At 35.6% G+C, this 72,089-nt stretch overlaps 2 protein-coding genes and 1 pseudogene across 2 annotated transcripts; all 3 read left to right on the top strand.

The window, feature by feature from the left end:
* Positions 1-45,904: 45,904 nt before the first annotated feature.
* Positions 45,905-47,018, top strand: LOC149153742 (transcription factor bHLH118-like; annotated as a pseudogene).
* Positions 47,019-47,882: 864 nt separating this feature from the next.
* LOC149153741 (uncharacterized) lies at positions 47,883-48,581 on the top strand. Its single transcript, XM_089443909.1, has one exon. The coding sequence runs from the start codon at positions 47,883-47,885 to the stop codon at positions 48,579-48,581; it is 699 nt and encodes a 232-aa protein (XP_089300035.1).
* A 2,087-nt stretch (positions 48,582-50,668) lies between these two features.
* LOC149153740 (uncharacterized) lies at positions 50,669-54,515 on the top strand. The gene is made up of 5 exons (XM_089443908.1): positions 50,669-51,625; positions 51,734-53,366; positions 53,397-53,741; positions 53,836-54,151; positions 54,239-54,515. Exons 1-5 carry the CDS (start codon positions 50,669-50,671, stop codon positions 54,513-54,515), a joined length of 3,528 nt encoding a protein of 1,175 aa, XP_089300034.1.
* The last annotated feature ends 17,574 nt before the right edge of the window (positions 54,516-72,089 follow it).

The following is a 72,089-nucleotide window of genomic DNA, read 5'->3' as shown; positions in this document are numbered from 1 at the left end:
ATGGCGGGGTTGATATCCCTTGGTTGAGTCATGGTAGGGATTGAGAGGAAGGACTCATTGTGGCATAAACAAGTGAACCCCTGAACTTATAAGGAAAAATTGGATATTCTTATCCCCTTGCAGATCAATACCCTAATCAAGAAATTTTCCTATTGGCGTAGCCAAATCTCCCCTTACGCGATTATTCAGGAGTGTGATGACGTGGTTGGAAAACCTGGGGAACTCAAAAGTATGAAATCTCGTATGTTGTTTTAATTGAGCACTAGGAATTTTGTCAAGTGTTGGAGCAGAAACTTGTTATTGACAGAATCCTATGATGGAGAATTGAGTAGAGGTCGGGAACCTGGAAGCCTGAGATATCATAAGTATTTTAATTACAAATTTATAAATTGTTGAGGACCAGGGGACCATGAACCATCAAGAGATGATGACAAGAAAAATTTTCATTCCCTATATATGTCAATCGATGGAGTTCTGGGGCCACAATGAATAGCTTTCCTGGAAGCATTGGGGCCAGAGACTGTCAAAAGATAGTGATAAAAACGTCTTTGCATTACCCAGATCCATCAGCCTAGAAGGAGTTTCCTGCAGGTGGCTTAGCTGGAGGCCCGAAAAGCCAAGAGGGCCCTGATGCCATAGGATATTGAAATTGAGCATTGAGTTGTCTAAAACGTTAGTTGATGGCACCCGGGTTGATAGAGAATTTATCTATTACCTAGGACAATTAGCCTCGAAGTAATTTAATAAAAGTGTCAAGGTTGTGGGACCCACAAGGTAGTGATCTCATGGCAAGTTTTTCTCGTAAATGATACATGGGCCATCCTAGAAGACTGAAATTGATAACTAGCTGTAATTGAATTTTAGTAATAGTCAGGGATCTGGGATAGTAGGGACGAGTGGTGGAATAGACCAGGAGGTCAAAATCCCATAAGGGAACTTTAATTTCATTTCTAATGGTTTCAGGGACCCATAGTTGCGGGGTAGTACGGAGATAAGAGATCTCATAACAGTTTGTGACTTTATTCCTTGTGACCATCTCACTTTAATTCTGAGGTTTCAACTAGGATTTGATCTCCTTGGTTTGGAGAAGTGTCTAGTTAAAGGCAGTTGAACAAGAAAAAACACTACCCCATTCCTCCAATGAGAAAGGAGGGGTTTGGTATGTTACAAAGTGGTATCAGAGAATCGTGGTTCAATACTTGGGCTAGATGGGCTTTGTCACGGGCAAGTGAATATTTTTGAAAATAAAAATATTTTTACTGAGTGATTGTTTAGGTGTTGAAAGTTGGCCTTAACTATTGCATGTTGCTTGCTAATAAACTTGTGCTAATATGGGTTGTCTGGGGGATAGTATCTTGATGAGGGTAGGACTATGGTTATGAATATGTTATTATTATTAATAATGCACTCATTTTAAATTGAATGACTAATGCATATGATTAGCAAATGGGCTTGCACATTAACATGGTTTTTTTGTTACAGCAGGAATCCCCATGGAAAATCCATGAATGCAAGTTCATGATCCTTATTTTGTGTTTATTTATTTATTATTTTTAAATGCCTAACAATGTGTGTGATTGATATCACATCACAATAAATGTAAAACAAAGAAGTTATAGTGATGAGGACTGAAATGGTTGAATACAATTCCAACCAGTCACAAAATGGAAGTGATGGGGTCAGAGCTAATGAAGAAGAGAGATCAGTTGGTTAAGGGGGGTGGAATCACTCCCCAAATTGGATGGACACTCTAAGAAGCCTAAGGGATGAGGTGATAATATTTAAGGCCAATAATGAGAGGCTGTTAAGAGCCCAAGAAAGGAAAGTTGAGATCAATGTAGTCATCCTGCAAAGTCTCTCAGATTGGTGGAGGCAAAGTAAATATGAAAGGAGGTCTAGTCATAGAGAAAGGAAAATCCTTCATGAATCAAAGGAGAAAAACAATGGATCATATGGTGGTATGCCCATAAAGAGGCACAGGCAGGGGAGTGAGGACATTGTGTTAGGAGGTGAACCTTCGAGCACTCTAAGAGGAGGAACTAACACGCAAATGCATTGTTCAAGAAAACCATCTAGCTTTGATGCCAGGAGATATCACCATCACTTAGAAAGAAAATAAAAGGAGCATGTGCTTGAAGAATTTAAGAAGGAAAATCCACCTACATTTGATGAGGATATGAAGAAAGTAGAGGAAGTAGAAGCATGCCTGCTAGGGATGACGAATTTTTTCACAATACATGACTATTCTGAGAATATGAAGGTTAGAGTTTCCTCTTACAGCTTTAAAGGAAAATTTGACATAAGGTGGGAGGACTTGAAGAATGTTAGAACCATTACTAAGAAATATTTGACCTGGGAGGAGTTTGAGAAGCTCTTTAGAGAACAATACTTGTCTGAATGCTACTATACATTAAAGCAAAAAAGTTTTATGAACTCAAAATGGGTCAGTTAACGAGTGATGAGTATGTCACCAATTTTTTGGAATTTTTGAGGTATGTCCCATATCTCAAGGATGAGAAAGAAAACATTCAGAGGCTCATTAGTGGGCTACCTATGGAATTCAGAGATAAAATTGAATTGCTGAAACCCCAAACCCTGAAGGATACTATCAAGAAATTAGAACACTATTATGAGTAAGCAAAGCACAAGCCTAATATTAAAAGTAAGTGTCAGGGCAAAATAAATACTAGTCATAAGAGGAATTGGACCAAGAAAAAATCAGAAAGGAAAGAGGGGAAACACCCATCTCAGACAAGGCAGTTTCAGCAAAGAACCAATGTTGTTGTTAAGAAAAACGTGCAGCAACCGGAAAAAATGAAGCCCAAGTTTTAAGGACGAGAACCACTCAAGTGTTGGACTTGTGTTGGGAACCATAAGAGGAGAGATTGTTCACATTAGCAGGATGTCAAACCAAATATTTACAACAGCCAGGAGGCGAGCACAATGGGTGAAGTATCTCAAAGTATGCCAAGAATTTACGAAGTGGTGGACAATCACCAAGCAGATCACCAAGCATCCATCATTGAGATGGAAGGTAAGCTACAAGAGAAATTCATTTCTATTTTAATTGATTTAGGTTCTAATTATAGCTAATTATAGGTTATAATTTGGTTCTATGTTAGGCTAGAGCTTGTCGAGAAGTGCGGATTGGGCAAGAAATTGCATCAAGAACCTTGGTTGGTTCAATTGGCAATGAGGACAAGGAGAAGAATCAACCATTGGGTAAAGTCATGTGCATTTGAACTCAGTGGCATACCCACAACAACCCACTTGAATGTGTTGCCATTGGGTGGGTATGGCATATTATTGGACATGGACTGGTTGTACTTACATTGGACCAAGGTATATTGCTATGAAAAAATAGTAGAACGCTTGGAAGAGTGAGGAACAAAAAGAGTGTTGCAAGGCAGTAAAAGATCCATATTAGTGAGGCTTATCAATACAATGCAAGCCAAATGTAGTAGCAGAAAAGGATGCATGTTGTTTTCAGTACAAGTTTCCAAGAATGAGGAAGCTAACAAAAAATCAAAAGATAAGGAAGTTGAATTTCTTCAAAAGTATCATGTTTTGCAACAGTATGTGGACGTCTTTCCAGTGGAGGTCCATGGATTTCATCCTCAGAGAGAGATAGACTTTTCTATTGAATTGGTCCTTAGAGTAGCACCAACATCTAAGTGTTGAGATTGCAACAAGATGATGGAGCTTAGTAAAAAGAGTCACCTTCACTAAGTGGGCCCGCAGGCTATTTTTGGCGCAAGTCTATTTTTAGACTATGTTTATTTTTAGACATATGGATCATGTCTATGGATTGCAGGTTGCTGTTTATGGATGATTGGTCAAGTTGGGAAAAATAGATGGACTTCTATTTTTGATCAAAGTGTCAGTGATCACAGTGTGAGTGATCAAAGTCTATTTTTAGACTGGCTGTCAAAAATAGAAAATTCAAATATTATTGTCTCATAATAATATTTGGACTATAAACTTGATCTTATTCTCTTGGAGCACTTCAGTTTGAGCTACAGAGGTGGCACATGCAGCTGTCAGAAGGAAATACACTTTTCTTATGAGTCAGTTGAGTTGTTGCATGCATGACTTCAGTTAGAACTCAATCAGTTGAGTTTGGTGGATTTGATTGTGGAGTTGATGGAGTTGTGTTCAGTTTGACTTAGTTAAACTAGTTGTAATTAGTCTAACTGCAAATAGACTAATGATGAGTTGTTAAACTAATTATCAACTCATGATGCAACTAATGAATACATCAGTTAACTCAGTTGCATGTCAGTGCATGTTCAGTTCAACAGGGACAGGTGGTAGAGAATCAGATTGCTATCAGTTGTGACTATAGTTGTGCACCAGATCTTGCACAATCAAGGGATTGAGTATGCCAATGAGTTTGCTCACGTATTTGCCCAGTATTGTAGCCTTTGCTCACGTCCAACAAAGTGTGAGTGATTATTTTGAGGTGAAATACGAGTTTGGTAAGCCATTCTCATCAGTTCTTGAGCAGGTATTGAGCAGTGGAGGCAGGCAAGCAGTGGAATAGATTTGGAGATCAGATCTGAGCTGTATTGTGTGTAACAGGTGGAGCTGGTACTGGATTGCTTGTGATAAGCATTGTACTTTGTAATGTTACATGTTCTCAATCATTAATATACAGATAGTTGGGATTTTTAGCGAGATGCTTTCCCCGGGTTACATACTGTGTTAATGTGTGAATGCTCTTGATGTTTTATTGTTATTGATGCTGCTATATTGATGATCAACGTAGAGGAGCTTATGTATTGTGTATGTATTCCGCAATAGTACATGATCAGGATAATCTCTGTTGAATATGTGTTAAATTATTCAAAATTTCTACATGGTATCAGAGCAAGCTAGATAATTGTAGAAAAAGTTTCTACATGGTATCGGAGCTGTTGATCATCAGATCTACTATTCAGGAAGTGTTTACATTTTATTTCTTCAGGCAGAGTCTGTAATTGGGCCAGGTAGCCTCTGGATTTATCCTTCCTTTGGAAGGTGAGATATCCGGTGAATGCCCATACAGTCAATCTCTGTACGAGAAATATTTTGTTCTCACGAATCTTAGATCCGAGGCAGTTGAGTTGGTTGCTGGTGGAATTCGAATTTGCAGCAGTATTTTTTCTTGGTGACAACACATCAATGTCTTTCAACAGATTGCGATTGGAGTATGCTCTTGAGGGCAGCTCAAACTATATTGCACATTGGAAGGACAGGATGGAGGCAGTATTGGATGATAACGGGCTGAAGGAGTTCATAGATACGGATATCCCAAAGCCTACTGATGCTACTCAAGCTGATGCTTGGCAAAAGAAGATCACAAAATGTCGAAGGATTCTGTTGGAGGGCGTGAAGGATCACATTGTGTCCAGCCTCCATGGAAAGGCTACTCCATATTTGATGTGGAAATCATTAACAGAATTATTCCAAAGCAATAGCGATCAGAGGAAGCTGGCGCTCAAAGATAAACTCAGAAACATCAAATGCGAGAAGGGTGACAGTATTCCCAAGTATCTCACGAAGTTCACTCAGTGTCGAGATGAGCTGGGAAGTGTGGGGGTTACTGTCGATGATGAGGACTTGGTGAGCTTGGCTCTCCTTGGTCTTCCGAAGAGTTGGCATTCCTATCAGGACTCTGTCAATGGTCGGGAGAAATTGCCAGGATGGGAAAGACTATGGTCAGATCTTGTGCAGGAGGAGATCAGGCGGAGTACCAGGGACGGATCTTCGTCAAAGGGAGCTGATGAAGAGAATTGTGCTTTGGCTGCCAAAGCAAAGAAAGGGAAGAGCAAGAAAGCTTCTCAGTCTGGTGCGAAAGGCAAGAAGCAGGATATGTCCAAGGTGAATTGTTTTCACTGTCACCAACACGGACACTATGCCACTAATTGTCCGCAGAAGAAGAAGAACAAGCAAGCTGCTGGATCTTCAGCAGGAGAGGCTCTAGCCTCACAGTTTGAGCTTGATTTTTCATTGATCGTATGCTTGGTTTCAAGTGTGATGGGATCAGTGTGGTTCTTGGACAGTGGTGCGTCTTTTCACATGACGGGAGATAAAGATTTGTTCTCTGATCTGGAGGACAAAGATCTTGGAGTGCACATCGAGATGGGCGATGATGGTAGATATAGTGCAACCGGTATCGGTACCATTTCCTTTGAGAGGGAGTCTGGTAAACCCTTCGTATTGAAGGAAGTCATGCATGTTCCAGGATTGAAGAAGAATCTTATCTCAGTGGCGATGTTAGAAGAAAAGGGGTATGATGTTGTTTTCAGCGAGGGAAAGGCTTTCCTGCGCAGCAAGACAACTAGTGAGACCCGGAAGATAGGGGTTCGAGTGAGGAACCTTTATCAGTTGCATGTAGATGGATGTGCAACAATGGTAAGCAAGGCAGAAGGATTGGTGAGCCGGGATGATGGCGAGTTGTGGCACAGGAGATTGGGTCACCTTCACCATGGAGCCTTGAAAATACTGCAGCAGATCACTACAAGGCTTCCTAAAGGCACACTTGCGCAGTCAGATTAGTGCAAAGGGTGTACTTTGGGGAAGTTTGTGAAAGCCACCTTTCACGAGAAGGATAGTCATGCCACGACGATCCTTGAGAGAATTCACACAGACGTGTGTGGACCTTTCTCAGTTGCTTCGACAGAAAAACACAGGTATTATGTGATTTTTGTTGATGATTTCTCTTGTAAGTGCTGGATCTTCTTCATGCAGAAGAAGAGCGAGACATATTCAAAGTTCTGTGAATTCAAAGCACTGGTCGAGAAGGAGTCGGGGAAGAAGGTGAAGGCTCTTAGAAGCGATAATGATGGTGAATACATCTCGGACGAGTTCAAGGACTTCTACAAGGCAGAAGGGATTCGTAGAGAGCTCATAGCTTCCCATAACCCACAGCAGAACGGGGTAGCTGAGTGGAAGAACAGAACGATCGTGGGTGCTGCACGGGCAATGTTGCATGATCAGGGCCTACCCCTTCACTTGTGGGCAGAAGCATGCAATACAACAGTTTATGTGCAGAACCGTTGTCCTCATAGGATACTTGGCATGAGTACACCCGAGGAGGCTTATTCTGGTAAGAAGCCTGATCTTTCTCATTTGAGGATTTTTGGTGCTAACGTTTACATGCATGTGACGAAGGATGCCAGGAAGAAGTTGGAGCCGACCGCAGAGGTTGGGATATTTGTGGGGTACACTGATACGCCCCACAACTATCGTGTGTATTTTCCAGACAGTGGTAAAACTGTTGTGCGACGGGATATAAAATTTCAGGAGGAGAAAGCCATGAAGTGTTCGCTTGAGAGGGAGCTACACTTGCATGCAGATGAGGAGCTATTAGTTCCTAAGGATGAGCTTCAGGATGTGGATCATCCACAGGATGAGGTTCATGGAGTGGAAGAGACCACTCATGCAGCGCCAACCATCAGAGGGCGAAAGCGTTTGACAGAAGCTGAGCGACTGGCTCAAGATGCAGAGAAAGTTGTAGGACCACCGACAACCCAACGCAAGAAGAGACAGTCACCTGATCGGTACACTGGATACATGGCTCTAATGAGCAAGTGTGTTGTGACTGAGCCATCCTCTTTCGAGGAAGCTATGGAGGATCCCGCATGGGTAAACGCCATGGTGGAAGAGTATGATTCTATTATCAAAAACAGTGCATGGGAGATTGTTCCTAGACCGGAAGGGAAATCAGTGGTGGGTTCGAGATGGATCTACAAAGTTAAGCAGGCAGCTGACAGGAGTGTGGAGAAGTACAAGGCAAGATTTGTTGCCCGAGGCTTTTCACAGATAGAGGGGATCGATTATGAGGAGACCTTTGCACCTGTCGCAAGGTATTCTTCCATACGGACGATTCTTGCTCTCTCAGCGCAGATGGGATGGCACATTCATCAGATGGATGTGAAGACTGCGTTCCTCAACGGAGTCATTGAGGAGGAGGTGTACATTGAGCAGCCCGAAGGCTTTGAGGTCTTCAGCAGCGAGTCACATGTGTGCAGGCTCAAGAGAGCGTTGTATGGGTTGAAGCAAGCACCACGTGCTTGGTACACACGGATAGACAGCTATTTCACAGGACTTGGATTCTCCAAGAGCGAGGCGGATCCTAACCTATACCAGATTGTGGTGGAGGGTAAGTTGCTTATCATTGTACTGTATGTTGATGATTTGATTCTAACGGGTGATGAGCTGTTGATACTGTCATGCAAGAAGGATCTTGCTACAGAGTTTGAGATGAAGGACTTGGGCCTCCTTCACTATTTCCTAGGATTGGAAATATGGCAGCGCAGTGGTGGACTGTTTGTTTCTCAGGGCAAGTATGCTTGGGAGATACTGGAGAAGTTCAACATGCATGGCTGCAAGCCTGTTGATACTCCTCTTCCTGGAGGTTGGAGGAAGGAGGATGCCACTTCGGGAGAAGAAGTGGATGCCATTGTTTATCGACAGTTGGTGGGGTCGTTGATGTATTTGGTCAATACACGACCTGATATATACTATGCAGTTAACCAGCTTTCACAAGCTATGGTTAAGCCTACCAAGCTCTTCTGGAAGGCGGGAAAGCATGTATTGCGCTAATTGAGAGGCACATCAGGATATGGTTTGTGGTACAGACAGGAGGATGAGGTGAAGCTATGTGGCTTCACGGATGCAGATTGGGCAGGGAGCCCAACGGACAGAAAGAGCACATCAGGAGGGGTCTTCAGTATTGGATCGACAGCAGTTTCTTGGTACATCAGGAAGCAGAGATCCGTGGCACTCAGTTCAGCGGAGGCCGAGTATATGGCAGCAAGTTTGGCTGCATGCGAGGCTATATGGATGAGGAAGATCCTGGTTGGTTTGTTCGGTTCTCATTTGGATCCTACTGTGATTTACTGTGATAACCAGAGTTGCATTAAACTCTCGACTAATCCTGTATTTCATGATAGATCTAAACATATTGACATCAGGTACCATCATATCAGAGATTGTGTGCAGCAGAGGATCATGTTACTTTCGTACATTCCAACAGAGGATCAGGATGCTGATATTCTGACAAAGGCTCTCACCAGGAGCAAATTCGAGTACCACCGAGGCAGGATAGGGGTTGCTGATAATCCATATCTTGTCGAGACGGAGTGTTGAGATTGCAACAAGATGATGGAGCTTAGTGAAAAGAGTCGCCTTCACTAAGTGGGACCGCAGGCTATTTTTGGCGCAAGTCTATTTTTAGACTATGTCTATTTTTAGACATATGGATCATGTCTATGGATTGCAAGTTGTTGTTTATGGATGATTGGTCAAGTTGGGAAAAATAGATGGACTTCTATTTTTGATCAAAGTGTCAGTGATCACAGTGTGAGTGATCAAAGTCTATTTTTAGACTGGCTGTCAAAAATAGAAAAGTCAAATATTATTGTCTCATAATAATATTTGGACTATAAACTTGATCTTATTCTCTTGGAGCACTTCAGTTTGAGCTACAGAGGTGGCACATGCAGCTGTCAGAAGGAAATACGCTTTTCTTAAGAGTCAGTTGAGTTGTTGCATGCATGACTTCAGTTAGAACTCAATCAGTTGAGTTTGGTGGAGTTGATTGTGGAGTTGATGGAGTTGTGTTCAGTTTGACTTAGTTAAACTAGTTGTAATTAGTCTAACTACAAATAGACTAATGATGAGTTGTTAAACTAATTATTAACTCATGATGCAACTAATGAATACATCAGTTAACTCAGTTGCATGTCAGTGCATGTTCAGTTCAACAGGGACAGGTGGTAGAGAATCAGATTGCTATCAGTTGTGACTATAGTTGTGCACTAGATCTTGCACAATCAAGGAATTGAGTATGCCAATGAGTTTGCTCACGTATTTGCCCAGTATTGTAGCCTTTGCTCACGTCCAACAAAGTGTGAGTGATTATTTTGAGGTGAAATACGAGTTTGGTAAGCCATTCTCATCAGTTCTTGAGCAGGTATTGAGCAGTGGAGGCAGGCAAGCAGTGGAATAGATTTGGAGATCAGATCTGAGCTGTATTGTGTGTAACAGGTGGAGCTGGTACTGGATTGCTTGTGATAAGCATTGTACTTTGTAATGTTACATGTTCTCAATCATTAATATACAGATAGTTGGGGGTTTTAGCGAGATGCTTTCCCCGGGTTACATACTGTGTTAATGTGTGAATGCTCTTGATGTTTTATTGTTATTGATGCTGCTATATTGATGATCAACGTAGAGGAGCTTATGTATTGTGTATGTATTCCGCAATAGTACATGATCAGGATAATCTCTGTTGAATATGTGTTAAATTATTCAAAAATTCTACACTAAGGCTCTATATAAGAAGAGCATCCTGTAGTTAGTTAAGCTAAAACTACAACTGAAAGAAATTCTTGAAAAGGGTTACATAAAGCCAAGTGTGTTCCCTTGGGGAGCACCAGTATTTTTTTCAAAAAATAATGATGGAACCCTTATGTTATGCATTGAATACTGACAACTGAATAAGGTAACCATCAAGAATAGGTACCCACTACCAAGGATTGATGATCTTTTTGGCCAGTTAAGGGGAGCAACAATTTTCTCCAAAATTGACTTGACGTCATGCTACCATCAAGTAAAAATGAATAAGGAAGACATTCATAAAACTACTTTCAAAACAAAATATGGGCACTACGAATTCATAGTGATACCTTTTGGGCTTACCAATGCCCCTACCATGCTCATGTTCCTGATGAACGAAGTGTTACGTCCTTACTTGGACAAGTTCATCATCGTGTTTCTGGATGACATATTGGTTTATTAAAAAATGGAAGTAGGACATGAGAAGCACCTGGTTGCAGTGTTACAATTTCTGAGAGAACATGAGCTCTATGAAAAGCTTATCAAGTGTGACTACTTATAGACATAGATACATTACTTAGGGCACATTGTCTCTAAGGAAGGCATATCAGTTGACCCTTAAAAGATCAAAGCCATAAGGGAATGGCCAACATTAAAGAACATGAATGAGGTTAAATCATTCATGGGATTGGTAGGATATTATAGGATATTTTTTCGGAATTTCTCCAAAATAGACCATCCCATTACAGCCTTGTAGAAAAAAGGGAAAATATTTTAGTGGAAGACATAATGTGCAGAAAGCTTTGAGCAGTTAAAACGATTTCTCACCAGTACACCAGTGCTAAGAATCCCATATCATGACAAGGATTTTGTGGTGTGTACAGATACCTACAAATAGGGACTTGCTAGATTCTTAATCTAGAAAGGGTAGGTTGTGTGCTACGAGCCTAGAAAGTTAAGTAAGCATGAGGAACATTACGTGACACATGATTTAGAATTGGCTACCATCATTCATGCCTTAAAAATGTGGAGGCATTACCTCCTTGGTAAGAATTTTATGCTCATGTCAAACCATAGTGGCTCAAATATTTGTTTGGGAAACCCAAGTTGAATGTTAGGAAAGAAATATGGTTGGCCACCCTCAACAAATTTGACTTTGAAATTAAATACATAAAGGGTAAGGAAAACAAGGTTGTTGATGCTTTGAGCAGAAGAATCCAAGTAAATCACTTGGAAATGGTAAGTTCTTATGCAATAGATATAGAAGAAAGAATCAAAAGCACTAGACAACGAGATGAAAAATACCATCAAATAAAAGAAAGGTTGTGGTAAAGCGATGAGGATGAAGGATATCAACTCACTGAGGATGGCTTAGTCAGACTCAAATGAAGAATTTATGTGCCTAACAGTGATGAAATGAACAGACTAATAATGAAATAGTTCCATATTAAGCCTTATTTTGGCCATTCAAGGTATCAAAAGACCCTTATAGCCATTAAAAAGTATTATTATTGGTCGAATCCGAAGAAGGAAGTGGAAGATTTTGTAGAAAAATGCATAAAATGCATCAGGTAAAGTTTGAATGGAAGCATTCGACAGGATTGTTGTAGCCTATCCCTATTCTAAAATGGAAGTGGGAAATAATTTCTATGGATTTTATTACAGGATTTCCCAAAACATCTAAGAAGCATGATGCAACCATGGTAGTGGTGGATAAGCTTAGCAAGGTATCTCATTTTTTGGCAATCAAATCCACCAATTTCACTAGAGACATAGCTCAAATCTTCATAAAGGAGATTGTGAGGCTACATGGCATCTCCAAGAAGATTGTGTTAGACATAGATGCTAAGTTCACATGGGGTGAAAGTGTATTTACTTAGTTTTGCATTGACCGAGCCTGAATAAGCCAAACTTCTTAAAGCTATATTGATGTGATTTTGTTGGACCATGGCTCTATAAAGAAGGGAAAAAAAAAGGATTTTGTGTGTTCAAAATGGTGGAAATTTTGGTTAGCAAAGCAGGCAATAAAAGTTCAGTGGTTCATGCGAGATTAAGTTTCATACAATTAGGGGATCTAAATCAATTAAATTGTAAACTTGAGAAACCATTAGTCCAATTCAAATTTTGTCAATATTAATAGATAGATTACGTCAAATCTCAAGGAAAATATGAATTATGCTTCGGCATAAATCAAATTAGAGTTTCAAGAAGGTGATTTTTGCATAAAAGAGTAAGTATGCTAACACCACACCATAAGTTAGTATTGAAACAAGAATGTAGGGAATTTTAGGCCATTTCTCTCAAGTGAAATAAAAACCTATTTAGATAGACATTATAGAATGTGTAATTTCTTTGTAAATATAAATTTGTAAATATAAATATACATTGTAGAAGCCATGGCAGAGGGAAAGTCTAAAATTTTGCATTCACTAGTCTATTGCTCTCACTAGTCTTTTTCTAAACAGTAATCTGAATGCAATATGTGCATGTACTGATGTAACTTTTTATAGTTTAAGAGAACGTTGCGATTTTTTTCTTCAGGGAAAAAAATGTTGCAAAGTAAGTGAGCAAATAAATGCATTTTCCTATGTATGTAAGATCATACAATTAAGCAATGTGAAATGCAAGAATGTAAAACTAATTAGACTATCAATTAATCTAAAACCAAAGAAGTACATACATGTATGCAAAGAAACAAAACACTAGTACAGACTGCAAGGTTTAATGATCTGCAGACGTGCTACTAAATCTCCCCTTCAAGGCCCCAATATGGGTTGATTTCCCACTTTCTAGATCATCGGGGACAATGCAGCGTGCACTAACAATACTAAGGACAGGCAACACATTGAATAGGGAAGCAACAATGAATATGAAAAGTGGGCCATGGCAGGAAGGGTTGTCGTTTTAATGGGCTATGGCAAAAAGATCTATTGTTTTCATGAGCAAGGGCAAAAATGACTAGCAATATTTCATTTTTTCCAATTTATAACATTTAACATTTCGCCTAAGAATTTTAACTAGAATCTCACCCTCTCGTCCAAGTGTTTCAATGAAACAGTCACCCAATAGATTTTAAGTATAATCTAAACTCTCAATTGAGAGTTTGTGCCCAAGAAATTGTTTTCTACCAAACATTCGGCCGTGATAATTAATTAGAATCTAAAACTTTTGATCGAGAGTTTTAAATGGAATGTAAACTCTCAACCAAGGGTCGTAGTTAGAACCTAAACTCTCGGTTGAGAGTTTGTGACTGAGAAATATTTTTCTCAAAATTCTCAGCAGGAAATTTGTTAAACTCTCATCCAATATTTTGCAACCTTAGCATTAACCCTACTAAACTCTCAGCGACAATAGTTTAAAACTCTCGGTCGAGAAAGTTTCAAACTCTCGACCAAGAAAATAGTTTGACTTTTTTCTAGGTCGAGAGGTTGTCGAACATAGCATGATTTATCCCTACATATTAAAATTTATTTCCCATTTTCACCCAATAATTGTTGCAAATTGGATGCCCATGATTGGATTCATGGTCATCAAATGCATATGATGATCGTGAACAAAAGAAGAAGGAAAAAATAAATATAAGATGCAAATAAGGGAATGCCTCATAGTGTAAATAGGTAATCAAATATAAAAACCAGAGGGTGAAAGAAAGAAGTGATTATGAAATTCTTCACTTATAGATTGGATATAATAATAGTGGGATTTTGTCTGGGAAACATATACATATGGGGCTCACTCTATGATGCCTTAGTGGCCAAAGTAAGTAGTAAAAAAAAACTGATAACAATCACATCATAAGATTTTGTTTCATTGTAAAGTTTGAAAAGGGAATAAAAAATAGTTACCTAGTACTATTACATTTCAAAAGGAATAAGAAAAATAAAATTTTGACATTTAAGACATAATAATTAACTAAAACCACGTGATTTACTAGATACACAAAAAAATCAATCACATTAAAAGATTATTTCATACAAACATATTAGGTAAGATTGTGACATTTGAAAAATAATAAATTTTCATTATTTAGCAATATTGTATTAAAGAAATAATAAAAGAAGATTATGTCATAATATGAGATTTAAAGGTAACCAACAATTAATATTTGTTTATCAATGTGATGCAAAAAAAAAAAAATAAAGAAAATATAATATTAGAATATTACAAATTATATAAAGTTATAAATAGATCATTTAATATGAATTTATAAATATACCAAAGATCATATCTTAATGTCAAACAACATAAAATTTATAGTAAAATTAGAGTTTAACAATAATAAAATAACCACAAATGAGAGGCCATTTCGTGATATATTGTAATGTTCTTATGCTTATACATAAGCAATTTTTTTAATGAATATATAGTTTTTTTCAAATGTGGGTATTAGACTAGAAATCAACGTCACATTTCAATCACCTATGTAAAGTCATTTATTGTTGAATTTCTTAATTAATTTTCTATGAAAATGCTCAGTGAGATTTGTGAGCAAAAACAAAAAATTTAGAAATAACACGACATTCCCATGGTCGATGGAGAGACTCTTCACAATCCATCTCATGGATTCTCTTTGTTCAAAGACATCTTGCGGGGGTAATACTTCCTTCCTCTCTCGTGGCCATCTTTATCACTTCATCATTATAAATCATTGAAGGGGTATCAGTTTTTTTTTTCTTAATTGAATAATTTTGCATTTTTTCATTTTAGAATTGACAATATTATTGAGCCGAGAAGCTTATTCTACAATCTATAATGCAGAGTGATATTTAATTCTGTCTATCCGTCATCAAAGTTGAAATTTTTCTCATGTCGGCCCAAATATAAATTTAAAAAATAAAAATAAAAAACTATACAAAATATTTAAATAATGTTAGTTCATAAAAAGATTTTCACGTGAAGAAATTGGTCCCTCTCGACTCATGTTAGATCCGTATTTATGATGGATCTATGCTAATCTATTTAAATGTGATAAAAAATTGCATCCCATATTAAAAAACATTTATCCTTCTAGCACTCTTAATGATAAGAAAATTTGACTTTACATAGATGTTGTTAAATAAATGGATATTCTTTTTTTTAACATAAGATTTTTATTTTTCTTTTATCATATGGATTTTTTTTATTAAAATTATTATTTTTAATTATAATTTAATTGTAAATGTCTGTGAGGCCTTGGATAGACGATGATTGGGTGCTCTATTAAAGCACTCCTTGATGTGAAGTCATTGGTTCAATTTCTCACCTGATTGAGGTGATATATTGGACATGATAAAGATGTAGTCCTCCAAAGCTTACAGAAAAAAAAAATAAAAAATAAAAAATAAAAAATAAAAATAAAAAATAATAAAATAAAATAAATAAATAAATAAATAAAAATAAAAATAAAAAATAAAAAATAAAAATAAAAATAAAAATTGTAAATAATTATTAAGTGGGTGGTAGCGATTTACTCTCCACATAATATTCCCCGAATTTATTGAATAGTAGTTTGGATAATGGATTAAGGTTTATCTCAAATTTAGTTATGCCATAATTTATACATTTTAATTTAATTAAACGAATGTCATGTCCACAAATATTATTGAATTTTTATTGCTTTTTTTTTTTTATATATTTATTGTTACAATTTCTTTAAATGCATAAATGTTTAATTTATATATTAATTATTTTTATAATTAATAACTAGTGTAGTTCCAACTTAATTTTGATCTACCAAGAGTAGCCAGAGATCTCTTTTTTAGAACAAAACTTAGATTTGATTCAAGATGGATTTATAATGCTTCTTAATAATACTATAAAATTTATATAAAATTCACATCTCTATATATAGAAATATTATTATTTTTTATTTTATTAAAAGCTTGATATAACACTCGGGGGAGGTAGGAGCAAGAGGGGTCATTTTTTTCCCAGTGAAGAAATAGAGACGAAATTCGCTAAGCAATAAATAATCATGTAGAAACCTTAGCTCTTTAGAAATGATTGAAGAATCCCCCAAAAGTTTTTGAGGACTCCATGCTAGTTATGCAGAAGTTTCACAAAGCCAAAGACCTCGCAGAAAAGGATTTGCCTCAGACGTCTCTTAGAATTAAATTGCAAATCCAGAAGTTTGAATCTATAACCTTCTTTGACATCAAAAGGGAACATAATCAAAGTGCAAATGAACAAGAAAATAAAGGGGCAACCCTTCAACAAGGAGTCATGATACAAGACCAAGATGATCCACATATATACCACATCCCATGAATGAAAATTGTTATATGATCGAAAACAATATGTAACAAATTAACACTATCAAGGGTATAATTAGATGGGAATTAAGTTTTGTCAAGCCTAATAATGGTAGCTCTAACCCCATGATAAGGAAGTTCTCCGGTGGATGGCATTCTTGCACGATTGGTAGAGGAGGTAGAGTTTACAGATCTGAGTGTGCATGGAGGATCGTCATGCTTGACAACATGTGGAGGCTATTTATTTTAACCTTTAATCCTCACGTCAAGGGAATGAATACTGGTACTCTATTTGATGTGGAGTAGTTAAATATAGGTGAACTTAGAAGTTGGGCAATGGAAGCAGTGGTGGTAAACTAGGCTAGGTGCATGCAAGGAAGGGATTATGGCATTCAATGTGGCAAGAATGAGGTTGGCCCAAAACAATTCTAAGCTAAGGAATATTTTATGGAGCCTTCAAGCCAATAAATATGTAATGTTATGTGTCTCAATTCATTTGCAGTGCAAAATGGCATCTCCAAGTAGGGACAATTGTGGAGATCATGACAAGGAACCAATGAAGGGAAAATTGGCTAACCTTTTGGCCCTTGTCACCAAGTTCAGCGATTATGTCGCCTTGGAAGCTCGCTCCCACTTTGTGTTGTGTTTTTGTTGTAACAAACACCCTCCAAAATTTGTTTTACACTTGAATTTTGGATCCCACTATGGATCTTGAGATCGTTCATTCCATAGTCACTTCATGTTCTATTGATAAGTGTCAATGGCACATGCTCACACATGCTTAGTCTTAAACAAGTTCATATGTGCATTCTCTTATGCAAGATTGAACATGCATAATACAAGTGCATCAAGATAGTGCCCGTGTGATGTTCAACCTATGTCGACAGTCAGTGTGCACTTTCATTGACAGTATCTCACTTTTGGTCGTGAATGTACATTGGTTGAACCTTTGCAAAACCAGCCTCGCAAATCCCGCCGACCTCCCATGGTGGAATAAAAGAAAGACAAGGGGGTAAGATATCATTTCAAAGTATTGCTCGAAGAAGCCCTCGAGCAACAGAGGAACATGATGATGGACAACTTCACCAAGATCCTTCAACGACTACCCAAGGGTGACACATCTACTTCCAGCGGCTACTCTGGAAGCACCACGCCCTTTAAGGTACAAGTTAACTTTGAAATTCCCATATTTGAGGTTGAGATAGATGCAGACGTTGTAGATAAATGGTTAAATTTTCTAGAAGGATATTTTTATGTTCATGATTTTTCCAGTCGAGAAAAGATTACTTTTTCTTTGCTCAAAGTTGCCCCCCACGTCGAGGATTGGTGGGAAATCCACTGTGAGAAGAAGGATGAAAGTATGTCCTCACTATTTTTGGCCGCACCCACTTTGGATTCATTTCGGGACGCTATCAAGGAGCAATACTACCTTGTCAAGAGCTATGAGGATAAATACATAAAGTGGACCATGTTGCGACAGAGAAGGGACCAAAATGTGCCGGAGTTTACAAATATTTTTCATACCTTTCACATGAAGTTGGGTATCATAGATCTTGAGAAACATTTAGTACTCAATTACCGCACCTTCCTACACAATGACATCCAGGATGAGATGGAGTTCATGGACATCTCCTTGCTCAGCACGGCGTACTGTTACACTATCAAGATTGAATAGAAGTTCAAACAGAAAAAGAGAGACTTTGGATCTGTGAATCTAAAGCAAGGGAAAGGTGCCCCCAAACCATGGAGTAAAGGGAAGAGGCAAGGCAGGGTGACCTAGGATAACCCGTCGAAGCCGTAAGCAAAGAACAATACCACGGAGACAAATAAGGACACGGGAAAGCGGTGTGAGTTTCATAATAGCTCCACTCACAACACAAGTGAGTGTTGGGCCAAGCAGTCGCTGGTGAACAAGCGAAAGCCTTCTGAGTCCGACGCATGTTCCGACTTTGAGTTAGAACTCGACAAGGGGAATGAAAAAGGGAAGTAGATCATTGATGTGGAGCCCAGCAACACTGTGGCAACCACCAAGATCCTAAAGATCGAGCCTGAAGATCAACAAGAGGGGGAACACCTATTCCACTCATAGATGTGGGTGAATGGTTCTCTGTTGCATTTCATTGTCGACAACGGGAGCCAAAAGAACCTCATTTCAGTAGAGGTCGTGAAGCGGCTGATCCTACTGACTACATCACATCCACAATTGTACACCATCAGGTGGCTTCACCAAGGACGTGATCTCTGCGTTAGCCAACAGTGTCACCTTCCCTATAGCATCAAGCCCTTCATGGATGAGGTACTGTGTGATGTTGCTCCTCTTGAAGTGTGTGATTTATGATTTGGTCAACCATACTTATGGAAGTGACATGTTGTATATGAGTCTAGACACCACTTTGTTATTATTTCTTTGGGTAGTAAGTTATACATGATACCGGAGGTAGCCCCACCTACCACCATCTCTTTGATCTCTGCTAAGCAATGCAGTAAGGTCATCTCCCAAACTGGGAAATTTGTTTTCTTTCTTATTCGCTCTCAAAGTAAGGGGAAGGTCGTAGCCACATCCATGGCCCTCGGTAGGGGTTCCTCCAAGAAGCAGAAGCAGGTGGATGCGGTCGTGGAAGAATACAAGGATATCTTCTCCTCACCCACAGGGGTACCCTTGCATTGTCAGGTCAAGCATCAAATTGATCTGACTCCTAGAGTACCGCTACCCAATGGGCCGATATATCGTCACTCCATTCTATAAAATGAAGAGATCACGTGGCAAATCCAAGAGTTTCTACAAAAAGGGCACATCCGACCAAGTTCCTTACCTTGTGGGAGCTCAATTGTACTTGTAGAGAAGAAGGATGGGATTTGGAGGCTCTACATCGATTAACGGGCACTAAAAAAATCATTGTCAAGAACAGGTATCCAATCCCATGGATTGATGACCTGTTGGACCAACTCAAGGGGGGCAAGTATTTCAGTAAGATCGATCTGAAGTCTGGTTATCACTAGGTTCCAATCGAGCCCATAGATGCATGGAAGACCACATTTAAATCCAAGGAAGGCCTTTTTGAATGGTTGGTTATGCCCTTCGGGTTGACAAATGCCCGTGCCAATTTTATGAGGTTAATGGATGAAATCTTGCGACCCTTCACCAACTCACTCGTGGTGGCTTATATGGAAGACATCCTCATCTTTAGTAATATTTGGGAAGAACGCTTGCAACACATTCAGCAAGTCCTTCAAACCCTTCGGCAACACAAACTGTGTGCCAACTTGGATAAATGCACCTTTGGCATGAGCCAAGTCCAATAATTGGGTCACATCATAGATGAGCATGGCATGCATGTGGACCCAAACAATATCCAAGTCATTCGGGATTGGCCAACCCCGACTGCTCTAACGAAGCTTTGTAGCTTTTTGGGCCTTATAAATTTTTATCGGAGGTTCATGTTGGGATCCTCCCATATTACTTGGTCGTTGAGTCAGATTACTAAGGGCAAGGCGAAATAAAATTTCTCCTGGTTTGAGTCCCAATAGAAGGCGTTCGTTGAGTTGAAGCATTGCCTCTGTTCTACACCGATACTCACCGTGCCATACCTGCAACATCCATTTGAAATCGATACAGATGCCTCAAAGTATGCTATTGGTGCATTCCTCACCCAACACAGGCATCCAATGGCCTATCATAGTGAGACACTTTCCAATACAATTTGGAAGTGCCCAACCTATGATAAAGAGATGTATTCCATCGTGCAGGCTTGCCGACAGTGGAAGCACTACATTCTAGTGAAGGAGACGATCATCCACACTGATCACCAACCTCTTCCATTTATACAAACACAGGGGAAGTTGCAGAACGGTCGCCATCAGAAATTGTCTACATATCTATAACAATTCCACTTGAACATTAAATACAAAAAGGGCAACACCAATCATGTTACAGACTACCTCAACCGACCCCCAGTTGCAACACTAACTACTGTTCTCAACTCTTGTGGTAACGAGACCTCTGGATGGCCGCAACTATACAAAAATGATCCAGAGTTCGCCTCCACATACCAGATGCTAGTATATGGAAAGCAAGTTCCTTATTTCCACCTCCATGATGCATTATTATTCTACCTGGGCCACATTTGTGTTCCTTCAAGCGAGCGTGCCAAGATGATTTGGGAGGCACACTACAGTCGGGTAGCAGGACACTTTGGTGTGGAGAAAATTGTGGTTGTATTACAAAAGTACTTTTATTGGCCCAAACTCTGACTGGATGTTTGGAAATATATCAAATCATGCATTGCCTGCACCATCGCCAAGCCAACCATCAAGAAGCAAGGCCTGTACACTCCTTTGCCTACTTCCATCCAGCTGTGGGAATCCATCTCCATGGACTATATGTTGGGCCTCCCTTCTACCAAGCATGGTAATGACTGTGTATTTGTGGTCGTGGATAAATTTTCTAAGATGGCTATATTGTCGACCTACAAGAAGAGTATCACAGCAGAGGACACTACCAAACTCTTCTTTGAACGAGTATGGGTACATTTTGGGATCCCGCAGACCATTATATTAGATCAGGTTAGAAGGTTCTTGAGCACATTTTGGTCAATCCTCTGGACATGATTGGATACCAAGCTCACAAAATCGACTGCCTTCAATCCTCAGACTGATGGCCAGACAAAGGTTGTCAATAGGATGATAGTCCACATACTCTGCATGTACAACTCCAAGAATCCTCGAACCTAGGATGAGAGTCTTCCATATGTGCAACACAATTATAATAGAGCTTTCCATAGCTCGATAGGTTGCAGTCCCTTTCAAGTGGGTCTCGGATCTCAACCATTGTGTCTGATTGATGTTGCCATGCCTCATGTGACTACACAGACCGAATCCACACATGTACGATTTGAGGCTGATAGAGAGACCAAATTTATTGAATGCATCCAACACATTCGCCATCAGGTCCATGACATTCTGGAGAAATCAAATGCCAAGTACAAGGAGCGACATGATCAACATCGGGTGCCACACAAGTTTCAGGTAGGCAACAAAGTTTGCTTGCATTTGCAGAAGTAATGCGTTATCGGAGCCTATCAGAAACTCAGACCACTCCAATATGGTCCTTACACCATTACCAACATTGTCAGAGACAATGAATTTGAGCTTAGCGTTCTCCCATTCCTTGGTCTGCACCCAGTGTTCAATGTGGACAGCCTTCAACCATACTTCCCACCATTGTTGGACACATTAGACATTCCAAAACAACTCACACCTACAGAGTTAAATCCATACTGTGTGGAACAATCCACAACTGATCGAATCATGGACACACAAATCAAGAACACCCAACAACAAAGGATCCAACTATATCGAGTTTTCAAAGCAGGCCAACTCCTGCACCAAGGCAAGTGGCTCACCAAGGACCAAGTTGAGTAGAAGTTTCCTCATCTCATGGAGGAAATCAGCGCAATGGGGACCATTGCTTCCTAAGGGGGGAGTAATGATCTAGGTGGATCTTGGTGGCCACCCGCCTATTCCACTTGGACCCCCACCATCGTTTCATTCAGTTTTTCATTTTCCTTAATTGTAGCATAGTTTACTATTTTTCGCAGTTTTTCGGGTCCTGAAATTCGGGAGCCGTTTTGAGGTATTAAACAACGTTTTTTTGGAAAATCACCAGTGGCTCATTTGTTCAATTAACTTGATATTCATTGTTATAAATTTTATTCCTCGGATAGATCTTTCTAATGAGGTATCATGTGCGTCAAACGAAGATCGTATGCCAAAGTTACAACCCCGAGAAGTTGATGTACCAATTTACCCCAACGGGGCCCATAGTTTGGTGTTTCATCTCCTAGGGTTAGGCTTTTGCATATTTGGGGTTTTCCAGTGTTTCTCAATAATAAATAGGCCCTTAAGCCTCATTGTAACACAGTTTAGAGGCATGTAGCCGCCACATCTATTCTCAGAGATAAGTTACCATCACCTGAGCTAATCTTATTTCAATTATGTTTGTAAGCATATTTCAGTATATGATATTAATGAATTCTCTGTATGCATGACCTAATTAAGGTTGATTGATTAGTTATCTGGATGATCACTGAGTGTGGTTGAAGTCACACTACCACAACCTGACCTTCCACTAGTTCCTCCAACAGTGAGAACTAGTTTAACTAGCCATAACTCAATTTAATTGAATTAAATTACTACAATTGAAATTAACTCAGCCTAGGCACCTAAAATTTAGTAATCATTGCTCACAACGAAAATTCATGCCCTTAACTCGAATTAACTGAGCTAGACTCATATTTTTTAGCAATCAACTCAAGCAAACTGAACTTCAACTCATTAACTCAAATTGAGTGTTCTTAGTTGAGTGATAATAGCCATGTCACCTTAGTTAACTCCTCCAAGTTGTCTGCTGATGTGGAATTTCAAATTTCCTCCATTTGATTAAGGAAAAGGTCAAAATTGAGACTTTCTTGCTGCATTTTCAACACTGCCTTAGTGACATTATCAATTCAAGGAGTGGCACTTCAATTTCATTATGAGGATTCCCCTACCTGCAAAAGAGCACATGGACCAACCCAACCCACCCTCAACAAACCCTAGGTACCAATAAACAATCTTGTTGCAGTAACACTTGACGTATGACTGAAGCTTAGACAAAGATCCACCAGAGAAGGCAGAAGACGACACTTCTTATCCACAATCTTACCTCCCTCGACCATTGAACAAGGAAAGCACCACCCAAGGACTACGTAATTACAATGGCCAAGCAAACAAAAACAGATATCTAATTCCCACCCGCAACAGTGGCCTAAACACAAATAAACCTCCCCAAACCATCGCTCGCTAAAACATCTAACTAAAACCATCACTAAAGATAAAAAAACTGATACAAACCTTGACAACAAACAACCCCAGAAAACCTATGATATTTACTAGACTTCAAGGGGCAATTGACACACAGTGATTGAGACAATTGGCCCTTAAGATCTAATTTACCAGAAAGACATTGTAGGGCACCCAAAAAGAATAGAAGGGAAAACGAGCGAAATTAACTTATAGACTAAGAGTTCTAGCAAGAATTGAAAAGTGTCGACCTCCACCATCATGCGAGACTAGGTTACAAAAAACCACCACCACATCCGCACAACAAAAAACAAGAACACTTAGAATTCCTCCACACCCTACACAAACCACCGCTTCCTCACCCACCAAAGCTACTACCCACACCAATCTCACATGCAAGTAACCTTACGAAGCTGAGGTCTTCCCCTTAGTGCTCACTCGCTCTTCATAAACGAACTTACTAGTCTTCCAAGTCATAACAAATAACTACTACGAATTGGCCATTTGCATACTCATGCATGCGAGACACCAAACATGTACCATCATCAATTCATAAGTTATTATAAGCTTGAGGGTGGTGAACACAATGCCCAATGCCATTTGTCATAACATCTCCATTGGAAGTATATTACACATTGACATGATTAAAAAAAATAATAAAAATTAACTAAATTAAACTTATATTATATATATATATATATATATATATATATAAAAATACTCGAAATGCTTATTACATGGATGCATTCTATGGGAAGGAGCTAACCAGCCATATATTGGGTATTTAATGCCCAAAGAGCAGCACGCGACTTAACGCGATACCACGGGAGCGGGCAAATTCGGCATTAAATAATATTTGCCCGCTCCCGTGTTATCGGGCTAAGTCGCGTGCTGCTCTTTGGGCATTAAATACCCAATATATGGCTGGTTAGCTCCCGCCCATTCTATGCCGGAGCCGATGGAAAACTAGCGACAACACCTCTGATGCATTCTGCGTTTTTGAGAGGTATGCAAGAGATGTTTCATGGCGTCATACATAAGTGGCGATTCCAAACGTGGTGGTAAGTAAATTTTCAAGTTATTTGACTTCGAATCGATGATTTTTGATACTGCTTCTGTTCTAGTCCCACCTCGCCAAGTTCTAACCAGGACTATGCCTTTGTTCTAATCACCACCTTCCGTAGCTAGAAACAAGACTCCTATAGGGTTTAAATATATATCTAGCTGTCCAGTATCTATTGTTATATGTATACAATGTCATACGTGTTAGGGAAAAGTGTCATTTAATTTAAAAGTGTGTTCGGTAAGGTATATATGTATAGATAGGAATAGTAAACCATATGTATATATAATAATATAACATTTAATAGGTTAAGATATGTATTTTTTTAAACTAAAGTATTTTTAAATTAGATTACATATTAGAGTGCACAAAACATTAAATATTATTAGATTATATATTAGAGTGTACAAAACATTAAATATTATGGTTTATTTTAATAGATAGACAAATTTGGATTATTATCATAATAATAAACATATCTTTACCATTAAATATTATTGCATATCTTTACCATTAAATATTATTGTTTATTTTAAATGGTAAAAAAATCTGGATTATTAACATCATCATTCTTGCAAATACATCATTTAAATATAACATTTAATATGTTAAGATATATATATATATTTTTAAACTAAAATATTTTTAAATTAGATTACATATTAGAGTGTATAAAACATTAAATATTATGGTTTATTTTAATAGATAGACAAATTTGGATTATTATCATCATAATAAACATATCTTTACCATTAAATATTATCGTTTATTTTAAATGGTAGAAAAATTTGGATTATTAACATCATCATTCTTGGAAATATAACATTTAATATGTTAAGATATATATATTTTTTAAACTAAAGTATTTTTAAATTAGATTACATATTAGAATGTACAAAACATTAAATATTATGGTTTATTTTAATAGGTAGACAAATTTGGATTATCATCATCATAATAAACATATATTTACCGTTAAATATTATAGTTTATTTTAAATGGTAGAAAATTTTTGATTATTAACATCATTATTTTGGAAATATACCATTTGATTTAAAGGTGTTCACTTAATTTAAAGATATTTAAATGAGATTATATTATATATATATATCTTTTGAATTCAGGCTTCTGTGATCCATAATGAATTAAGAAAAGTCTTTCGGTAGCATGACATTGGTTCGTTTGGAGATTGGTAGGGTGAGAAAGTTTCTGGATTTTATTTCTCGTGATTTATTGTCTTTGCATTTGGAACTTTCGAATGAGATCTTTGCTCCCCTTTAGTCAAGGATCAAGGCATGCTCGACACTGAAATATATTTGCCTGGAAGAAATCTGTAAAGTAAAACAGTCCAAAAAGTTTAGTAAGCTCTCGGAGAAATCGATCTCGTAGCCTAATGAGTCTAGTTGCTTTCGTGGTCTTTCCAGGAGCAAAATTAATTATAATCAAATCTCTGCTCTCAGATCATGGGTTGATTATGTTTCTCACCCTTCTGCCATCGAGGGTGAAGCTAGAAGGTTCTCGCGTTTTAGCTATAATAACTCTACAAATTCACTAGGTCAGATTCCCTGAGGTTTATTGTCCCTTAATTCTTCTTTGGTTTCTGTTGGGTTCGAAAATAATGGAAATAGTTTTATTAATAATAATATTTATAATATTCAATTGAATAATAAATAATAATAATAATAATAATAATAATAAATAATAATAATAATAATAATAATAATAATAATAATAATAATGAGGTTAGTGACTCTGTTTTCAATTATGATAATAGTAATAATATTAGGATTGGTAATAAGGCTCTAGGTTTGGATAATAATGTTTGTTCCAATTTTCTTTCCTCTTCTAGTAATAGAGTTTTCAATCTCTCTAACTTTTCTTTTGATCCCCTTGTCTTTAGTCTTTTGGAGAAAGGTTTAAATTTTTCTCTTTCTCCAAGAAAGATCTCGGTCAACAATATCATCTGTGACATTGAATATGTTCTTAGAGACTTACCAGACGTCACTAAAGATATCATTCATCAAGATTGTATGGTTGTCCTTAGAAAGGCAAAGCCACCCAAGAACAACATCGACAAACCTAAGTTTGACGCTCTCAAATTGTTAAACAATAATAAGAATATTGTTGTTCTCAAAGCCGACAAAGGTGGTGTTGTGGTTATTCTTGATAAGGATGATTACCATAGGAAGATGTTGGACCACCTCCATAGTAGCGGGAGCTACAAGAAACTCAAAAAGGATCCCCTAGAGAAGATTTCCAAAAGTGTGGCTCTTGCTATAAAAGCCAGTAGCTTGGTGAGCTAGTTCAATCATAAGCTTATAGAAATTTTCCCTCTTGCCCTATAATCTATGGCCTGCCAAAGATTCATAAGGAATGGGCTCCTCTAAGACCCATTGTCAACATGATAGGATGACTAACTTATCTTCTTGCTAAATATTTAGCCTAGAAGCTTAAGCCCCTTATTGGCCATACAAAATCCTTTGTCAAGGACTCTACATCGTTTTTCAATGAGTTAAAGAATTTCAATATTGATCTAGATGACAAGTTTGTGAGCTTTGATTTGGTCTTTCTCTACACTAATATCCCTATCAACGAGGCCATCGAAGTCACCAAGCGCATTACGGATCCTAATACAACTAATTTAGTTGGTATTTGTCTTACTTCTACTTTCTTTTCATTCAATGGGGAATTCTATGAGAAAACTTGCGGCATCGCCATGGGTTCCCCCTCTCCCCTATGGTGGCTAATCTATTCATGGAGGATTTTGAATCAAAGGCCTTAGCTTCTTCTCATCTTCTGCCTAAGATGTGGAAGAGGTTTGTGGATGACACTTGTGTCATCTGTTCCCATGGTAAGGAAGAGTTGGAACTGTTTTTCCTCCATCTTAAGAATCAATCTAGTTTCATAAAGTTCACCATGGAATTTGAAAGTAATGGTAGTCTTCCCTTCCTTGATGTCCTCCTCTCAAGGAATGATGATGGCTCTTTTTCTCATCAGGTATTTTGTAAGAAAACTCATACAAAACAATATATTCATGCTAATTCTTATCATTTTTCCAACTCAAAACCTTGGTGTTCTCAACACCTTAGTGACTAGAGCTTTAAAAGTTTCTAATGACAACCATCTCAATGAAGAGAAAGCAAATCTCCTAGGTGTTTTCTTTAATAATGGGTATAATAGACACCAATGTACTAAGCCTTTTCTCAGAATTGAAAAAGGTTATAGGGCTAAGAAATATACCAATGATCGATTTTCTAGTGTTCATTTTCCTTTTATCCAAGGGACCACTGATAATATTGTGAAGATCCTAAGGAAGCATAAGGTGGCTTCAACCTTTAGGCCTTTAAATACCATCTGAAGTTCCCTTAGATCTGTAAAAGACCCAGTGGAACCCAAGAATATGAAGGGTGTTTACGTTATCCCATGCTCTTGTGGGACTCCCTACATTGGTGAGATTGGTTGCTTGATTAATTAAAGGATTCGTAAGCATGCCACTAACATCAAGCATGGCAAGACCCGCTCCTCTGCTTTGGCGAAGCATGCAGATAAATCTAAGCATCACATCTTCATTGAGGAGGCCCAAGTTGTTGCTAGGGTTAGTCATTTCCATCATCGTAAATTGAGGGAGGCCCTAGAAATTGAAAAAAGACCCAATAATTTGAATAGAGACGATGACTGGATTATTAATAGAAGTTGGATCCCTATCATGTCCTCCTAGTTTTTAAGGTTTCTTTTTGGGTTTATTATGTTTGTTTATTTGTCTGTGTAGGTATTGGTGTCCTTTTTATAGTATTTTTTGTTGGTTTATTCTTCATTAGAGTTTACATTCTTGATCCTTCATGTTTTCTTAAGTATTTTATCATCCTATTCATTCTTAACTCGTTTTACTATTTTTGTTATTTGTTTAATGAGCCTCAACATTGTATTTTATTATTGACCCTGTTTTATTTATTGATTACTTTTCTTTGAATATATATATATATATATATATATATATATATATATATATATATACTTGTATATATTTTTGTTTTATTTTATTTATTTTCCATTAATTATTTTTATTTATTATATGATCTTGTCTCGATTAGTTACCTGACTCCTTTTTATAATTTTTTACTTCCCTTCTTGTTTGGAGTTTGAATTTGATTTTTTTTATTCTTGTTAGTTATATTTTTTTACTATTTCCCATTAATAGAAGTTTTTAATAAGATTTGATTTTAATAAATTAATTTAAATATTATTTTTCTAGTCGTTTAATATAAACGTAACTTAACAATATTTGTTTTTGATAGATTAATAAATTAAAATCACAATTTAAATATTATTGACTCTCATTATTTTATTCTTGTTAGTTATATTTTTTTTATTATTTCCCATTAATAAATTTTTTTAATAATATTTGATTTTAATAAATTAATTTAAGTATAAATTTTCGAAAACTAGTCATTTAATATAGCTACTTAATAATATTTGTTTTTAATAAATTAATATCATAACTTAAATATTTTTTATTTTGATTTTGTTTATTTTTGTTAGTTATATTTTTCGATTATTTCTCATTAATAGAATTTTTTAATAATATTTGATTTTAATAAATTAATTTAAATATTATTTTTCAAAAATAGTCATTTATAGTCTCTACATTTTTCTATATTTGAGCCTTTTCCATGGTCTGCCTCTTCATCTGGTCTGGTCCTAATGATGAACCATCCTGGTTGGTTTGAAACACATATGCCAAAAATTTATGTTATGTGACTTCTACTTTTCTTAATTAAATATATACTCAACATATATATAACATTAAACTTGAGTGATACTTATTATTTATCATTATATTATATTGTGTTTTAATATTTATAAAAAAATATTTATATTTAATTATATCTAAAAATAAAAAATAATTAAAATATTAAATAATATTACTATAAATATCATTTATAAAATTATAAATAAATTATTTAATATAAATTTATAAATACACAAAAAAATCATATATTTAATAAAATTGTTACTATATAATATATTATAAAATATTATAATAATCTTATACATATTATTATTAACCATAAATTTAAAAATACACAAATATATATATATACTTGATAAAATTATTATTATTCTTATCGTAATGCAATATTGTATTGGGTTTTTGGTCAAACCCATATTAGTTTGGGTTTAACTAAAAAATTTGCTAAAAAATATATAGTATAACATTGCACATTAAAATATATAGTTTTTTAAATAATTTAATATATTATATTGAAGTTGATTGGCTATCAAGTTAAAAGCTAAACATATTATTGTGCATTGCCTCTATTAATGTGCCTATTACCTCTTCAACATACATACGGGGCATTCATGATGAATAATACCTCCTCAGCATCACAACATTTAAAATCACATCAACTTCAACGAAAATTTCCTGAAATCGCTGATCTTCAATGATCACACTGGGCTTCTCGTGATCATTCGCTGGAGAGTTTTTTAGCTATATTCCTGTTATCTCTGAAATTAATGTTGTGTGTATGGTCCCCATACCATGAGACCGATTATGCGTTCTAAACTTCAGAAATGCTTATGTGGCCATTATATTAATGAGCCATTAATAATTTTCTATAATTTTAATTTGTTTTGAGCGTAATTCTAGGTTGAATTTTTATTTTTATGTATCAAAATAATTTAATAGTAGGAAATTTTAAATTATATTTATAATATACAATCTATGTGGAAAAATAATCATCAAATAGTATGAAATTTTAAATTATATTTATACTATACAATCTATGTGGAAAAATAATCATCAAATTTGCGGATTATGGTGGGTTAAATAATTTAGTAGTATTGAAATTTTATATTAGGTTTGTATTACAATTTTTTTAGAGGTGATAGCATTATTGAAATTTTATGTTATATTTTTATTACAAAATAATTTAGCAATACTAAAATTTTATATTATGTTTGTTTTACGATTTTTTGAGAAAGCTATAAAATTATTGTAATTTTATATTTTTTCCTATTACTGATAAATTTATTGTTAATAAGTATAATCATTGTATACTTCTATTTATAAAAATGGTTAATGATAAGTATAATCTAATAAAATATATATTATTTAAAATCACATATTTAATTTAAAAATATTATTTAAAAAAATAGTCATCAAATTTGCAGATTATGGTGAGTTGAAATAATTTAACAGTATTGAAATTCTATATTATGTTTGTATTTAAAAACACATATGTAATTTAAAACAATTTATTAATGATATGTGACAGATAAATTTTTATTTTTATATTATATTTTTAAGGGGAAGACAGGCATCACTTAGGTTTCTATGCGAACTTAACCACATTTGGTAGATCTTAGACTATTAATGAATGAATGATGTTCAAAATAATAAGATGTTTGTAATAGGAATAAATATAAAATTTTTCATATTCACAAACCAAAGTGTAATATAAATTTATGATATGACCTCTATAACTAGATCTAATAATAAGATTTTCGTAAGACCATATTCACAAACTATAAAAATACAAAAAAATAAAATATTAATAATTATTTTTTTATTGCAATACAAATAATGTTAATTTACAAAATTTAATAATACACTTTATTACAATTAAAAATTAATCTAATTACAACATTTTAAAAATTTAAATCTTTATTATTTTAAAAATTAAAATCTTTATTAAGTTCTGTAATAAAGTGTATTATTACAAAATTTAATAATACTGATTTTTTATTTTTGATACTGCTTCTATTCTAGTCCCACCTCGCCAAGTTCTAACCGGGACTATGCCTTTGTTCTAATCACCACCTTCCGTAGTTAGAAACAAGACTCCTATAGGGTTTAAATATGTATCTAGCTGTCCAGTATCTATTGTTATATGTATACAATGTCATACGTGTTAGGGAAAAGTGTCATTTAATTTAAAAGTGTGTTCGGTAAGGGATATATATATAGATAGGAATAGTAAACCATGTGTATATAATAATATAACATTTAATAGGTTAAGATATGTATTTTTTTAAACTAAAGTATTTTTAAATTAGATTACATATTAGAGTGTACAAAACATTAAATATTATGGTTTATTTTAATAGATAGACAAATTTGCAGTATTATCATCATAATAAACATATCTTTATCATTAAATATTATTGTCAATTTTAAATGGTAGAAAAATTTGGATTATTAACATCATCATTCTTGGAAATATACCATTTAAATATAACATTTAATATGTTAAGATATATATTTTTTTAAACAAAAGCATTTTTAAATTAGATTACATATTAGAGTGTACAAAACATTAAACATTATGGTTTATTTTAATAGATAGACAAATTTGGATTATCATCATCATAATAAACATATATTTACCGTTAAATATTATGGTTTATTTTTAAATGGTAGAAAAATTTGGATTATTAACATTATTATTTTTGGAAATATACCATTTGATTTAAAGGTATCCACTTAATTTAAAGATATTTAAATGAGATTATATATATATATATATATATATATATATATATATATATATATATTAAATATATATTTTTTGAATTCAGGCTTTTGTGATCCATAATGAATTAAGAAAAGTTTTTTGGTGGCATGGCGTTGGTTCGTTTGGAGATTGGTAGGGTGAAAAAGAAGATTTTATTTCTCGTGATTTGTTGTCTCTGCATTTGGAACTTTCAAATAAGATCCCTGCTCCCCTTTGGTCAAAGATCAAGGCATGCTCTACACTGAAATATATTCGTCTGGAAGAAATCTGGAAAGTAAAGCAGTCCAAAAGGTTTAGTAAGCTCTCAGCGAAATCGATCTCATAGCCTAATGGATCTAGTTTCTTTCGTGGTCTTAATAGGAGCAGAATTACTTCTAATCAAATCTATGCCCTCAGATCATGGGTTGATTGTGTTTCTCACCCTGGGGCAAGCTAGAACGTTCTCGCATTTCAGCTATAATAACTCTACAAATTCACTAGGTCATATTCCCTGAGGTTTATTGTCCGTTAATTCTTTTTTGGTTTCTGTTAATTCTTCTTTGGTTTCTGTTGGTTTCGAAATAGTGGAAGTAGTTTTATTAATAATAATTTTTATAATAATAATAATAATATCATTGCGCTTAATAATAATAATATTAATAAGGTTAGCTGTTTTCAATTCTGATAATAGTAATAATATTAGGATTGGTAATAAGGCTCTAGGTTTGGATAATAATGTTTGTTCCAATTTTCTTTCCTCTTCTAGTAATAGAGTTTTGAACGTCTCTAGATTGGTTGCTCGATTAATCAAAGGATTTGTGAGCATGCCACTAACATCAAGCATGACAGGAACTGCTCCTCTTCTTTGGTAGAGCATGCAAATAAATCTAAGCATCACATCTTCATTGAGGAGGCCCAATTCGTTGCTAGGGTTAGTCATTTCCATCATCGTAAATTGAGGGAGGCCGTAGAAATTGAAAAAAGACCCAATAATTTGAATAGAGACAATGACTGGATTATTAATAGAAGTTGGGTCCCTATCATGTTCTCTTAGTTTTTTAGGTTCTTTTTGGGTTTATTATGTTTGTTTATTTGTGTAGGTATTGGTGTTCTTTTTATAGTATTTTTTTGTTTGTTTCTTTTCATTAGAGTTTACATTCTTGATCCTTCATGTTTTCTTAAGTATTTTATCATCCTATTCGTTCTTAACTCCTTTTAGTATTTTTGTTATTTGTTTAATAAGCCTCAACGTTGTATTTTAGTATTGACCCTGTTTTATTTATTGATTACTTTTCTTTGAATATATATATATATATATAGATATAGATATAGATATAGATATAGATATATATATAGATATAGATATATATATATATATATATATATATATATATATATATATATATATATATATTACTTGTGTATATTTTTGTTTTATTTTATTTATTTTCCATTAATTATTTTTATTTATTATATGATCTTGTCTCGATTAGGTACCTTACTTCCCTTCTTGTTTGGAGTTTGAATTTGATTTTTTGATTCTTGTTAGTTATATTTTTTTATTATTTCCCATTAATAGAATTTTTTAATAAGATTTGATTTTAATAAATTAATTTAAATATTATTTTTCTAGTCATTTAATATAGACGTTACTTAATAATATTTGTTTTTGATAAATTAATAAATTAATATCATAATTTAAATATTATTGACTCTCATTATTTTATTGTTGTTAGTTATTTCCCATTAATAATTTTTTTTAATAATATTTGATTTTAATAAATTAATTTAAATATAAATTTTCAAAACTAGTCATTTAATATAGCTACTTAATAATATTTGTTTTCAATAAATTAATATCATAATTTAAATATTATTGATTTTGATTTTTTTTTTCTTGTTAGTTATATTTTTCGATTATTTCTCATTAATAGAATTTTTTAATAATATTTGATTTAATAAATTAATTTAAATATTATTTTTCAAAAATAGTCGTTTATAGTCTCTACATTTCTCTATATTTAAGCCTTTTCCATGGTCTGCCTCTTCATCTGGTCCTAATAATGTAGGCCAAAAATTTATGTTATGTGACTTCTACAGAAAGACTTTTCTTAATTATATATGTACTTAACATATATACATAACATTAAATATTATATTGAGTGATACTTATTATTTATCATTATATTGTATTGTGTTTTAATATTTAAAATATAATAGTAAAAAATATTTATATTTAATTATATTTAAAAATAAAAATAAAAATATTAAATAATATTACTATAAATATCATTTATAAAATTATAAATAAATTATTTAATATAAATTTATAAATACACAAAAAAAATCATATATTTAATAAAATTGTTACTATATAATATATTATAAAATATTATACATAATATTATTAACCATAAATTTAAAAATACACAAAAATATATATATACTTGATAAAATTATTATTATTTCTATCGTAATGCAATATTGTATTGGGTTTTTGGTCAAACCCATATTAGTTTGGGTTTAACCAAAAAAATTTGCTAAAAATTCTATAATATAACATTGCACATTAAAATATATGGTTTTTTAAAATAATTTAATCTATTATGTTGAACTTGATTGGTTATCAAATTAAAAATTAAGCGTGTTATTGTGCATTGCCTCTATTAATGTGCCTATTACCTCTATTAATTAACCAAAATACAGAGATCAACATGCAGGCTAAGCATTCATACATAATACCTCTTCAGCATCACAACGTTTAAAATCACATCAACTTCAACGAAAATTAGTGAAATCGCATAGACACTGGGCTTCTCGTGATCATTCGCTGGAGAATTTTTTAGATATATTCCTGTTATCTTTGAAATTATTGTTGTGTGTATGGTCCCCATACCATGAGACCGATTACGCGTTCTAACTTGAGAAATGCTTATGTGGCCATTATATTAATGAGCAATTAATAATTTTCTATAATTTCAATTTGTTTTGAGTGTAATTCTAGGTTGAACTTTTATTTTTATGTATCAAAATAATTTAGTAGTGTGAAATCTTAAATTATATTTATACTATACAATCTGGGTTGAAGGTGGAAAAATAGTTATCAAATTTGCGGATTATGGTGGTTGAAATAATTTAGTAGTATTGAAATTTTATATTATGTTTGTATTACAATTTTTTTTGAGAGGTGATAATATTATTGAAATTTTATGTTATATTTTTATTACAAAATAATTTAACAATATTAAAATTTTTTATGTTTGTTTTACTATTTTTTGAGAAAGCTATAAAATTAATGTAATTACAATTTGTTTTGGGAAGGAAATAAATTTATTGCTAATAAGTATAATCATTGTATATTTCTATTTATAAAAATGGTTAATGATAAGTATAATCTAATAAAATATATATAAAATCACATATGTAATTTAAAAATATTATTTAAAAAAATAGTCATCAAATTTGCGGATTATGGTGAGTTGAAATAATTTAATAGTATTGAAATTCTATATTATGTTTGTATTTAAAAACACATATTTAATTTAAAACAATTTATTAATGATATGTGACAGATAAATTTTTATTTTTATATTATATTTTTAAGGGGTAGATAGGCATCACTTAGGTTTCTATGCAAACTTAACCACATATGGTAGATCTTAGACTATTAATGAATGAATGATGCTCAAAATAATAAGATGTTTGTAATAGGAATAAATATAAAATTTCTCATATTCACAAACCAAGGTATAATATAAATTTATGATATGACCTCTATACCTAGGTCTAATAATAAGATTTTCTTAAGACCATATTCACAAACTATAAAAAGCCAAAGATAAAATATTAATAATTATTTCTATATTGCAATACAAATAATGTTAATTTACAAAATTTAGTAACACACTTTATTACAATTTAAAATTAATCTAATTATAACATTTTAAAAATTAAAATCTTTATTTTTTTTTATTGTTTTCTACTTTAATTTTGCTATTAGTCACTGTGTAGCCCTTGTTGTATAACAAACTACGAAATATTATAGTAATATTATACATAATAATTTGTTCTCAATGAATATAACTCCTTTTAAAGGTAAACATTAAAATATAAATAAATATTATATTTAAATTATAAATTTAACATTTTCTAATTATTTTTAAAATTATTTTTAAAATTAATATCTATTATTAATATAATATATTATTTAAAAAAAATGTATATTGATGATTAACGTTCACTAAGACCAATATGGTCTATTGGACCTTAAGAAAGAAGTGGTTAATTGAGATTATTTAAGATTTTTTTTTTTCTGTGATCAAAAAGGAGGGAAAGAACTATTCCGAGGTCACTATAGTTTTCCTGACTCAACAAGTCAAGGAGGTTGGTAGTGGGGAAAATGTTATGGAAATGAGAACGGATGTGAGTAAGGGTCGGAGAATCCAAGAGAAAGTGTTTTTCATCTTTTACTTTCTTAGTATCGTAAAGGAGGCATATTCTTTCATCCCAAGGAATCTTGAGAATAAACCAACATTCAATTTCACTCCGCAACTCATGAGGATTAGTTATGATCCTTGCAACATTCATTTGCTTCTTAGCATTGGTTAAAACATAAAGGTGATTATGGTTAGCAAGTGTGGGGTTGATTACCTCCTTATAGTACCTTAACTTTATTTCCCCTTCTAACTCCTTATCACTCCACAACTTATCCTTAAATTTGGAAGTATGATGTTTTTAATATTATCCTTATTACCCAAGAGGGTTTCCTCCCTTATCTCTGAATGGTCGAGCCGAAGGTGCTTTTGACTAGAGTTATGAGAAATTTTTGGGAGTCTTTGGGCTTCCATGTTGTACAAATTCTTCTTATACATCACATATCTAAACATAGTTGTGCATTCAATGGGGGGATGGCTAGCCTCAATCAAGAGAATAGGGTAGGGAGTATTACATTTAATCTTGAGGTTGTAGGTTATGAATTTCTTTTTGATCATTTCAATCTTTCTCCAAGAATCTCTAGATAGACTACACCCCACACCTCACATCCATATAAAATAACAAGGATGACAAGAGTCTCAAAGAGGAACCTTTTTTTACTCCAAACCCAAAGATACGTTGTCTTACAATTATTTTCAAGCTCATAGTAAGCTTTCCAACCTCCTAAAATCCTTTTCTCAATGTTATAGTTCCAATTGAGCTAATGGTGAGTCTCAATACCTAAATATTTGTAAGAATAAACATTCTCTAACTAATTGCTATCATAGATGAAATTGTCACAAGTGGTCTTCTTGTATTTAATAATCATAAATTTAGTCTTATCAATGTTAATAGTCATATCCATCTTGATACAATAATCATTGAGGGTTTTAAGCTTCTTGTCAAGATCATTGGGACTCTTGGAAAGAAGAATGTTGTCATCATCATAAAGAAGAAGATTAATGACTATACCAGCAAGCTTGGACCCCTCACAACTAACAGCTTCTAAGCATTCCTCAAGCTTATCAATGTAAATTCCAAAAAGGGTAGGGGTTAGGGGACATCCTTACTTAACACCGATGTTGCATTTAATGTCAGTAAACCAACCCTAGGTGGTCTTAGGCTTGGAAATAACATTCTCATATAATCTAATAATAGTGGCCCATAATTTAGGAGGAACCAATATTTCATCGAGCCTTTGCCATAACTTCTCTCGAGGAACAATGTCAAAAGATTTTCTAAAGTCAACAAGACAACAAAGAGATTAGTCTTACTGTTATGCTATTCCTCGGTAATGATCCTAAGAGTGATAAGGTGGCCAATCATAAAGTGGTAAACCAGCTTGCCCAATCGCTCTTTTACCATGGGTTTCAAGCCAAACACTAATATTCTTCTCCAAAATGAGCCCATATAGCTTCGCTAAAATGTGGATAATCATGATAGTCCTATAGTTAGAGGGAACAATTTTATCCCCACTTTTAAAGATAGGCACGATAGGGCTCTACGTCCACAACTTGGGGAAACCATGTTTAACCACTAAGTTGAGGAGATTGTGCAAGTGCAGGAAGAGGATGGACCTCACAATTTTGAGAATTTCAGCTTGGTAACCTTCAATATCCCTAGCTTTCCCATTGGGGAGCTTCTTAATCCTGGAATCCACGTCTTCCAAAAAAAAGGTATCTCCCTATATATGAGTGTTTATTATGATGCCCATGGTGTTTGGGGAGTCATAGAGATTCCTAAGATAGACATCCCAGTCCTTTAAATGGATCAAATTGATCTCTTTCAATTTACAGACAAAAATTCTCCTCCAAAATATTCTAGGCTCAACTTTAGAGAGGTGGAGGAGAAGATCTCGCCTCTTGCTTATATAATATCTTTTCTTCCTTTTGATAAGAGCTTTGTACACCTTGATTTTATCATCCTTAATAGTTTCGTTGGGAGCATCTCTAATCACTTTCCTGGCATATTTACAATCCTTGTCATACCAGGGGTTGGAAGTCCTATTGTTCTTATTAAATGATACTTCCTTAGAGAATTTGTAAATGGTAGTGGAGAGGATAGTAGTAAAATTGTGGTAGATGTGATTGAGGTTGCCATTATATGTTAAGGAACCTAAATCCTTTGTTAAAGCTTTTAAGAAGAGATTCATTTTACTTTTGTCAAAACGCATGTGTCTTTGACTCTGGTCATTCTTATCCATGTGGTTGGTGTACATATCAAGATTAAGGGTTAAGGAGAGAGTTTTATGGTCAGAGTCAAGCGCATGGTTGTTTAGAAGATCAAAATTAACTATACAATGGAGAACCTAGCTATTAGATATCGCATAGTCCACAACATTGCTACCGCACCCATGAATACAAGTCATTTGACCATAGGAAAGTTGCTTATTGATCCCATTACAAATAATCAGGTATTGGGAAATGCAAAGCTTAATTAACTCAGTTCCGAAAAGATTCTCAATAGTGTCTTCAAAGTTTCTTTAAAATTTACTAGCTAAAACATAACCCTCATCAAACCATAATAATAATACTAATAATAATTTAATATTAAAATTAAATTAAATTAAATGAAACATTAAATTAACTTAAATTAATGTATCAATTTTTTTAATTATATATATATATATGCTCAAGAAAAATATTGATACTAAAATATATAAACTTCACATTAAAATTGATATAAAATTCTATAAGATGAGATAACATAAAGTTTTGTTGAAACAACTATTAAATGTGAATAAAAAATCTCAATTACTATTATTCGTATAACATTTTTCTTCTTTAAAACACTGATACTAAAATATAAATAAACTTTATATTAAATTGATATAAAATTATATGAGATAAGATAATATAAAGTTTGGTTGAACAACTATTAAATGTGATTAAAGAATCCCAATTGTTATCATTTTCATAAATAAAAGATCTTCTTTAAAAGATTGATACTAAAATATATATAAATTTCGCATCAAAATTGATATAATATTCTATAAGGTGAGATAATATAAAGTTTTGTTATAAGTATCGGAAGTATTATATTTTTACTTATCAACTCAGATTTACAATTTATGTTTTTGACGAACATGCAGTATATCGAATGCTTTAGTGCATATATTATATAACTTTTTATGACTTTAATAGAAAGTTTGATTTTTCCTCTGGAAAAAACTATTAAATGTGATTAACAAATCCCAATTACTATCATTTTCATAACATTTTTCTTCTTTAATATAATTAAAGATGTTGTATTTCCCTTTATATATATATATGATTTTACATTTTACATCATTAAGATATAAACTTATCACTGAATAAATATATAGTTTTTATAGCTAATAAATTAGAGTGAAAAAATATTAAATAATAAAATAAATATATATAAATATATGCATAATAATATTTAAAGTATATTTATCATTATTAAAAAAATATAACTATGAAAATCAATGTGTTTTTATATTTAATAAGTTAAGTAGGTAGAAATTTATACTATTATAAAAAAAGCATACATATTAATGTATATTTGTGATTGGTTGGCTATTGGAAACTAGAAAAATCACACCTCAAAATTGATTTTTTTTTTCATTTGAACTAATTAAAACTTAAATAAAAACTAAAATAACACTGTGCTAATTCTATTATAATTAGTCTTGCTAATTTTATGTATACCATGTTATATTGATAAATTGAAAAGAAATTAGATAGATTGTCATAATTACATAGCATGACTAATAATTCAAAAGTTGAGTCCACCTAAATGGTTACAGGTGGGCTAGTGTCATCCACTGAGTTTATAAGCTCCAGGTTTTCCAATGCATGAGCCATCTTTGTCACATTCATATCTAATTTATTCATCTTCCTTTGGGTTGCATCTGGACAAAGAAGAATTTCTTGTTTCTCCTTTGATTACTCCATTGAAACTCGTCCCATTATAGTTTTGACCTACTAGTAATATGTCTCAACATCTTGCATATATTTTAGTACTTTGCATCCTCATTGTTCCTATGTAAGGGATCAATTTCCTAACCTAACAAGAACTTCCTTGTTGGAAACAAATCAATGTTTAACATGAGCTTTATCCTCTATCTTCTCAATGTCTTATTGGATAGGTAGGGGAGTAGTGCTATGATAAATTTGGGTTGAGCTCTCCATTTCCCTCTAAGTTTTGGATGTAGAGGGCCCCGAGCCATCTCATCGCACCTAACAATGATGACCACTCCTACCACATATAATGGGAGAAAAAAGGAAATAGGGATATATCACACACGCAAGGAGAGAAAAGGGATCATGTATGAAGACAACATAGTATAACTAATAGAAATTTTATAGAGAGAGGGTGTCAAGAAGGACTATTGAGGAACCCCTACAGGAATACCGTAAGATAAAATTTTGAATTAAGGCCTAAAAATTCTTGTTGTCCCTAATTTTTTTATGAACTTGGTATCGAGAATGTACATTCCAATTTCTTGCCTATGAATAAACCAGCACAAAACAAGGCCTAAGAACATAAACCAAGAGTCCTATATCCCACAAGGATCTTAGAGTGAAGAATAAGGGCTTGGGATTAAGGATATCAACAAAGACTAGCTTAATAAAAACTGATAGGGTGCCACAAATTGAAAGAACATATCTCCCCAATACAATATCAACCTAGAGAGGCATGTTTGAGATTAGACATAGAATCAAATCCTTCCCCTTGGAACCCCCGTTTGTATGTATAACATACCACCATAGGATAATGCATAGAAGTGGAAATAGACTCAAAGAATAGATATTGCTAAGAATGGAATAGACAAAGTTGAAAAGAAACAAGGGAATAAACATGAATACCTAGTTTAACATATTATGGCCAGATAGTGACTTGTTCATCTAAAGGAATCCTTGCTCATCATTTCTATTCTTGATCCTAGCCACCTTATCTTGTCTATACTATTTTTAACCTTCTTTGTACCATCCCTAGCTACTTCCATGATTCACCGGTGCTTCTGAGCATCTACGAAACTATTTGTCTTCCTTTAAATTGTCATATCCGAACTATTGTCTTCGCTGACTTGAATGGATAGGGTGGTGCAGTTGAATATGGTGACTCCATTTTTCAATTTAATGTGGATCATGTGCCAAATGGAGGGTGTCATCCCTTTCCACCTCTTCCTCCCCTAACAGACTGTGTCCATCTTTAATCCCTTGTTGGAGGGCAGGCTGAGAGGTAAGTAAATTGTGTAATTTTATTTAATTTGAATTTTTAATTATTTCTAAAATATGGTATATTTAAATATAAAATTAAAATATATTTATGTAGACATTGAATGGGCCTAATAGTTAAGAGTATATGTCTAAAAGATCACAAGTTCAAATTCAAAATGGTAAAATGGGTGAGTATATACACTTTTGTTAACTTAAAAGTGGATGCCTCGTCCTTTGTGATCAATTCTATATTGAAATAATGGTTATATTCATAGTTGAATTCCTTCCTCAAATCCTCCCCATATAAATTAAACCTAAAACATAATAAAATTAAACCAAAACAAATCAACAAATCAATGGCTCATAAAACTAATCCAATAATTATAAATATTCGATCATGTCTGAATTTTTCCTTATGCCCATCCACACCGAATAGTGTAAATATCAAACAATAGCATAAATATCAACTTGTAAGGGCGTGATGGTGGGGAAAATGCTTACACGCTTTTCAAAAAAAATAAAAAATAAAATTGAAGTTACTACTTGACTTTCGTTTTCATAAATAACATTTGAGCCTAGACGCTCATTCTACAGTCTAGTATGATGTGTAATATTGTCCGCTCGTTATCAAAGTTGAAATTTTGCTCATGTCACCTAAAAAATAAAATAAAAAAATAACTATACAAAACATTTAAATAATATTCGTTCAAAAAAAATTGCAAGTGAAGAAATTGGATCCCTCTCGGCTCATGTTAGATCTGTATTTAAGATATATCTATACTGGTTTATTTTTAGTTAATGTCGTATTGTACTCCGCATATATGCGAAATAAGGAAGACATATCCAATATGGAGCTTTGTGACATCACTGTATGTGGTCTTAGTAGACAAAATTTGTAAACACAAAAAATTACTTATTTAATATATAAAAATAATAAATAAGTGAATTGTATGTATTGGATTCTAACAAATTTCTCTCTATTAATAATGGAATGTATTAATCCATAAAAACTTGACTTTGATTTTTCATCAATTACATGTCAACTTCATCCACTAGCATAATAACTAGAAATTGCACCATATGTTGCCAAGGAAACGTCGTAAGGTGGTATCACATGACAACAGGACAACTGACTCGTCTCCTAGAAATATTATGATTGTTGTTAGAGCTTGATTTGTTGTTTTCTTGGGCAGTCTGAGCTTCTGAATTTGAGTTAGATGAGCAGAAAGGCTAGAGAGAAAAATAAAAAGATTGTGCCTACCCTGGTTATTCTCACATTAAAAAAAAAAAACTAGAACTGAGCTAGTAAGACTTTTGACAACTGTACGCTAATAGCCTGACTTAATTGTAGTAATCATCTCAGCCATTTTCTTAGATCCCCAATAGATGAAGGTGTAGTCTCTTCTCCATTGTTGCTTTCAAAGGAAAAAATATCTATTTTTATAGGACCAAGCATGCTCTTCAAGCTTGGGCTCTTGTCGGCATATGGAACTATTGGTTGGATGTTGATATGGGGACTTTCAAGCCTTGGAGGATGTTCCTCTTGCTCCTCATGATTATTGAGAAAAATACACATTCACATTGCAACAATTGGATGTAAGACTCTCTTGGAAGGGTCATTTTTTAAAGGCAAACACTACAATATAAAAAACCATTTTTCTATCTATTAGGACCTCTCAACAATTAAATTACAAGTATAGGCAACTATGCAATTGGCTAGTTTTACTCTTCACTGGTAGGAGAGTGTACACAACAGAAATTTCTCCGAGCATGACAACATGATCAATCTAAATGGTGACACTGTAGGTTTACAATACACACTTTGGTTTCCCATTGACTACTTCAGGTTGATGGATAACTTGGCCTCCTACTAACCATAACGAGGCCTCCTCCCATAACCCGGTTTACTCTCTCATCCATATTTATAATTAGAATACCCAGACTGATAATGTTGGAGTGATATGCTCCATCTAGGATTTTCCTCATACTAATATCCATATAGATTGGCCTTGAACCCATATGCAGGCTGAGGCTAAGGCTGAGGCTTGGGCCTCCATAATCAAATCCTTCACCACAACCACAATAGTGGATTCATCTCCATCATATGAAGGGGTCAATCTGGATATACGTGTGGGTCTATATTCATTTACGTCATGGGCCCTCTTACTCCTCCATAAGGGCATGACACCGATCTATATGAAAATTCATGGCTCATCTCTTGCTTAACTGGGAGTATAACAAGTGTCTTAAGAGGGACGTTTGGGTTTGCCCACCTCACATAAATGTATCAATTAATCAATGAACACATTTTACTGCTACTTTGTGATACTGATGTTATTACTCTTAATCATATCCACCACCAAAGAGAGTGGGATTGTAGTCATCAAAATAATCAAAATGCATCATGAGCATATCTAGAGATTGCTTTGAGCTTGGTTTGTTTCTAACAATTTCTTGAGCTTCCTACAAGGCTTTTGACAATCCCCTCATTCTCGCGACCTCTTGCATCTCATGTTTGGAAAGAATACATTTTCTCAGCAAGAGGCATGCTTGACACCTAATGTCATGGTGATGTGCACAAAATCCATGCCACAAACAATCCATGTGATTCAAGAGTCAATAGAGGTCACTTATTCCCATTGAGAAATGTTAGAGGTAGTAGAAAATGGAAAACATGGAGAGACAAGCCTCCCTTCATAGCTCATAAATAAGGAATATATCAAACCCATAGTCCAAGTTATTCCTCAACAACTCCCTATTACTAGAATTTGTGGAACTCTTATGTCCTCATTTATTGATAGTGTGATTCATGTTGCCAAGTCTGTAGTAACTACCCTTTTTCCCTCAGTTGTTGCCTTAGAACAATAATATGGCAAATAATATTTTCCAACTTCTAAGCATGGGAAGACAAGCATGCATAAGAGAACACATACGAGCACATAGACAATACATATTGCAAAGAATAAATTTCAATTATTAGTTTGAACCCTATAGTTTCCCATTGAGATCAAACTTATGTGTTAAGGATCTATTTGGATACAAAAAAGCCCTAATGACTTTAAGTGTCCAATCCAATATTTTGACCTTCATCAAAAAATTCAAAACATTGCATGTGGGGATGAATTGATTGAGACTCCAGATTTCATTCTGTATGGACCCCAAAAAGAAAAAAATTGATCCCCAATTGTTGAAAGAAATCACTTGGGTCTTTGAAATTCAATCAGAAAAAGGACCATAGGAAAACAATTAAATCAACAAATCACTAGATTTAAACCCTAACCAACCAACTCGCACTACGAAATGTGGAAACTAACATAAAATCGAAATTTTACCTCAGAAGTAACATTTCGAATTGGTTGTCTCTTCTCCATTGTCTCTTTCAGAGGCTGAAATCTCTAGTTTTATAGGACCAACCATGCTCTTCAAGCTTGGGCTCCTCATACAATCTTGGGATCTTATTAACGTATGGAACCACTGGTTGGACATTGATATGGGGACATTGAAGCCTTGGAGGATGTTCCTCTTACTACTTATGATTACTGGGAAAAACACATAATGACATTGCAACAATTGGATGCAAGACTCTTTTGAAAGGATTATATTTTAAAGGTAAACACTCCAATACAAAAATATTTTTTTCCATCCACTAGGACCTCTTAACAATTAGATTACAAGTATAAGAAACAATGTGCATACTTATCCTGCAATCACTTGTTTGACCACTGTAATTAAATTTCTAGATTACAAAATTGGCTAGTCTTACTCTTGACTAGTAGGAGAGTGTACACACTAGCAATTGCTCCCAACATGACAACACAATCAATCTAAATGGTGACCTTCCCAAATGAGTTTTCAACTATATTTTTAATAGTTAAATGGCATAGGATATTCTATAGTCTTAAGCAAGATTTTTTTCTTTTAGAGGAAGAGATCCTTCAAATCCCAACTTATTTCTTTAGTAGTTAAGGTGTTCATCGGATTTTTATTTAGATTATATTTAGGATTTTGTACTTCACAGGAAAGAGAGAACTATTCAAGCAGTAATCTCATTGCAAACGATTGTAGATCCATTCACTAGTTTGTAAATTGTTAGAAAATATTTTTTGTAATTTTCAAATTAGGCCTCTTAAGGTTGAGTTGGCCTCAAAGATGAGCATTCCTTCTTGGTCGCACTCATCAATTTTCTCTTATAATGATGTCGCGAACAAGTTGGATGTCCAAAGCATATGGAGTAATTCCAATCCATTAAGATCAATGCATTTTAGAAATAACCATCATGCATAAAAATTTAACTTGTTTGATAGTTCTAAAACCCCAGCAGGCCTTTCAAATCCTTCGCTAATGCAAACATTCAACAACTCGAGCCCTCTGACTGATGCTTAATCCTTGAATAGATTTATATTCTCCAACATGTAGGCATAAAAGGAATCGCAAATTGATTGAAAAAGAGCGACATAGAGAAATGAAAGTGCTTTTCTCTCAACTTAGATCATTGCTCCCAGAAGAAAATCTCCGACTGTGCTTTTTTCTGCTCAATATATAGGGTTTTGGGAAATTGATGGCATTCTCCAGGGTTTTATTCAATGAAATTTTGATATTTTGTTGTGCAGGGAAAATGAATAGTGTTAGAACAAGTACTCGAAGCTTTGAATTAAGTTTTCCATCTACAACAAAAAATCGAAGATCTTTCAGCCCAAAGAATGAAAATGAAGGTGAACTCTTATCAAAAGGAAAATGTTCCATTTGAGAAACTTTGCAATATAACTCTCCCATTTGGATAATTAGATTGAGAATACCTTGCAGTGAAAATGAACATTGTGGGTTCAGATGTTCAAATCTGGACAAATGCTCTAGAAAATGAGAATGTGTATTATGATATTTTATTGGCACTTGAAGAAGGTGGGCTTGAAGTTTTGAGTGCCGCTTCATATGCCATTAACAAAAATTCTTATCATACCTTACATGCCAAGGTAATCTCTTATCGTCATCACCACTGTAACATCTTCTTCTACGAATAGGATAATCTCAACACTCCATAAAAACACATTCAAAGCTTTTGTGCTGATAAAAATCCAAGGATAACAATTATTGATGATTTTATATAAATCTTTTGCACTGCTAAAAATCCAAACTTAAGATGAATTCATGTATTTTTTATCTTTCAGAAATTAATAAAAGTAGGACCTCACTTTATTAGGGTTACACAGATTTTACATGGACATTTCTTTCATCCAAGTCTCAAAGAACTTGGCTTCCCTACTTGCACTAAGCATTTTGATAATGATGTAGGTGTTATGATATCAATAATTTCAGAAATTACACCCTATACTAGAAGCTTTGCCAATTAATTAGCACTCAGCACACCGAGGATCAGGACGTAAGGACCACTGGAGCTCCAACATGATGTTTTGTGTGGAATAAACTCATTTTTTTAAATGTTCTCAATATGATATTATGCGTCTATGTTAAACAAAATAATAGATTTATCAGAAAAGATCGATTGGTAGTTGAATGCTTGTCAATATGATATTATCTGTGTATGTTAAACAAAATAATAGATTTATTAGAAAAGATCGTTTGGTAGTTGAATCACAATAGATTTATGAGAAAAGATAGGTTGGTAGTTGAATCACAATTATTTATGAAATGCTTATCTAGTTATAGAATCATTCAACGCTTATTGGTTAGAGTTGCATATTCATTGAGAAAGTGGATGAATGTTTTGACCAAACATAATATAAGTGGCATCCTCAGTATTTGTGTTATTTATTATTATTATTATTATATATAGCAAATTTTATTTAGCAAAATGGTCCATTTTACAACAAGATGTGTAATTCCTTTTCTTTCTCAAACTAAATTAGATTCGTGCCACATGGCTCCTCGCCCACCAATTTCCTAGTGATTTGAGATTATTCCAATTCTAATAAGTTCATATTCTAATTAGATGTGGAAATTAATATATAACCAAATTTTATTTAGCAAAATGGTCCATTTTACAATAAGATGGGTAATTCTTTTTTCTTCTCAACTTAAAGTTGACCCATACCATAAAAAAGGTAAGCTTAAAATTAAGTGTGAATGATTCTAAAAGTCGAGCTCTGCAACAAAAAACCTAATGGCAGCAAGGCGGTGAAACCCTTGGGGTAGCGCGAAGGAAGGGCCAGAAGGTCGTCAGTAGCCCGGACCAGTAGAAATTGGCAGAGAACCAAGCAACAAAGGTATGACAGAATATGTCACGAGGGGAGAGATCCCCTCCTATCGGCATATGGTGGAAAGAGACGAAGAGAGCAGCCAGGAGACAGAGGAACGGAAGAGCGCAGGACCAGTGCTAGGAACTTCCTGGCAAACAGGCCGCAGAGGAAAGTGCCTGCCATGTGCAGTGGAGAGACCCAGATTCGTGATTCCAGCGAATAAACTGGAAAATTACAGAAGCTATATGAGGGATCATGCCCTTATCTGCAAGTTCGTAGGAGTCTGGCCGTCGGAAAGAGATCTTACCAAGTGGATTCAGCAAAAATGGCAGCCCCAAGGCCACATCGAGCTCAAGCTGGGAGCGAAAGGCTTCTTCACGGTAATCTTCTTTAACCTGCAAGATAAGGAAAAGGTATTTGAAAATGGCCCGTATTTCTATTACAATGCCGGTTTGTTCATGCGTTTCTGGGAAGAATGCTACAACCCTGATAAAGAAACCTTTCTAGCTGTGCCTGTCTGGGTTCGCTTATTCGGGCTCCCCATAGACTTCTGGGACCCGGAAATCTTGGAGGGGATAGGAAACTCAATAGGCAGTTTCGTGAAAATAGCAGAAACCACGAAGAAAGGAAGATACACCTCGTACACTAGGATCTGTGTTTATATGAACCTAGCAAACCCCATGCCAGACACAATAGAACTTGAATATCATGAAGATGTTTGGCAGCAGAACATAGACTACGAACACATCCCATTTAGGTGCCATGTCCATTGACATCTGGCAAAGGAATGCCCGATAACACGAGAGGAAGAAGAAAGTAGAAGCCCCCTGCAAAAAAAGAGAGAGCCAACAGATCAGGAGGAATACCAAGAGGTGAAAAACAAAAGGAAAGTAAACAAGGAAACCCCCCAGAAAGGAAGGAAGGAAAAACAATCAGCCCCAGAGAAACCAAACAGCTTTGCAGTTATGCAGGTAGAGGATGAAGAGGAAGACCAACCCATGGAAAATCAAGAGGATAAGGGGTCGGACAGTAGTGAGAGCTGCGAAAGAAACCACTCAAAAAGGAAAGCCCCGAGCGAGCCAACAGAGAAAGGTAAGGAACAAGATGAACAAGCCGAACAGATGGAGACAGACCAAGAGACCAGCAGGGAAGATCTAAGTCAAGAGGAAGAAGTCTTAAGAAAACTTCTGAATGAATGGAAGAACCTAGATGAGAGGTTTATTCCGGAAGAACAAAAGAGGCTGTATGCGGAAACCTTCCAGCAATATAAAGCAAAACTTGGAAAAGGCAAAGCCTCACCAGAAGAATTCCAAGAGACCCAACAGGAAAGTAGACGTGATCAGCAAGGACAAGGTAAAGGGGCAAAAAAAAAAGAGGAAGAAAAAACCTTAAGGACTCTATCCAACTCATGGGCGAAATGTTAGTCAATACAGGGAGAGTGGTCCCACTATCAGCGGTATTCCAAAACCTATCCCAAGTTAACCAATGATTTTGACATCTTGGAATATTAGAGGCTTAAATAGCAAAGGAAAACAGAGACATCTGGCGGCAATACTGAAGAAGGACAAACCCCAAATTATGATTATCCAAGAAACTAAAATCTCAGGCCAGAAGATGGAGGAAATTCTCAATAAAATAAAACCGAGATATGAACATGTAACTATAGATGCCAAAGGGAGTGCAGGAGGGATAGTAATTATTTGGAATCCAGCAGAAGTCCTAACTGACTGGTGGATAGGAATGCCAAGAATCCTGACAAGGAGATTCAAGCTCATAGGGCAAAGTGAATGGGTGGCGATCTCGGTTGTCTACGGGCCCCATACCCGTGCTGATAGAGGCTTGTTTCTCAATCAATTGGCAAAGCTCAGAAATATGCACCAGGAGCAGAGATGGATCCTGGCAGGTGACTTTAACTTAATCACTTATAGAGAAGAGAAAAAAGGTGGAATAAGCAGAGAAGACCCGGAGATGGAAAGATTCAGAGACGTTCAAACAGAATTAAGGGTGGTTGATATGCCAACTATAAATGGGAAATTCACCTGGAATAACAGAAGAGGCGGGACCAAACAAATTGAATCAAGACTGGATAGATTTTTAATCTTAGAGCACATAATTGGGCTGGATATCTTCTACAAAGCCTCTATCCTACCCTCAATAGGGTCCAACCACTGGCCAATAAATCTTGAAATAGCCTTGAACAATCCAAATAGAAAGAGGCCCTTCCGGTTTGAGTCCTTCTGGCTTAGAGCTCCTGATTTCCTAGACAAAGTAAGGAGCTGGTGGCAGGATAGCAAGAGTGGAAAGGAAGGCCGCAGCAAAATGCACTCTTTTCAGCTCAGACTCAAAGAAATCAAGAGAAAAATCAAGAAGTGGAACAGGGAAGAATTTGGCAATATTCAACAGGAGCAAGGCAAACTCCAGTCCAGATTGGAAAGAATACAACAGCAAATCATCTCGGAAGGATGAAATGAAGAGCTGGCTGAGGAGGAAGGCAGGGTAATCACTCAAATGGAAGAAAGGCAAAAGTAGGAGGAAATTTTGTGGAAGCAGAAATCTCGGGTCCAATGGTTAAAAGAGGGGGAAAAACTCCAAATTCTTCCATAAAGCAATGTTGAGTCATCACTAGCACAACAGAATCTTCTCCTTGAAAGACAGTCAGGGAAACAGAGTGACGCAGCAGACAGAAATAGAACAACTCTTGGTGGAACACTTCAAAGGCATTCTCACTGAACCAAATGCAAACAGATCTGAGGACATAGACAAGGTTTGCCATCACATCCTTAAGAAAGTTTCCAGAGATCAAAATCTGGCTCTGCTCAGGGTAATCACCAAGGAAGAACTTGAAGAGGTAGTTAACAAAATGCCGAAAAATAAGGCCCCGGGTCCTGATGGCTTCACCATTGAGTTTTACCAGGTGGCCTGGAGTTTTATGGGGAATGACCTGCTAGACATAGTGGAGGAATCCAGGTGTTCAAAGCGCATGCACCAGGGCCTAAATGCCACTTTCCTGGCTCTAATCCTGAAGAATGGCTGCTCGGAGGAACCGCAGGGTTTCAGGCCCATTTCCCTATGTAATGTTGTTTACAAAATTTTAGCAACAGTCATGGTAAACAGGCTCAAGCCGATCCTGCCAGATCTCATTGCCCCGGAGCAAACAGGCTTTGTCAAAGGGCGGCAGATCACAGATGGCATCATAGTGGCCCAAGAAGTGATTCACTCCTTGAAAAACTCCCGCACCCTAGGCATGCTTATCAAACTTGATTTGGCTAAGGCGTTTGACCGCCTTAGCTGGGGATATCTGGAAGGAATTCTTAAAGCCTATGGATTTGACCAAAGATGGATAAACTGGATCTTATCCATGGTTGGCACTCCTGTGATGTCAATTTTATTAAATGGCACCCCCACCGAAGCCTTCACTCCCTCCCGCGGGCTCAGGCAGGGAGACCCCCTGTCTCCTTTTCTCTTCATCCTAGCTGCGGAAGGCCTGGGTCGGTTGGTTAAGGCTCAAGTCTCCAGGGATCAGCTAAAGGGCCTTCGAATCTGCGGGAATGATATACCGGTTTTGCACCAGCAATTCGTAGACGATGTGATGCTATATGGTCAAGCCACGCTGAAGGAGGCCCAAAGAGTCATCAAAACTTTATCTGAATTCAACAAAGCTTCTGGGACGGAGATTAATAAGGACAAATCAGAAGTGTTTTTTTTCAACACCCCGCAGGCTGCCCAAAGATTCTTAGCGCGCACTCTGGGCTTCAACATCGGAACCTTCCCGTCAAAATACCTGGGCATTATGTTGCATGAGCATCAATACAGGATGGCTAACTGGGAACTTCTAATCAAAAAAATCTAAAATAAGATGGAAAACTAGACCTTTCGCTTGTTGAATGCCCCAAGCCGGCTAATCCTTCTGAAAGCTGTTCTGCAGGCTATACCAATTTACCAGATCTCGTGCCAAGCTATCCCAAAGACAGCAAGCCAAAAGTTGGTCGCTTTGTTCAAGAAATTCCTCTGGCAGGGCACCAGCAAGTCCAGAAAGTGGGCCTTAATTTCATGGGAGTGGCTAAGTCGGCTCCCCAAAGATGGCGGTTTAGGGCTTCGAGACCCCTTCGTCCTCAACCAAGTCATGGGTGCAAAGCTCTGGTGGAGGTGGACTCAGGGCGGCCCTGACCTGTGGAAGGTGATATGGGAAAGAAAATATGATGCGGCAGGGGAACCCGAAGGAAGACTGAGAAGTGAGACGGAGATTAGAGGTTCAGCAATCTGGAACCTGGCGAGGGGCAACAAAGACCTGATAAGGAATCACAGTTTTTGGGAAATACGAGTAGGGGACAAGGCCAGGTTCTGGGAGGAATCATGGCAGCAACGCGAAAGACTCATCCATAAGGACAACCTTCACGACATCCACGCTTTCACGTCCCAGGCTGAGGCAATAACCATCGGCAATTTCTGGAAATCAGGCGAAGAAGGATATTGGCGCAATTGGAAACAGAAAGAGGATTGGGAAGGGGCCCCAGAAACTGACAGATGGAACGAGTATTACACAGAGATGGCATCTCGTAAAGTAGCAAGGAAAACAGGGTCCGACATTCTTAGATGGGGTAAACGAATTCAAGGTAATTTCTCAATAGCAGAAGCCTACTACCAAAAAGTCAATCAAAATCAACAGCCAGAAACCAAACAATGGAAAAATCTATGGAAAATCAAACACTGGCCGAAAGTTTCATTCTTTGTTTGGACTATACTCCACGGCAGAGTGCTTACCTGGGACCAGATGCAGAGGAAGGGGTGCCAAGGTCCATCCCGCTGCGCACTTTGCAATTCCCAAGAGGAGACTATGGAACATTTGATGAACCAATGCACAGTCAGCAATTCCCTGTGGGAAAGTCACTTCAGATTGTTTGAGCGCCGCCACAGAAATTACCGGAACATTGTAAACACCATAGCAAACTGGCCGAGAAAACCTTACCAAAATCTGGTGGTCAATCGTGCATGGCTCCTTTCTGCCGGGTTCCTGCTCTGGAACATCTGGAAAGCACGGAATGGGGCAATCTTCAAAGTGGAATCCAGATCCCCAACAGCCATATGGGAACAAACCACCAGGAACATACGTGAAACAATCCTAACGGAAAGCTGGAAGGACGAAGACTGGCAGGCGTCGCAAATGGAGGAGGCAATCCTGAAAAGACTTGAGGTAAACCAGAGTATGTTAAATGGGGGTGTCAAAAGAAAAGACCAGATCAGGGAAGTGGCTGAAAGCAACCAGTATCGCCATCCCCCGCAGGGATTCATAAAGCTTAATTTCGATGGCGCCGCAAAACATAACCCGGGAGAGGCTGGCATTGGGGGAGTCTTCAGAGACGCTGGGGGAAAAACCCTGCGAACCTTCGCGATGGACTGTGGGGAAGCCTCAAATAACGAAGCCAAACTGCATGCCTTGAAACGAGGCCTGGAAATTGCACTACAGGCTAATTTCAGGAGACTCCAAATTGAGGGAGACTCGAAGTTGGTGGTAGACATGGTCAGGAAACTACAACAGCAACAACCAGTGGACAAAATCAGTAAGAGCTAGAGAACGGCATGGCTTGTAGGAGAAATCGGGAAAATCCTGCCCAGAATCGACTACCTAATTCCGTCTCACATTAGACGATCTGGAAACAAACCGGTGGACTGGCTCGCGAACTGGGGCAGTCGGAATCGAGGCAAAGAGATCGACAATGAAGGTCTGTCTCAACTGCTCCTGGAGGAGAGAGACCGCCTCCAACAATTGCTTGACGTCGATAAGGGTGGTAAAGGCAGGCCCGAGGCGAATGGCCAGGATCAGGCGGCACGCAGCAGCTGTGGGGAAAGATCGCAGCGGATGGGAACGGACAGCACATCCGTGGGAAAGGACAGCAGTAATAGGAATGATAGAATCGGGCAGATGACGGGGCAAGGTAGGACAGGTCGAGGGGACGGAGAAGAAGCGAGAAACGAAACATCATCAAGGAAGGATCTGGAGTTAGCTTGGGAAGTCGGGATAATTGACAGAGGAAGGACGACAGGTGGCACAAGGAGTACAGAAAGGTTACGGCAGGAGCAGCCGGGAGAATATTGGAGTAATGATGCATAAAGCAGGTCGGTCAAGTCACGCCTCATCCCGAGATAGGGATACAGGGCTGTTAGTCAGAAAATTAAATGGCCAAGTGGAGGCCCGGTTGGTAGGACAGCGGGTAGATAACAACCATATGCCTAAGGAGGCAGAGGGAATGCTCATACAGTTTGGTAAGAACCATGAAAAAAAGCAGAAAGGTGACAGCGCGACCCTGCGACCAGGCCCCTTCCCCGGCTCCGGCAAGAAAAGGTGGTATGTTTTCTATCATCCCTGTCCTCTAGGCGTTATGTTAGCTAGCAATTACGTTATCCTTGTTTGACTAGAAATGTTCCACCCCAGTGAGCAGAATATTAGTAGTAGAACTGATAGTGGCCTTCCCGGCACTCGGTCGAATCTCCTCTTTCCCTCCAGAGCAGGGGAGGCCTTGCATGGCGATAGTTCTGGTTCCTATTCAGAGAGATGGGAGGCGAGGGGGGCTTTGTTAGGTCTCGTCGTGCTCCAAGATGGGTACCGCAGCCCCGGCCATATCTATTCCCTAGATTTCTTTCGTGGCTCTCAACACGGAAGCTATCCTCACCAGATGGCTCGGTTTGCTGCGCTTCGCCACGCTGTCTAGCGCGGGTTTTCTTGGGCTAATGAGAGAGGGAGGCAGGTCTTAAGCCGCTTCGCTAGGAGTGTTGTTTTAAGGGTGCAGACTACCAGCCATGCTGAAGCTAGGATGGTCAGCGAGTGGATTATGACAGTGTTTCAACTCAATAGCACTGACTTGTGGTTTTCTGTTGTGATAGGTAGAAAAGCTCATACAATTTCAAGGTCCCAGGTCCGTGGCAAGATGGCACCGAGGAAGGCTAAATCTGCAAAGAACCGGGAAGATGGCACCAGTAGCCATCTGAGCAAAAGGGGCAGGAAGCCCGACTCTGAAAAGACCATGCACACGATAAACGCGTACATGGTCGGGATTCCTCTGGAGATCCACACCCAAATCAATGGGTGGGAGCGAGAGCTGCAGGATATCAGTGATAACAAAGAAATCCCCCATGAAGATTGGGAGGATCTGATCCCAGACCCAGGAACCACAAGAGGCAGAAACTCCATGTTCAATAAAACGCTTCAGCATTACTGGATTATGAAACATGTGGTTGGTTGGGCTATGGAGGTGAATCAGGCCGTCCGTGAAGAGGAGGACAAGGAACGCAAGCAGGCTGAGGAGCATCTCAAAATCCAGCTGGCGGAAGAAGCAGATAATATCAAGAATACTCTCCTGAAAGAGATCGCAGTCGTCCAAGTCCAGGCAGCAAGAAACCATCTGTTGCTGAAGAACATGGAACAAATGTTGCTGGACCTAAAATGGGCCATAGAGCAGAAGCAGCTGAAGCCTGGTACCAGCGCCTCAAAGCCTGCCCCGGTCAACTCGTCGGACAAGGATTAGCTAAGCTGAGTCTTTTCTTTTGTTTTAAATGTTGATAAAACAGAACTGTGTCTAGTTGTTAAGTCATGCTCCTGTCGTTAGCTTAGTCATTAATAGACAAAAACATGGTTATGACAGGAAAAAGGAGCAAAACATTTTCAAATTTTGGTCAGGTTTTGAGGCCGAAAGGTGGCAGTCTAGTTTCTTGCGGGCAGACCCGCCACTTGAACTTTAGTATGCTGTAATTTTGTTTTGTCATCTGGAATGAAGAATGCCTAACTTTACAAAAAAAAAAGTTGACCCATACCCTTTTTATACATGGTTACTCAAGTAAATGTGTACATTGGAAAGGCATTCTCCGTGTTGCAATAGTTTTTTTGTTATATTTATAAAATGTTGGCTATATCAACCACATTAATATTTTTAATGTTGTTGTACTAATTATATTTAATGGTCTCAATACATTTGAGTAAGAAAATGAAAAGCAACATATCTTGACAAGTGTCGAAGGATTTAAAAAAACACCCATTTAAAACCAAAACCCAAAATAGACCATAAACAATATTTATAGGACATAATCCAAAAATTAAAATTTAAAACCAAAACCAAAAATAGACCATAAACAATACTTTATAGGATATAATCCAAAAAGAAGGATATGATAATGCACAAAAGAGGTGAACTTAACAAAGAATTTGTAATAGCATAAATAAAAAATTTGAGAATATTGAGAAGGCAACACAAGGAGAGTGATAAGATGGTCCAATGTCTTCTTGCTTAGTGTTCATGCATTCTATGGATAAAAAAGTATGACATCTAGGCTAACTATAGCAAAATACATATTTGGAAAAAGTTTCCAAAAGTGATGAAATGATACATTGATAAACTTCCTGCCATGTTGTTGCATTCTTTGGCATTGCGTTCCCTATGTTAAAAGGCACTTGGAATTGTTGTTGAGTTAAAAAGGACGTGCAAGAAACATGAAACTCTAAGCATTATCAGATGCACTTACTATTAATGATTTTAATGCACACCAAAATGATTTTGTATAAAATTTGTAACCTTCAACAAATTAATGAAATTTGAGATCGCTTTGATGAAAAATGAGGACTTTACCTTTTACATCCTTGCAAACATGCCTATGTTCATCATCAAACACTTTAATTTAAATTGGAGTTTTTAGTTTCCTGGAAAATAGGGGAATGCCATCATGTTTATATTCCACTCGTGTATTAAAACATCATGAAAAGTGTTGAAGGATTTAAAAAAATATCCATTTAAAACCAAAACCAAAAATAGACCATAAGCAATATTTATAGGATATAATCCGAAAATTAAAACAAAAACCAAAAATAAACCATAAACAATTCTCTATAGGATATAATCCAAAAAAGGATATGCTAATGTACAAAGGAGGTGAGCTCAACAAAGAGTCTGTAATCGCATAAATAAAAAAAATTGAGAATATTGAGAAGGCAACACAAGTAGACTGATAAGATGGTCTAATGTCTTTTTGCTTAGTGTTCATGAATTTTATGGCTAAAAAGGTATGACATCCATGCTAACTATGACAGAATATGTATTGGGAAAAATTTCCCAAAACTGATGAAATGATACATTGATAAACTTCCAGCCATGTTGTTGCATTCTTTAGCATTGCATTCCGTGTGGTAAGAGGAACTTGGAATTGTTGTTGATTTAAAAAGGATGTGCGGGAAACATGAAACTTTGAGCATTATTAGATGCATTTACTATCAATGATTTTAATGCACACCAAAATGATTTTGTATAAAGTTGGTAACCTTCAACAAATTAACTAAATTTGAGATCGCTTTGATGAAAAATGAGGACTTTACCTTTTACATCCTTGTACCTATATTCATCATCAAACACTTGAATTTAAATTGGATTTTTCAATTTCTCAGAAAATAGGAGAATTCCATCATGTTTATATTGGACTCCGAATACATCATCAAATACTAGATTTTTAGTTTTTTCTAGTTTCCTAGATAGGAGGGGAATTCCATTATGTTTTTTCTTGAGACAAAAAAGTATTTTACTAAAGAATATAAACAAAAAGAAAGACTCCAAATACATTATCAAATATTGGAAGCTTAGTTTTTTCTAGTTTCCTAGATATGAGGGGAATGCCATTATGTTTTTTTTCTTGGGACAACAAAGTATTTTAGTCAAGAATATAAACAAAAAGACAAAAAAAGTTTAGGTTTCATTTTTTATAATTTTTATCTTGAGTTTAGGTGGGGTTAGTTTTAATGTTGAATGGAAAAAAAAATTATCCAATTGTAAAATACTCCCATATGATTGTGTGAGATTTGATCCAATTTTAACATCTCTTCATGTTAATAAAATATTTCAAAATTTTTGTGAGATTTGATCAAATCTTAACATCTCTTATGTTAATAAAATATTTCGATTGTACCAAAAAACTATAAGTATCTTCAACATAATGTTTGTTGAACAATAAACATATATAGTCCTTGTTGAACAATAAACATACTTTGTCGCAACTCATATTCAAGGAAATATTATGCAATTTTATCTTAAACATTTAGTCTTTTGGAAAAATCCAAATAACTCATATTTTTCTGAGAAATAGAAAAATAGTATATATAATTTTTTCTTACCTAATTGAAAAAAAAATCACAAATTAACTAGAAATTTATAAACTTAATAAGTCATTGGAACGTCTTATTAACCCATTTAAAGTATTATGGTATTTTGGTTTTTAAAGTGCTTTTACATGTATTTAGTGCTAAATTATACAGTGCCGTGTATCCTATGCCTAATAAGTTCATAGTTAATATTCGAACTTCGAAGTCAACAATCTATGTCTGTGTCGTCATTGATGTATTGTAGTATTATGGGTGTTCATCAAGGTCCGAATGAAAAGAGGTCGTGATGTTCTTGGCATGTTTCGAATAAAAATTAACCATAAATTTTACCATGTCGGTGGAAATCACTGTTTGAAACTAGTGTGCTTCCAATCTAATCACTCACCTATCAGAGTTGCAGGAACATATTATGCTTATTGTTATATGTTTCCATGGTTTCTTTGGACCTTTCATTCAGTACAGTGACTAGGAGGCCAATAGAGATTTTGGAAATATCCTTGAAGAATAAAAAAAAATAACTTCAATAAGGAAATGGCCCCTGAAGTTCAAAGTAATTGGAGGAATTAAGATTCGGCAGAGGATTATTGCACTAGCCACAGAAGAGAGAGAAAATTTTGACATGAGTTAATCACTCAGCAATTTAACATGATAGAATAGTCATTCTATTATGAGTTTTAATCAAGTGCTTGAAACATTGGTGGAATTTCTTTGGAGACAGAAAAGTGGTGTAAATGAAGACCTAAAATGAACCTTGTAGGAGAAGTTGCAGATGGAACAAAAGGTTTGTCCGAAACAACATCCAAATTTTCTTCAAGTGCTTCAAATATTGATCGAATTTCACAGGATGCCACTACTATTCCCTTTTTGTTATCACCCTCTTCCTATAGTATGCCATTCTCCATAATTGGTAGTTCTGACCCGCCTGTTCACAAAAACCAAACCACTTGCCTTCCTATACTTCACCAATGGTTACTACTAATCATCTGTCAAAGTTTGTTAAAAATGTAAGTATACCAACTAGTACACCTATGACACATCTTTATGACCTAACTAGATCACATAATACAATTAACTTTGATAATTTGGTAGTTCTATTTGCTTCTTCACAATAACCACACAAATTTTCCTTCCAACCCTTCCCCTATGGTTGCAATTTCTCCTCAGATGGGATCTCTTAACAATGTAAGTAGACCAACTGCTATAAATATACCAAAAATTTCATTACTTGGTTGTACGCAGGGTAAAATTAACTCAAATTCCATTAGGAGGAAGAGAATTGTGAATTATTTTTCCTGAATGCTTATCATGAAATAATGAATTGCGATTTCCCTTTAATGTTTCTTGCTGGTGAAATGTGAATTATCTCAATTATGTGTTTTAGGGCAAATTGAAATAAATTTACGCTTTCAATTTTGTATCTATTTTAGTTTTATGTTTTAGAACAAATTGGTATAAAAGTAAGATGAACACTTAACAGAAAACAAACACTTCTTTTGTAATAAACTTGTTTTAGAACAAACTGATATAAAAGTAAGATGAACATTGAACACAAAACAAACACTTCTTTTGTAATAAACTTGCACTAGGAGAAAAGATTTAATTTGACACAAACACTCCTCTATTAAGTTTGTATGACAAGAAGATAAGATCAAATTCAACCTATGATTTGTTCATATATTGACATTTCTAATGTTCCAATGGTATTGAACCTAGTTTTTCCTATGTTCATCTCCATTAATATTTGACCTTAAGACATCTATTCATCTCCAAGAATGTTTGATCTTGGCATGCCAAACTTTAAACCTAAACCATAACCTTCTTGACGTTAGTGTATTGTTTTATCCTTCTTGGTTTTCATCAATATGGTGTCACAAAAGAAAAAATTAAGATGCTAAAGTTGAATCTTTCAGTTTTCAATTTCCATGTTTTATATTTGAATGACTTCGCCATGTTTTAAATTTTGATGACTTCCTCTTCTTGACCTTAGGGGATTGTTTTTCTTAATCTAGTTACCATCAATCTGGTGTTGCAAAAGAAAATGTTAAGAAGCTAGAATGAGAATGTTTTAAATTTTGTGAGCTTAAACCATAAGCTTCTTGACCTCCACGGATTTTTTTTGTTTTCCTAGGTTTTCATCAATATAGTGCCACAAAAGAAAATTTTAAGATGTTAGAAGTTGAATATTTCAATTTTCAATTGCCAATGTTTTACATTGAAGACTTCAATTTTAATCTATACATTACTATGATGTTGATAAATTGATAAATGAATTGAATCATATCTTCAATTTCAGTTTACAGTGAGATCACACTGAAAATAGATATTTTCACTGAATTGAAACACATCATTGAAAAAAAATATGAAGGCAATATAAGTTTGATAGAATAAATCATTATAAATTGGCCAGAGAAATCACACAGTGGTAAAAAAGCCTCATAAATCCAACATAAATCCAATGAATGTTAAAGCATCCACTAAGAAAATATTTTCCCATTGATAAGTCCACTCATCAAATACATTGATTCAATTCTTACATACACATATACAAACATAGATATATCCCCTTGCCTTCAAATCACAAGCCATCATGAACAGTGATGCAACTTGCTTCGTTCTCCACCTGCTTCAACACCAGTCCAAACTGTTCCAAATAATTTCTGGATTCATCTATATCAAATTCCTTCATAAACTTGGCAATGCAATCACTAACCTCAGCATTTTTCTGCAACAACAAATTCTGTCAAAAATGATAATGTCATCCATAATGAAACAAAGAAAACATTCAGAATATGAAGAATGAAGGACATACGTTTCTCAGCGCCATTTATCTTGCAGCTTTTTTCAAATTCTGCCATCTAGGGCCCTCCATTATGTTATTTAGTTTAGTACCAGCATTCTCACTTTGAGGGTGGATTTGGATTTCTGACTCTAATCTCTCACAAATATTTACAATTTCAGCAACTTTGGGCCTGACCTCCATATTCTCTGTGAACAACCTTTTCAAACCTGGATGATGATGGCATCGGTCTTGTGACACTGAATCTTGGAAATCAAGAAAATGTTTGGTCACCTGGAATCTTTTCAAGGACGGTATCATATGCAAATTTTCTGGTTGTGATGGGCACTACAAATGTAGTCTCATCGTTCAATCAACAAAACCTTGATGAACCCATTCCCGCGGTCTTTTGATTCTCTGTGTGGTCGGAAATCATCCTTTGGTCCGCTCCTCGAATAAAAAAGGTCACTACGTGAAAAATTACCCATTCACATGGACTACTTTTGCTTCTTTATGCGGTCTGACATGAGCCATTGCTCAGCCTCACTACCTTCAAAACTACCCCTTTCTAGTTTAGTTATTAGCAAGGATGGATCGTCGGTGCCTGGAAATCTACTTTAATCACCTTGAACGCAACATTCTCCACCTAACACCTGGTCCAACACTTTAAATTTATAATCGTCTAACACATAACATCAACGACGCACCAAGTTACACAGTGTCATTGGAGGGAGTTCTTCCCGGAGGGAAACTCTTTACGGCGTAACTATTTGTATAATGTGTAGATCATGGAGGTAAGAGCAGAGGTAACATTGGTGGTGAGAATGGTTTCCATCGTGGGAAATTATGATTACATTTTCTATTGGGAATTCACGACAAATGGAGCTATTCGTGTTCAAATAAGTAATGTTAAATCATAATTTTCTGAAAGAATATCATGATGGTCATATCACATAATTATACAATATTTAACATATGAATTTATTTATTTTTTTTCGTTCAAAAATTATAGGTGGGAATATTTGTCATTCTAGAAATGAAAGGTTCAATCTGCACATATTTGGAGGAAGTAGGGAATGTAGAGATATATGTGAACTTAGTAGCTAAGAACACTATTGGAGTTTTCCATGATCATTTTCTCACTTTTCATCTAGACATGGATGTAGATAGTACTAGCAACTCATTTGTGGAAGCTATGTTGAAGAGAATGGAAGTTCCACAGGGGGAGTCTTTTAGGAAGAGTTATTGGGTAGTGGGCAAGAAGGTTTCCAAGAGAGAAGAAGACGCTAAGATGATGTTTGGTGTCAAGAAACTTGCTCACCTTTTGGTGGTGAATCCCCAACACGAGACTAAAGTGGGGCAAGATGTTGGGTATAGATTGTTTCCCAACTTACCTATTGCTAGGCTTCTCACATTAGATGATTATTCACATATTTGTGCATCGTTCACTAATAACGATGTAAGCCACTTACTATAGGGTTACTTCTTATCATTTTCATTTAAAACCATGTTTATTCTTTCTTTTATCATTGAAAACCATGATTTGATGTAGGTTTGGGTTGTTCCATATAATCAATCAGAGCAATGGGTTGGGGGAGTGTACATGGATCAAAGTAGATGTGATGATACATTAGCCACATGGACCAAAAGGTGAATATTGCACCATTTCTTTACAACTTGAAATGCAAAGACTGTGTGTGTGTGCGCATGCGTGTGTGCATGTGTGCGTGTGTGTGCATGTGCATGTGTGCGGGTGTGAAGTTATATTAAAATTCATCTAATTATTGTGGTTATGGATAATAGGAATCAGGATATTGAAAAGGAGGACATAGTACTTTGTTATACAATGGGAATTCATCATATTCCTTACGAAGAAGATTTTCCAGTGATGCCAACTATATCTACATCATTTGAGTTGAGACTTGCTAATTTTTTTGAAAAATATCCCATCCTCAAATTAAAACCTATATCTCTAATAATAATGTTGCCAAATTGCACATAAGATTATTAAGTTAATTGTTACAACGACATTTATATCTATATTTAAATAAAACTAGAAATAATATAGATTTTACGATTAAATAACCATTAAACATCATGACATTTTATGATGATCAATGAAGAGGGCGTAAGAATTGTGATGATCAATAAATTACTTAGATATGATGATCAATGAAGAGGGATAGGGAATCATTATGATCAATAAATTACTTAGATATGATTATCAATGAAGAGGGATAGGGAATTGTTATCATCAATAAATTATTTGGATATATTTGTAAGCATTGAGATTCATTTCTTTATGAATTTATATTCGATGAACATGGTGTACATTGGCTTGAGTAATATTTTAGTGGGGTATCAATGATGTTATATCTATATATATATATATATATATATATATATATATATATATATATATGTATACACAGGATAAATTTAATTTTTCTGGATGAGTTTAAATATTTTGTTTTCTAAATTTTGTTTGGTAACCATTTTTAAAATCTAGTTGTATAATTATTTGTGAGATTACAAGTCTTTTAATATTTAATTTGCAATTTTAAATGTATAAATGGATTTAATGTCTTAAAAAGCTCATGAAACACACAAATTATATACAACCAATAACTCAAATTTGCAATTCCATCTATTTCTAATCAAATTTTGAACAAAATATGCCCAAGAGAAATTCAAAACATAAAATGTTTAAACTATTTTACATTTGATTTTTTTACAATGAAACAAAAAATTGTTTTTCCATCCTAACAAGTTTTAGTTTTGTAAATGATATACCTTTTTAATGTAGTGTTATACATTTAAAATATCATCCTCATTATCTTTTTTTTTTAATAAGTTAGAGGGTCTATTAATCAATAAAAAAGAGCCATCATTTACAATCATAGTAGCCTTGCTCCCACCATGGTCTCCCATTTGGGAAACCAAACCATCGGTGAAAGAAAAGGATTTTAGACCAAAAAAATATAATGTTTTTATGTTGCTCCACCAATGGCAAGAGTTTTTTTAATTGTCATGATATCTAAAACAACAAAAATTACTACAAAAAACATAAAAGCATCCCTACTACATATGGAAACAAGAAACTAGGAGCATAAGAGAATTGTGAGGAGATGATGCTGTGACTGTATCTACTTGGAGTTCAAGTCACGTGGAGATGTTTATTGAATGTGCCTTGAGAGGTAGACCCCTTGCCTCTGAGTAGAATAGTTTCAATGTATTCTAGTTGCATAACTAGATCTCTATGGTCCATGGATTGGTCTTGATTATTGGTGATGATGTCATTAATTTGGTAGGAAATATCATGGTGGATTTAATGTGTCTCTAACAAAAATTGGCCTAGTAAGGCTTTTATATGCCAGTAAAGTTCGACTGTGATGGGTCCTATTGTAGACTCAAAACATCGACCTACAAAAGGAAACTGTGGAATAATTTCTAGACTCAATTTCTTCAAATTGATTGTTTGCTTTGTGAGTGTGACCCAAATCTGGGATCAAATCAACAGTTGACACAAGGATCTTTGCATTAGTGAACATGTCACACTCCTTCATAGTGATTGTTGAAGCTCCATTCAAATTTAGTTGAATGATTTCTAGTGTGAGGACTCAGAATCGCCCAGCTATAGAAAATGCATAGTATCAAGCTTGGACGTTACTGTCGACGTGGCCCAAGGATCCCTTGCGGCTCCACATCCGCTCTTAGGGCATGTTGAGTGGATGTGGGTAAGTAATATGTTTGAGAGGGATTCCCAGTGAGTTTTGAAACTCCCATAAGCTAAATACATGATGACTCAAAGTCAAAAGAGGGTGAGGACTAGTAACATAGAGCCCAAATAAAGAGTAGACAATGTGATGCCAAGGTTACGCCAAATTAATCTTCAGAAAACATTTTTTGTTAAATACCAAAGTTTACACGACCATCCAATGGGATTGCAATATGATTTGAAAAAAAAAATCACTTCATATCCATTTTATCTCCTCAATAATTGACAGTTAAACTCTGGTTCTAAAAGTACCATTTTGAAGACTTAACAACTAGCTAGAATAATCCACCATACTATGTTCCAATGTCTAATTTTCCATGATGTAATACATAATTATAAATTATAAATTAACCACGCTGGAAATTATTGAATCTCTTCTATGCATGCATCCTAAATACAACAATATTATCGCTCACACACAAATTTTACAGAGTAAGAAATCAAAGGTTGGATTGGTTTTACATGCATTGAACGAAGGTAGATTGCTTTGAAAATGAAATCGAGTGCTCAGATGAGTGTGGGGAAGGAAGGATATTGCAGGGAAAGTGAAAACTCATATTAGTAATATTGGTTATATCCATGCAAGCCAATGGAAGCTTGTTACACTAAAAAATGTCACCATGACTATTTACAGTTAGTATGGCTCAATCAACAGTCATGCTACCCTCTTAGGCAAGTCTTATGCCTCTGCTCTCCATGTCAAACTCCAAAAAGAGAGAAAGTCTTGTATAAATGTATTTATCTCTGGGGACGCAGGTTCTCTCAAACTTACCTGCGGGGACGCTCCCAATGTTCACAAAAGCTGTGTCCGAAGACGCTCTGTATGTAAAGGGACAGGTGCGTCCCCCTGTAAAAGTTAGAATGCGCAAGTTTCATCTTTAAAAAGTTACTTGTGGTCATTTCTAGAGCATTCTAGAAGGTTGTTCGACGTGTATTGGGCGCCTCCAGATGGTTCATGCACTCCTATCAAAGAGGAACTTATCCCATCAATAAGGGAGTGATCCCATCCAAAGAGGGGACTATCCCATTGATGGTGGACCTGATTAACCTCCTCTTGAGTACTATAAATACAGGCATTGGGCCAGAAGGAGGGGAGGTTGAAGCTATACATTTTCTAAGGGTAAATGCTGCAGGAATTAGGACTCCCATTTAGAAGCTTGTGAGGAGAGATTGCCATCTTTGCTTGTTCTATTTGGAAGTGGGTGAGCTTTGTCAAAGTAGAGGAAGACTCTTGTGGACCCTGGAAGGAGCTTGCACAACACCAAGGCTCAGGTTGTAATGGTTCCTTTTGATTACCTTTAATGCAAATTGGTCCATTCTTCTCAATAACTTGTTGTTTATGGGTTATTTCATGTACTCCTTGGTCTATATGTTGGATATGCTTTGTTTTATGTTATAATCAGGTGCTATTTAATTGTTTGACTGTTGGTGATTGCAGGTTTTGGAGAAAAGGAGGAGCTCATCCAGATCAACAAAGCTTGGACTTCTACAACAACATTTGGACAAAGGTAAGAACGAAACACTTGATTTCTCATATCATAATGCATGTTTAGAGAAGGATAGCTCCAGTTTGTTTTGTTTGTCATTAGAATGTCTTAGACTTCTAGGAAGGTCGGTTGTGTCCGCACTTTTGACTGATTCCGTGTGACAAAGCTACAGGAAGAGATTCACCCTATTTACTATGAAAATTTCCAGTAGTGTTGAAGATAACAACAATGTTTGGGAGATATATCCTATTTTAAAAGAATTTCAAGATGAATTTCTTGAAGAGATACCTAGGTTTCCTCCTCACAGAGAGGTGGATTTCTCTATTGAATAAATGTCAGGAGAAACTCCAACATCCAAGGCTCCATATAAAATGAGCACTCCATAAGTGTTTGAGTTGAAGCTACAACTCAAAGAGATGTTGGACAAGGGCTACATAAGGCTAAGTGTGTCCCCATGGGGATCACCAGTTCTATCTATGAAGAAGAATGAAGGCACACTTAGGTTTTGCATCGACTATAGATGTTAGGTCCCTAGATACTAGTGATTCCCCCATTAATATTGTCGGTATATCCCTTATTAATATTGTTGTGACCCTATTGTCCCCGTATTGTTATTATTGTGCCCCATAAAATCCCTCTATTGTTATTTTTTGTATTATTATTAGGTCGGCTTGGTTATATTGTGACCCCTTAGACTCCTATATATAGAAAGGAGGTTTTGTCATTTGAATCATCCAAGAATTGTTCATTTGTGTAATGTAAAGGAGGTTTCCCCCTCGAAGAGGTTAAATTATAAGGCGTTGATCTATCTTTTCTATATTTTTGTGAGCTCGTTTTATAACATTTGGTATCAGAGCTTTGGATTCTAGGGTTTCGCTGCTCCAAACAGGTCATCGTAGCATTTTCACTATAACTTTTTTTTGCGATGTTTCAGATGCTAAAAACAAAACCCATTTGGGTTGAAATCATTCTGAACCTTGGGTCCAAATTTCACAGATTTTTGCACTATGTTTGCGGAGATATGATCTGAGGAAGTTGGCCTTTTTGTAGACTCTCGAATTACATTACAAATAGGTGACCTGGGGAAAATAGTCATAGCTTTTGTTTTGAGCATCAGATTGAAATTTCGTAAGAAGTTACAGAAATAGGAAGGACTGTAGTTTCTTGTGTATATTTTTCAGATCCTAAGGTCAAAACAATGACACGTGGCACTTCATACAAGTTCACTCTTCTGAAAATGTATATAATCAGGTCATCCTGGGAGATTGTGCATAACTCTTTCTTGGAGAATCTAAATTTGATCATACTGGTGGCATTGGAAAGAGGACGTAGAGGGCTACTACAGGTTGAAATTTTAGTACTAGAAGATCCAATATTACAAAGATATATCAGATGCAATATCGAGCTCCTACAAAGTGAAAAAATGTGTGTAGATTTTTTAAAATTTTTGCATAAGCTTGGTTTGAAAAATTAGTTTGAAGGAATTCAAAGGGCATAGTGAAGTATCATTATCCGTAATTGATGCCCTGAAGAAAGAAAATGGAAACACCTAGTAAGCAACCTGAAAGCTCTAGCATGACTAGTGAAGAAGAGGAAAAAATGCAACATGATATATCAAAATTACAAGACCAAGTACAACAAATTTCATTCTCACTAAAGGTAAATGAAGCCAAAATGAATGGCATGGAAGCTAATATGAATGGAATGCAAGTTAAGATGGAAGCTAATATGGATGGCATGGAAGCTAAGATGAATGGCATGGACGATAAGATGGAAGAATTGAAGATAAATTTGAATAAGTTGCTACAAGAAATGGTCACTAATGGTGAAAGGGTAGTAAAGGAAACTCATGATGAGAGAAAATAAACGTTAATCACGATTTCATGGACTCTAATGTTGGATTGAAGACCCACCATGTTCCAAAAATCAATGTGAGGAAGTTTGATGGCAAGGATCCTGGAACATGGATACTACAGATGGAGCAATTTTTCGATCTCCATAATGTGCAAAACACACAAAAGGTATGTATTGCAAATTTATATTTGGAACCAAATCAGTTTATATGGTATCGATGGCTTTTCTCTCGTAAACAAATTGTCACTTGGGCAATTTTTACAGAAGAAATAACAATACATTATGAGGATACAAAAAGAAACACTTTTTTTAGCCAAATGATAAATCTCAAACAAAAGGGTTCAATGATGGAGCACATTGAGGACTTCAAAAAATTGAACATAAGGGTAAAAGATATTCCAGAGGAGCATAGGATTGATGTGTTCATAGGGACTTTGAAGGATAATATCCAACATGAGGTTCGCCTTTGGGAACCTAATTCATTGGAGAAGGCATTCAGGTTAGCAAGAAAAATGGAAAGAAAAATTATGGCAACCAAGAAGCCTACCATTCACAACTATAAAGATGGAAGTGTTGCTACCCCTAGCCTTCCACAACCTACAAGGTTGACACCTCAACAATTGGAAGAAAAAATAGCAAAAGGGCTTTGTTACAGTTGTGATAGCAAATACACTAAAGGTCATAAGTGTGTTGAGAAGAAATTATTCTACATAAATTGTGAAGAGGAGGAAGAAAAGGAACAAGAAATTTCAAAGGAAGAGGATATACTCCAGGAACAAGCCCTAGATAAAGAAGAAATGAATCCAACCATATCTTGTAATGCATTGGCTGGAATTACCACTCCTCAAACTATCAAGATATAAGGGCATATAAAGAAGAAAAAGGTAATAGTGTTGATTGATTCAGGAAGTACACACAATTTTATTCATTGTAAGATAGCCAAAGAATTGAATTGCTTCTTATATCCAGCACCAGAGTGTCAAGTGATGGTTGCAAGTGGAGGAACCATAAATTGCTCTGGAAAGTGCCATAATATCAAGCTATCCATGGGAGAATATGTATTGAATAGCCCAATGCTTTCCATTCCAATGGGTGGTGCTGATGTTGTACTAGGAGTCCAATGGCTACAATCCTTGGGTACAATAGCTTTTAATTTTCAAGAACTTTTCATGAATTTTTCTACGGAAGGAAAGGAAGTTGAATTAAGCAGTATTGAAGGGAAATCGGAAAGATAATCAGCTCTAACAGTATGACAAAGCTTCTAAACAAGGAACAACGAGGTGTAATTGCACAATTATGTTCACTCGATGTTTCCATAGCGAAATCATCTATTTCTCTAGATCTCCAAAATGTCTTGGACAATCATTCCAAAGGTATCCAACCTATTCATGATCATGATCACGATATTCATTTGATTCCGGGAAGTGCTCCTCCAAACATCAGGCCGTACAAATATTCCTATGCCCAAAAGAGTGAAATTGAACGTATGGTTGCAGAAATGCTAGAGGCTGGTATAATTCAATCTAGTCAAAGTTCTTTCTCTGCTCCAGTAGTATTGCTGCACAAGAAGGATGGATCTTGGTACATGTGTCCAGATTATAGGGAGCTCAACAAGCTCACTATTCAAGATAAATTTCCCATTCCTGTCATTGATGAATTATAGGATGAATTGCATGGATCAATTTACTTCACCAAGTTGGATCTTCGTTCAGGATATCATCAAATCAGAATGAAGACTGAAGACATTCTGAAAATAGAATTTAGAACTCATGAGGGTCATTATGAATTTTTGGTCATGCCTTTTGGCCTTACCAATGCACCTTCTACATTTCAAGGTTTGATGAATTCCATTTTCAAACCCTTCATTAGAAAATTTGTGTTAGTATTTTTGATGATATACTAATCTACAACAAGTCTTAGAAGGATCATGTTGACGGGGTGCTCAAACTATTGAAGGAGAAACAATTATATGCAAAAAGATCCAAATGTTTCTTTGGAGTACAAGAGGTGGAATATCTGGGTCATATTGTATCTCATGAAGGTGTAAAGGTAGACCGTAGCAAAATTAAAGCCATTAAGGAATGGAAAATCCCCACATCCATAAAGCATTTGCGTGGATTTCTCGGGTTGACAGGGTATTATCGCAAGTTTGTTAAGAATTATGGGAGAATAGCAGTACCTCTAACAACATTATTGAAGAAACATACATTTTCATGGACTCCAGAAGCAACAAAGGCCTTCAAACATCTTAAAGAGGCAATGTGCCAAGCACCGTATTAGCTACACCGGACTTCACAAAAACCTTTATTGTGGAATGTGATGCTTGAGGAAATGGAATTGGTGATATTTTAATGCAAGATGAAAGACCCATTGCTTTTGAAAGTCATCCAATCAAGGGAAAGTATTTACACAAAGCTATTTATGAGAAGGAAATGTTGGCAATACTACATGCACTTAAGAAATGGCGACCCTACCTAATGGGAAGACACTTCAAGGTAAAAACGGATCATGATAGTCTTAAACACTTTTTAGAACAAAGATTATCCTCTGAAGGGAAACAAAAATGGGTTACAAAGATGTTGGGTTATGACTTTGAAATCATCTACAAAAAAGGGAAGCAAAATGTTGTGGCAGATGCATTTTCAAGAAAGGATGAGGATGTGGAAGCATTATTGTGTGCCATTTCTATTATCCAACCAGATTGGATAAACGAAGCAAGGCAGAAATGGAAGAATGACGAAGAAGTGTGGGCACTTATTCGAAAGTTACAACAAGACTCCAGTACATCTGATACATTTAGCTGGAAAAATGATTCGTTATGGTACAAAGATCGCTTATACCTCTGTAAGAATTCCCAACTCAAACAAAAGATTCTTATGGAATTGCACACTTCTCCCTTAGGAGGGTACTCAGGATTTTTAAAAACTTACCACAGGGTTAAGAAGGAATTTTTTTGGGATGGTCTTAAATCAGATATTCAAAAGTTTGTGGCAGAATGTTTGGTTTGCCAACAAAATAAAGTTGAAACAATTAAGACCCCAAGTCTACTACAACCTTTATCCATTCCAAGCCAACGTTGGGAGGAGGTTTCAATGGATTTTATCACAGGTTTACCCAAGTCTAAAGGAAAGAATGTCATCATGGTGGTAGTTGACAGACTTACCAAGTATGCACACTTTTGTGCATTAGCACATCCATTTAAAGCCAGTATAGTTTCTACTACATTTATGGAAACAATTCAAAAGCTACATGGAAACCCAAAGATTATTGTAAGTGACAGAGATCCCATTTTCACTGGAAATTTTTGGACAGAATTATTTTCTTGTCTTGGTACTTAGTTAGCTCATATCTCATCTTATCATCCTCAATCTGATGGGCAAACTGAGATAGTAAACAAATGTTTAGAAGGATATCTTCGTTTCTTTGTATATGATAAATAGACACAATGGGTCAAATGGTTGCCTTTGGCTGAATGGTGGTATAACACTTCCTTCCATACTGCAGAAAAAATGACCCCATTTATGGCACTTTATGGATATCGACCACCATCCATCACATCATATTTAAGAGAAAATTCTAAGGTTCAAGCAGTGGAACATCACATCGAGCATCAACAACAAGTTCTCCAACTCTTAAAGGATAACCTCACATTGGCGCAGAATAGAATGAAACAACAGGCAGATCAACATCGCAGCGAAAGAAGTTTTGATGTAGGCGAATGGGTATTCCTACAGTTACAACCATATAAACAAATGTCCCTCAAGCAAGCTAAGAAGGATAATAAATTATCACCAAAGTATTATGGTCCATACAAGGTGTTTCAAAAGATTGGTACTATGGCATACAAATTGGAGCTTCCTGCAGATTCTTGAGTGCACCTAGTTTTCCATGTTTCATGTTTAAAAAAGGTTATAGGTGACAAGCTCCCAGTTCAAACAACATTGCCATAACTTGACGAGGAAGGAAAAATTATATTGGAACCGGAAGCAGTCACAGAAACAAGAACTCGATAACTGCGAAATCGATCAATTTCGGAGTATCTCATCAAGTGGAAGAACTTATTTGCTGAAGATTCCACATGGGAGGATGAGAATTCTATACAAAAGCATCCAAAATTACTCAAGCATTGAGGACACCATTTTTTTGAAGGAGAGGGGCATGTTAGGTCCCTATATTACTAGTGATTCCCCCATTACTATTATCGTTGTATCCCTTATTAATATTGTTGTGCCCCTATTGTCCCCATATTGTTAT

This window comes from Pinus tabuliformis, chromosome 9, assembly GCF_031772625.1.
Source record: "Pinus tabuliformis cultivar Carrire ecotype Pingquan chromosome 9, CPIR1, whole genome shotgun sequence".
In the NCBI taxonomy this organism is placed as follows: Eukaryota; Viridiplantae; Streptophyta; class Pinopsida; order Pinales; family Pinaceae; genus Pinus; species Pinus tabuliformis.
The sequence above is the reverse complement of the archived record's forward strand: the minus strand, read 5'-3'. Positions and strand labels throughout refer to the sequence as shown.

Bases quoted from the DNA above. Each gene is read 5' to 3' on its own strand.
- LOC149153741 (XM_089443909.1), top strand. From the start codon at position 47,883: ATGGTGGAAAGAGACGAAGAGAGCAGCCAGGAGACAGAGGAACGGAAG.
- LOC149153740 (XM_089443908.1), top strand. From the start codon at position 50,669: ATGCCGAAAAATAAGGCCCCGGGTCCTGATGGCTTCACCATTGAGTTT. The intron at 53,367-53,396 runs GTAAGAGCTAGA...CATGGCTTGTAG, and splicing joins ACAACCAGTGGACAAAATCA to GAGAAATCGGGAAAATCCTG. The intron at 54,152-54,238 runs GTATGTTTTCTA...GTTCCACCCCAG, and splicing joins GGCTCCGGCAAGAAAAGGTG to TGAGCAGAATATTAGTAGTA.